The following is a 72,089-nucleotide window of genomic DNA, read 5'->3' as shown; positions in this document are numbered from 1 at the left end:
GATAAATTCAACAGTGTTGTGGCTGGTTGTGGGTTTTCTCAGTGCTATTCTGATCATTCTATCTTTGTTAGACGTCAGGGGTCTACCGTGGTCATCTTAGCAGTTTATCTCGATGACATTATTGTTACTGGTAATGATGCTTCTGGGATTGCATAGGTGAAGACGTATTTGCATGATAACTTCCAGATCAAGGATTTGGGTAGCCTCAGGTACTTTCTTGGTATTGAGGTTTTTCGCAGTTCTCGAGGTCTTAGCCTGTCCCAGAGGAAGTATGTTCTTGATTTACTTGATGAGACAGGAATATTGGGTTGCAAACCTATTGATACTCCTATGGATCCACATGTCAAGTTTGGTACTTTTGATGACAAGGAATTTAGTGACCCACATCAGTATCGACGCCTAGTCGGTAAACTTATCTACCTTACAGTTACTCGTCCCGATATCTCCTTTGCTGTGGGTGTTGTTAGTCAGTTCATGCTGACACCTAAGCAAGTACATTGGGATGCTGCTTGTCGTATTTTACGCTACCTCAAGGGTGCTCCAGGTAAGGGGCTGGTTTACTGTCGCCATGGTCACACCAGCATTATTGGGTTCTCTGATGCTGATTGGGCTGGTTCTGATGGCGATTGAAGATCGACTACAGGTTATTGTACTTTCTTTGGAGGTAATTTGGTTACTTAGAAGAGCAAGAAACAGACTACTGTTGCTCGTTCCAGTGCTGAGGTTGAGTACAGAGCTATGGCTCATACAACTGCAGAGTTGATGTGGGTTCGTTCTTTTGCTCGTGAGCTTGGTTATTCTAGTGATCAGCCCATGGAGATGTACTGTGATATCCAAGCTGCCATTTATATTGCCAACCATAGTACTATATCTCGCGATATATCGGTATCTCGGGCCTACCGAGAAATCCGAAATATCCGAGATATCGCGAAATATGACCGAAATATTGCATTTTTTCTACAATATTTCGGGGGTCCATCTCGGGGGGTATTTGGCCATATCTAGGCCTGAAACTTCATGGACAGCCTTATTTAAGCTTAATAAACACATTTAAACCATAAAATTGTAAAAATGTGAATTCAAATTGGTGTTTTGGGCTTGCACCCTTGATTGACATACGGTCATCGACCCTAATGTATAAATAGTTAAATACACATAGATTAGGCAGTTAATATTTAATAATAGTATTTAACTTCATCACATATCAAGTTAAAGCCAATACACATTGATGAGTACCATGATTCTCATAAACTCCATAATATTCAATAACTCGCTTAAAGCCTTAAAGGCAATACACTAAGTGTCAAAGTTAGTAAGTCACAAGACTCGCAACTCGCAAGTCACAACTCACAAGTTCATAGATCAATGAAATCACAACTTAAGTTACAAATTATAAGTGCTAAACCGCTAATAGTAGTTCTGTGCCTCCCTAGATCAATCCCACTCATGCCTCCTGAGTCGACGTCCATTGCTCTCTCGTTTGAAGGACATATGTGGACCACGGTATAGAATCGGAGAAGAAACGAGTGTAGTCATCCACAAGTGTCACGTAAATGGAATCATCAACATACTGTAGGTAACCTATCCTAGGATATAAACTAGGGTTACCAATCGATCCATCCGTGAAGAAGATGATCCACTGTGATATGATGTTGGCGCCGGCGCAAGAGGCGATGGCATTGGCTGCATGTATGGCTGGTGAGGTTGGTAGCTAGGTCCGCTTAGGGTATGCAAAGATGTTATCTACAAAAGATGATCCAAGATGTCCCTGGGATGGGACTGGTAGTCATAGTCCCCTACCCCACTAAACTGCCCATATGATGATGATCCATATCCATATCCACCGTAAGGTTGTGATGCACCATAATCCGATGCCAATGGAGTAGTATGTGCGTCAAAAGATGGGGCACGCCAATGTCCAGTCGGTCCTCCCTCCCTATCACCCATACTCAAACCACCAACAGAGCTAGATAGGTTATCAATGTCCATGTGATTAGGTTGCAACTGTGTTTGTCGACCCCTACGCTTCCTGTTGTATGTATGTAGGGGGCCTCTCGAGGGTGGGGGTGCGGGGGCACGTGCTCCGTGGTCCGTATCTTGTGTGGCATGATCAAACTGTGTCTCTCCAGTGAATCGGAGTGGCTCTACAGGTGCCGTATCCTGGGCCTCCTGGCCTACCACATATATTTAATTCATTACCATCTAAGTCATATTACCCCTAATTATTTCCTATTTTAATTGTAGGAAAATGAATTTTTAAAACCAGAAAAAAAAAAAAAAAATACATATGGAAAAAAAATTTCGACACCGTGAGGCTATAGATCGGCCTCCGGTGTCTAACATATATTAATATCATCACCATCTAACAAAATTTGTACATAGTCTTTTCAAAAAAATAGTTTTAGAGGAATAGAATTTACCTTAAATAGTGGAAAAAGGCTTGGATGATGAGCTTAGATGACCCTCCGATGAGTTTACCGGCGAAAATCCGACAACAATGTGCTTGAACAATGGCTAGAGTGTTGGATGAGAGCTTGGAAGAGTGGAAGAATAGGCAAAAGACTGAAATTCCTTAGCAAATGTAGCTCTCGGTCGAAATATGGACCGAAATCTGCGAAATATTGTATTAAAGCCCCCCTTCACGTGACACTTTAAGCCAAAATACCATATTTCGTCGATATCTCACAATATCTCACGAGATATCGACGAAATATGGTATTTTTTCATTTCGACCTGATTTCGCATCTCGGTAAGCTCGAGATATATGAAATTAAGCAATATTTCGCCAAAATATCGCGAGATTTTGAACCATGTTGCCAACAACCCCGTTTTTCATGAACGAACCAAGCACATTGAAGTTGACTGTCATTTTGTTTGAGATGCTGTTCAGAAGAAGCTAATTACTACTCCCTTTGTTCGTTCCCAGTTTCAGCTTGGAGATATGTTTACGAAGGCTTTATTTCGACCTCAGTTCTTGAGTGGTTGTTCCAAGCTGGATCTTGGTGATGTCTACGCTCCAGCTTGAGGGGGAGTGTTAAGAGTTGTCGATTAGAGTTTACAGGGTTTTTGGGGGTGTTTTAGTCTTATTTGTATTTCTAGTATATTCCATTGTCTTAAGGGTATTTTGGGCAGTTTACTTTTAATTTATTAATGCTGAGATTATAAATAAGATTGCCCCCTCACGATTTACATATACAGAAATCGTGAGGGAGTTTAACCCTCTCAATCGATCTCTCTCTTCTTCTTTGTTCTTCACTGCTGGTCAGACTTAGGGTTCTGTTCTGTTACACTTACTTTTTCTTTGGACTTTTGGTCAGACCAAATACTTTCTGTTCTAAAATCTACAAAAAATTGTTGGAGCTATTTTAATCTGTAATTCTATTGTATATTCTCATTTTCATAAGGTTATAAAAGTGTCCCTGGTTACGAAAAATTCTAGAAATTCAAACCTGAGTGCTAGATAAGTTATCTCAAATGTTATTGTTGTATATTTCTTCGTCCACTTGTCTTTAGCCAATATTTAGTCTATTTGATGAGTTTTAACACATTTGACTACTGTTAATGTCAATTGTTTTTTATTTGCTCCTTCACCTTTTGATTATGAACACTGCGCTTTGATTATTCACTTGTCGTACACCATTTGCTAATTTTATCTGTTGATGTATGCCTGATGTAGACAGTAAGAAATGACACACAATAGCAAGCCTAACCCAAAACAAGCGACACAAATGGGAATTATGAGAAATAAGAAATATTTTCTGCAGTAACTTATTGCAGAGAATTGAGGAAGAAAAAAGAAAGAGTAAGGGACTATTTACCAGGAACAGTCCTACTATTGTAGGCTTGAAAATCAAGGCACTTTTAGAAGAGAACCGTTCTATTCACAATCTACAATATCATACCATAAATTCGGTTGAAATTTTGAATTGCATGTCTATTCAGAGGCTATGACTAGGCTTCTTTATTCTAAATTCCTAATTCCTTTTCAAAATCAAAAGAAAACCCTAGAAAACTCCTAGTAGAGCTTTGGCTTGCTTACAAAGACTAGTAACAAATCCTTATCTGACTTGGGAAAAGAGAAGAAACCTACTTACATAATGCAATCAGGACTCAAAACTTAAACTCTCAATATGAAAAACACAATCTTAATAGAAATAGTAAAATGAAGATTTACTAATTAAATGTAAATCTCTGATTACTAAAAGTAGCATATCCATAACCATAGAAACTGTAATTCCCAAAGTATAGTAAATTGACAGCACTAGCAATGAAGATACTCCTACATCAGTGTCTTTCCAAGTTGCGGTGATGCAAAATGTTGTCTTATATTTATATTGCAGAGCTTCTCTATAGTATGATTCTAGATATAATTCTTGCATTTTAAACCATTTTTTAATTTTCTGAATTTTTTAAACTTGAAAATTGTTGCCTTAGTCCTTTCTTAGTTATTCTATATGGTTCGGATATCTGAACATATGATGACACTTGTGTTCAACACTGTGAAATAGGACCTATACCTATGACGTGGATGAATTTCTTCAATAAGGTCAATCATCTATCCCAATTTCAGGGAATTCTCAAGCTGTAATTATTTCATTTTCCTAATTCTTCATATGCAATCCTGTTTTAAAGGTATTCAAGCCTACTTCAATAACTGCAATTTTCAATCTTTTGCATGTGTTAGGCTATATTTTGCTCCAAGGATGGGATGGCTTATGGACGGATAATTATTGGTAAAATTTGATACTCTTTAACAAGCATATCAATTATGGCTCATTTAGGTGGATGTTATACAATCTTAATTGTCTAGGAGTACCTTTTATTTTTTTCATTCTAATAGATACACTTTATGCATAAATGAATTCTGTGAAATATGCGAACTTTGATTTCTTTCAGCAATGATTTTGAACCATGGTTAAAATTGAAAGCAGTCAAACATAGCTAGAATCAAATCAGTTGAAAGTACCAGAGATGAATTCTTTTGGATCCTTAACTTTTCTTCTCTGAACGAATAAGGTTAAATATATCCTAGATATAAAATATTGAATGTGTAGAATAAAATTCAAAATAGAAAGTAGATGGGATGGCTCTAAGATTATTACTTTTGAGTTGCATTATATTAAATGTGGTTCAGATTCTGAGATGAAATTTTAAGATACTACCTAATGGTGAATCTCTTCAGGTGGATTATTGGCTGGAGTTACAAATTCCTTTAGTCCATTATACTTCACGGTGAGACAGCTCAAGGAAGTAATGTCCACAGAAGAGCCTTGTGATTTTGCATATGAATTTGGAGATGGGCTTTTGAATCTCCATGACTGCCCAGAAGGCTTTCCAAAACCAGGTAGATGGGCTGCTTGGGCATCGAATTTCAATAATCTGCAATTTAAAGTCATGATTTCTGTGTGTTATAAACTCGACTGTCTATTTTCTCATTTCCTTCACACCATACCTTGTCTTATCTTATGTAAATTTTGTAGTTCTTATATGTGCTTTGTATAATGTCATGTGATTATTTGATTGTTTAATATTGTAATTTATGATTATTAAAAATGAATTTTCCAAGTGTCTGGTCTATGCCATCTCTTAGGCTTTGTTTGGATGTCAAGAAAAGAAAAAACATAACAAGACAAAAATTATGTTGACACAATGATTTATGTGTCCATCTCTCTCCTCAAATTCAAAATTGTTGAATTTTTTCTTTTCTTTTCTTGACACCCAAACATAGCCTTAATGTTCAGATGTAAAAACAATCTGCCACATCCATGCTCAGTTTCAACTTAAGAATCATGCAGCTTATGGAAAGGCCAAGTTATTCTCTATGCGGAAATTTTTGTTCTACTGGCAGTGCATATCAAGATGAGTTCATGTTAGTTAAAGTGAGTTGAAGATTTTGGCTAGATGACTACTATTAAATCCATTCCACTTCAATTACCGTCTCTGAAATTAATATAGCTGAGATAAAGATTGAGGCGGATGTGGCAAGACTAAGAAGGATATTGAGAGGGTGATTATGGATGGGTCCAAATAGGTGAGAAGATGGGAGGAAGATGTGATGGTTTGCCTATGTGCAATGAAAATCAATTGCAGCACTAACTGCTCCAATGACAGAGGGTGATCATGTGAATTTGAATGGACTTCAAGGACAGGAAATGGGAGGGCCACTAGAAAATAAAAGGGTGGGATAGGCATAACAGCACTGGCATTCTATATTCTTCTCATAATTATTGATTTGCAGTGTTGTTTGGGAGCTTCCAATCTAATTACCACTCTTAATTTTTCATTTGCAGTAAAACATCCATGGCCTTTCAATGATCATGTGGTCATTTATGTTCGTCATGTGGGACCAGGAGTGTTGGTAGGGCAAGCATGGCAAGAAGGAAAAGTACTGGAACAAGTGCCTAAAAAACTGTGTGGTGAGATTCTAATGGCGAAAGATTATGCTGCTTATGGAGAAAATCAGTGAAATGAAGCGCTCCAGCATCCCTCAAGGGTGAACTTTCTTTCCCTTCTTTACAAGCATTTACAGTTGCTGACTAATGTTATGATTCGGCAAGCAGGTGCAATCTGTCATTGTCAACTATGATCTTGCTGTTCTGGTTCTGTATATATTTATACAATTTTGGATTTCCATTGTGACTGACCAAGTTAAAAGACGAGTAGGAGTGTAGTTTGGTCCATAGATCGAGAACTCGCGAGATCTCGCTGAGTTTCTCGGTTTTTGGAAAAGCTGAGACGAGATTGCCTGCGAGTCTCAAAAGTGCAATATCACCACCGAGATCTTGGATCTCGGTTTGGATCTCAGTTTTGACCCATTTTTTTAACCCACCTACCACTTAAATACCTTACCTAACTTGACAAAACTCGACATATCTTAGCGAGATCTCGGATCTCGGGTCCAGATCTTGGATTGACCCAAAGTTGAGGCTTCGAGTTGAAAAAAAAAAATGCACCAACTCAGCGAGATCTCGACTCGTCTCGGTTTTTCCAAGAACCGAGTTGGTACCGAGACCTGAGTTTTAGTACCTTGGTTTGGTCCTTGCCATGAAATAGTGAATTTTTTGTTTCTCGAGGACAAGTTTGATTGCCCAGCAGAGTGTTAAGTTTCTGATTACAAATATTAGAAAACTCACATCGGAAACGTTAATCATTGGGGTGGGGTTCTGGTGTTTTGCATCTCATATCTCGACCTTTCTGGACAAGAAGATGTAGCCTATGGAGGCAATTAGATAGATATTGAACTTGTTTGGATCAACTTAAGAACTTGACACAGGGACTCCTTGTGAGGGCAGTTAACGTCAGATTAGATTAACATTAAATGCATAACCCACCTTGTATCGATGAATATCATCCAACACCATTCCAATGGTTGAAACCTCATGTGTGGGCCCTCTCATGAAAATTGTTGGGCTATGAAGTAAAAGGCCATAAGTTTCTTTTGTTACTCTTACTTGGATTCTTAACTGGCCTTCATGGAATCTAGGAATTTTCGAGGTAGAATCTGCATGTTCAGAAACTCATTACGCATACATCAGTCTTCATCTCTGGTTCAAATTTTGGAAACAAAGGCAAGATAAATATAACCAGCAGCAGTGAGAAGGATAAGAAGATAGAGAGAAGAGAGGAAGAGAAGTCAAGCTATCCGATAGGTTCTGTTTTTTGGTAGAACTATCCGATATGTTCAATGAATAGTAAACCCTACTGGTAGCACCTCTCTCTCTCTCTTTTTTGTTGGATGAAAATGAAAATAACATTAAGAAATAAAAAATTTATGTACGTCAGAAACTGTTCAGTTAATTTTTTTTTTTTAATCTAGCCCTTCTGGCTAGATGATTGGCAACCAATATAACCTGTCTATCCTTCTTAAAAATACATATACTTAAAAGAAGTGATTAAGTTATGGGAGAGGTTTCTCTGAGCAAGCAGGCTACACTCTACCTCCACACATTGTTTTTAGAGAAAAGTACATCTCCCCGCCCCTAAGTTTTAAAGATTCTATCAACCGTATCCATTTTGATCAACGGTGTAAAAAATACAAATAAAAAGACAATAATACCCTCATCTCTCTATACCTTTAAGGCTTCAAGGGTGAACCCTAACCAGGTCATCATATCGTCTCCAGAGGAAGAGAAGACCTAAAACTTCCGGTGAGGTATTCAAGGCCTGCAACTCATATTCTCTCACTCTCATCTCTCTTCGATTTGAAACCCGCGAGGGTTTCAGACTGAACTTCAATCTCTGTCGGCAGCTTTTCCAGGCCTCCACCGACTACCATAATACTCGGCGAATGAGGAAACAATGTTGGCGATCCAAATGCCGGTCATCGTCATTGGTAACATGCACCCAAAACGATGTTTTCAAACCCTATTCTGAAAACCCCAAAACACCATGAATGGCGACGAAAATGGCGACTGTCGGCTATAAAGTAGACCATCGAGTCTTGAGGTATGCCCGATGACCTTCCTATAAGGGTCTACTAGGCCAAAAAATCACCAGAAAACTCCTTCCCATTTAACCGATGACCCTTAAAATTCCGATTTCAAACAAAAAAATCATCGTGAACGGTAACCATTAGGGCCATTGCTGACCTCGATCGAAGAGTCATCGTTCTTGTTCGGCAACCTTTTAAATAAGGTCCAATAGGCCAAAACAAGTCCTCTGATCCGTTCACCGTTCAAACAAAATGAGGAACTCTGAAAAATAAAACCAGTTTCAGTTATTAGAACATCCATTAATGGTGTTCAAAATCCAACCTTCCATGGTTCTCTTTATGGAAAAAGCTTGGGTATGCTAACGGTATACCATATGGTAGCACCCTATGTGTCTATCTCTTTCTTCCCCTTTTTGGAAGGTAAATGAGTCATTTCAAAGGTGGAAGAGAGAGATAGACACATAAGGTGCAAGTATACGATATACTGCTAGCATACCCATCCCTCTCCCTAAACTTATTTAGAAAACCAAGAATTTTCCTTGTGGGATATTTTTTGTGGGTAGGCAGGATTTTTTTTTTTTTTTTTGGGGTGGGAAAAGAAAGACTTTATAAATTAAAAGATAAGCAAATTGTTTACATCATCAAGGCCATACAAAAAGAGCTGATGGTAGGTAGGCAGGATTTTGATTTCTTTATGATCCTTGGTATCATCGCAATCCATTGTTACTAAATCTCTAGAAGTGCAAGGATGTTGGCTTAAAAAAATTTATCTAGATGCTTTATAAGTGTAGGCTAATATGTTTCATGGTTACAATAATAATTATAACTTCCTTTGATTTCTTATCAGCCCCAAAACTTGAATTACATTATGCAACTTTTGACAAAAAATGATAGAATTTTGAATGACAAATGTTTAGAACTTCAATATCTAGGGGATCTATAATTCAAATAATTTTGTGAGCAATCGCAAGTGGATTGGCTGCAGGTGAAGAACTTACATGAATCTGGTTGGGGGTTGAGAGTGAGAAGAGAGCATAATATGGTTCCAGATCATAACATAGTTTTGCGGTGTGTGAAAATATATAATTAACCAATACTGTATAACATCGGGCAAGAGATCTTTACTTGGTCGCATGGTCTCTACACAAGCTCTGGGCCAATGGGTGAGTACGTCTGGGTATCTACCCAGGGGACAGAGGCGTAATCTCACGGTGCCCTGTGAGAGGGCGTAGGAAGCACCACCAAGTAGAGATCTTTTTCCCAACATCTAGTTACAAAATACAAATTTTTTTGGGGGGGAAAAGATCCCTATAATGCCAGAGTGGGGATTCTTTCCTATGCCATCTCACATAATGGGCCGTGGGACCCACATTATCAATATATATCTATGGACAAGATATGGGTCTCCTATTGAATGAATTTCATTCCCTTTTTTTTTGTTGGTAAACAGACTTTATTAACGGGAGAACAAAGTTCCCACCGAATTAGCATACAACAAAGCCGAAATAGAGGGAGGGTGAGAAAACCAACTATTAGACTGCTGAGAGTCCGCAGCAGTGGTAGCCAGAGAGTCTGCAACAACATTAGCTTCACGAAATACATGGGAGAACAGGATGTTCTCAAAGAGGGGGAAAAGACAAAAAAGACAAACAATTCGACATAATGGAAGAAATCCTCCACGGAATAGCGACCGAATTCCTTTTGAGCAGATTTATAAGTTGAAGATTATCGCTCTCAATAATAATTTTCTTGACATTGATCGTGATCGCCATCATCATGGCCCTCCTTGCCGCAAGAGCTTCAGCCACTAGCGCGTGGTTCCATCCAATACCCATTGAAAAACCACAAATGAAGGAGCAATTGTCATTGCGGCAAACCCCTCCTATGTCCGCATTTCCTGAGTTACCTCTGCTTGCGCCATCAACATCAAACTTCCAGAATAGAAGATGGGGCTTAATCCACCTAACCAATGTCATCCTTCTTCTGCTTTTATAATGAAACTGGTTAACCACTTCTTTAGCACCAGTAATTACCCTTAGAAGAATTTCGTTTTGGTTGAAGGGATGTTGTCTGAACGTGCAGTCCCAATACCCGATCCATAGGTTCCAAATGATGTTGCAGCAGAGAGCTATCTTCAAAATGCTATCTCTGTTAGTATTGGTCTGACTCTTTAGCATATCGGTAATTGCCAATGAAAATGAGTGATTCGTAAACAAATGGAGCAGCCCAGCTTGGTGCCATACTTGGTTCGAGTGACTGCATCCCATGAACAAATGCTCCATTGATTGTAACTGACTTTGACCGAGGTTGCATATCGGACTGAGATTCAACCCCTAGCAATGAGAAGGTCTCGAAGAGGCAGTTTATTGTGGAGGATCTTCCAAATGAGATGTTGAACCTTTGGAGTAGTAGGAAGATGCCAAATTTTGAGCCAAGGTTGTTGAGGAGGAGAGCTAATACCCTTCAAAGCCAAACTATAAGCTGATGCGACAGAAAACTCCCCACTCGAGGTAGCAGCCCAAATATACTTATCCTCAGCTTGGAAAATAGGGATCGGGATGGAGATAATCCTATAAGCCACATCAGGAGGCCATAAGTGGAAAATCATATCTCTCCTCCAAGTGCTCGAATGCGAGTCAAAGAGATCCCTCACCGTTTTAGGGGCATCTCATTAAAGAGGGAACGGGGCTGCAAGTGGTGGATGATTAGGGATCCAAAAGTCAAGCTAGGGGTCAATAGAGCGACCATTCCCTAGCTGGATAAAGAGTCCCTTACAAAGAAGCTCTCTCGTCGAGCAAACCGATTTCCATCCCCAAGAAGCAGTGGTTGGACAACTAGCCGCAAGAAAGTTGCAGTTCAAAAAGTACTTGTTTTCATCAGCCTTCCCCACAGAGAAGAAGGAGAGGTAAGAAGCTTTCAGGCTTTCTTAGCTAGCAATGCTTGATTCATGAGAGCTGAAGCTTTAATATTGAGCCCCCCGAAATGCTTAGGTTCACAAATAGTACTCCACGACACCGTGGGTATGGACCTTGTAACTCCATTGGACCAGAAGAAACTCTTGCTCGACGCATCCAAGGACTTATGAATAGCAGCTGGAATCTTGAAGCATGACATAACATACAACGGCATACCGGAGAGGGTGGACTGAACCAACACCACCTTACCAGTAGGACTAGAAACTATGCTTTCCAGTATTGTAGTTTATTATTTACCCTTGAGATCAGATCCGAGCAATGAGATTTGGCTATCTTCCCTCCAACGTAGGGAATCCCTAGATAGGTGTCGATGGAAGAACAACGTCTAATTTGAAAGAATTCCCTCAATTGCCTTTTGACAACCGAATCTATATTCGAGCTAAAATGGGCCCTTGTCTTGGTGATATTAATGGATTGGCCAGAAAATTTGCAATCTCCTCTAAGACCCCATTCAACGCTCTCGCTTCTGTCATCGAGGCTTCTCCAAACAGAATTAAATCATCCGCAAAGACCATATAGGAGATTCTTTCTCCCCCCTATTGATCTGAATGTCTTAGATCTGGTTTTCTCGAAGAGCTATTGCCAACTTGGTAGATAACACCTCCGCATAGAGAACAAAGAGATAAGATGATAGAGGATCTCCTTGTCTGAGGCCTCTTGAGGGGCGGAAGAAAGGGAGAGGGGAGCTATTCAGAAGTATGCCCAATTGCGTGTTCTCCTCACAAAACATAATTCTTTGTACCCAACTAGTGTCAAAACCATATTGCAAAAGAGGGCTCTTGAGGAAGCTCCATTCGAACCTATCATAAACTTTCTGCATATTAATTTTGATTGAAAAGAAACCCTTCTTACCCCTTCTAGTCTTCTTGATCTTATGAAGAAGCTCGTGACAAATGAGCACATTATCTTGGATATGCCGCCCCTTAATAAACCCATTTTGGTTGAAGCAGATGATTTTATTTAGAATCGGACGCAGTGTGTTGACCATAATTTTTTAGATGACTTTGTAAATGAAGTTGCAAAGACTAATTGGCTTGTACTCATTCATAGAGGAGGGATACTCCACCTTAGGGATCATGGTGATATAGGTATGATTCATTGGAAGAGAGAAAGATCCCAACTGAAAGAAGCTCTTGATGCAATAAATAATATCTCCCCCCATCACGTCCCAAGACTTGTGATAGAACATTCCTGAAAACCCATCTGGGCCCGGAGACTTGTTGGAAGGCATGGACATAACTGTTTTGAAAATTTCTTCATCAGTAACTGGCTTGGTGAGAGAGAGATTATCCTATAGAGAAACCCTGTCCCTAATAGGGGCCAAGTAGTCTTCGCCATTAGAGGGATTTTGAGTAAGATAGATATTCTTGTAAACCTTCAAAATCTCCCTTCCAATATCAGTCTCCTCAGTAAAGGCTAACCCATTAGCATTAATGGATTTGATTACATTTCTGGCTCTCCTCTTAACAGTGGTCAAATGGAAAAATCTGGTGTTACGATCCCCTTTAGCAATCCAGTCTGTCCTAGATTTCTGTTGCTACAAAACTTCCTCCTGGTGACACAACCTCCTCAAAATAGCAATGAGATTTTTTTCACTTTGGAACCAATCATCATTTCTCATGTGTGGAGGATTGGGATAAATGGAAGAGAGACAATCTTTCATTACCTCAATATTGTTGAAAATGTTTCCCACACCGTATTTCCCTCAAAACGCCTTGAAGATCCTTGAGTTTACTACAACATTTGAATGAGGGAGAGCCCCTGAGGTTGAAGGCATTCCAAAATGAGGAGACCACATTGAGGAATTCCGGCTCCTCCAGCGATAATGCTTCAAATCCGAAAGGGCGAATAGATTTAGGTCTCTATTCCTCCATCTGAAGTATAATAGCCCTATGGTTAGACGATGCAACCAGTTCCGATCTAACCATAGCCATCAGATACTTTGCAAACCAATCAGCACTTGATAGAAATCGATTGAGCTTAGCCTTAATCCTTTGGTCTCCCTGCTGGCCATTATTCCATGTAAATGAGAAGCCCCATTTGAGACAAATCTACTAAGCAACCCGTGTTTGTGAATTGATTGAAGACCGAGATTTGAGAGTTAGTGACTTGTCTTCCCCCTAATTTATCCAGAGGCTTCAAATAATTGTTCCAATCTCCTAACCACAAGCCAAGGGTATTGCACAAATGCAGCCAAATTTTCAAGAGTAGCGAACTGAGTTTTCCTCACGCTTTCCACACAACTCATGTAAACAAAGGACATAGTCCAGGTCTCATTAATATCAGGAAAGGTAATGTTGACATGAAAACACCACTCAGCCTACCATATCACCTCAACTTGAACAGAATTACTCCGCAACAAAAGAATCCCTCCGGCCCCATTAACAGCTGGGGCACAGACAAATTGATGAAAAGAAAGGGATCGACAAAATCTATGTAATAGGGAACCAAACTTCTTAGTTTCAGAAAGAAAACAAACCAAAGGTCGAAATTTCAAAACCAAGGAGCGGATTTCCCGCTTGGTCAAGGGTTGACCAATCCCCCGACAATTGAGAGCTAGTAAATTCATTTCTCTCCGGGTGACTTTGTTGCGGCCATTCACCGTAGCCTCAGAGTCAAAGATCATAGTAGAAATCTTCCCAGTCTTTGCTTTCTTTGAAGGTTCACCTTCGCCACTTAGAAAAAGCTGAAGAGTAAGAGGATAATGTTCCTCAATCTGGGTAGGCCTTTTCAAAGGTAGAACAGGACGAAGACCTCCAATGGTAGTCCCTTGAAAACCCGAAAAACCCGAAAGCGTGATAGCAGTCGCATTAGATGGCCCCATTTTTCCATAGATTGGTTGAGCATGCGCCTGAATATGTGCTAGTGAGCTTGGTTCCAAAGAGTGAGGATCTTTGATAAACATAGATCCGAGTTCCCTTGCGCTTCTAAACTTGATGATGAAACGATCCGAGGCATTCTCAAGGAGGTGGATATCTTCCACGCGAATAAATTTGGAATGACTGACATTGTTGAACATTGAACATAGATTCAGAGTTGAGATACACACCCTATCCATTACCTAACCCACAACTGTGAATTGCAAGTTGATTCGAGCATTCTGGATAGATATATCAGATACTTCCATAGGAGTTACATGCAGGTAGGGCAGATCGAGCTTTAAGGAAAGTTCAGTTGCGAGTTGTAGGAAATATTTTGTCAACGTTTTTTTGGAGATAAAAATGCATAGGATACTTAACCTTGTTTTTTGGGAAACATGAATCTATTAACTCAAACTAAAGTAGTTTAAGGATTACAAAATGCATACTTAATTTGGGAATTTCTTATTGTCATATTTTCTTGTAGATGACTTATAGCAATCAATAGGAACACAACTGATGCGGCATCCTGATGATGTGGCATCCTGCAAGAGGAAGAAATGTAAGAGATCGCTCAGAGAGGTCTCCAGAGGGAAGATCTCCGACGTTCAAGTCAGTCCAAAGCAGCAGTCAAAGAGAGAGGGAACTGAGAAGAAAGTGAGTTGATCATACCTGAGTCCTCCACTTGCTATTTATAGAGGGGGCGTTCTCCGAGGCGGTAGTACTTCCCTAGGTCATTGCTACTTGGAGTCTTTCAAAGTCGTGTCAGAGTGGGACAGTTATTTTCCTTCTCCCTAGGTCATCTTTTGTGGATAAGAGTTATCCGTTAGTTTGAGACCATGTTGTGCATGGGTTGTGGTTTCCATGATTTGCACGGTAAGTTAATGACGTCATCGTCGTCATTGGCTTTATCCGTTGACGGGGTTTTCCACATGTCGCCATATTACTGGTAAGGTGTTTTTGCTCCTATCAAATGCCCCCTACTCCCTTGAGCGCAGGATGTGGGTAAGGGAGTAAGATTGATTCTTTTCTCTCTTGTTTTTTTTTTAATCACTCCCCCCTCCCCTCGATGATGCCTGAATGACAAACCCCATCCCTAGGTATTGGGTAATAACTCTCCCCTCACCTGAACTCAAAAGATTCTATCAACTGTACTCATTCCGTAAAAAAATGGGTGTTACGATCCGTATCAGTATCGACAGAGACCCGATACTGATACCGATACAATATTTATGTATCTATCTCTCTCCTCAAATTTAAAAAAAAAATTTGAAATTTTCATTTCTTTTCTATCCATTTCTTACCAACCAAACAGCCTAAAACCCTAGGTGCAACCCAAAATTTGTATTGAAGTTCATCAGGAACTATAAGAGGATCAAACTTTCATCCTCCCCCGGGTCATAATATATATTTTCAGCCATCTATCAAATTTCTGCTCCTACACAACAGCAGAAGACACGTGGGTCTCGAATCGTTATTGCCTATGGTTCCTTGACCGGTCGGTTCCCTAATGCCTCTCACAAGAGGGGGGTGAGACCCACCCGGGGCACATGACCGAACACTCTGCCCGGGTGGAGCCCACCCTCCTCTTGTGAGAGGCACTAGGAACCGCACTGGTCAAGGAACCGCATACGATAAAAATTCGTGGGTCTCTGCTTTCTTTCCCTTCTCTCACCCTTCAACTTGATTCAACTCTTGTCTTTCCCTGCCTGCATCATCACACAAATAAGAAAAAAATGCCTCACGCCCAAATTCTCACTCCTCAATCCATCTTCCTCGCTTCTCGCTTCTCCAAAACAATCTCTTTCTCAGCTTCTCTTCCTGCAACCCAACCTATAAAAAGAACCCACTGCAATCTGACAAAGAAAAACCTAGTTATTCGCTTCTCATTTCAGCCTGTGAGATGCTCAGTTTCTGTGGTATCAGAATCAACAACCCAGAAGGAATTTCTAAAGAAACCCTCTCCAGCGGAAATTTCCAGAACGATAATGGATTTATCGTCTGTGGGTAGTCTTTGTACGTTTATGCAAGAAGGTTTGCCTTTGTGCATTGGTGTTCACTTTGCTGTAGACCCTGAAGGGATGCCTATCTTGTGCTTGAATGCTGCAGATTCTAAATTTTCTATTGGCAGCAGCTCTTGTCTTAATGTCCGGGTAATTCGTAATTCTCTTAGAAAGTTTCTTAGAAAACACTTAAAAGTCTTATTTTTTTTGTTAGGAAATTAATCAATTAGGATTATCGCAACTATTCGGAAGAAGACACTTATTTTTAATTCTGTGGCCTGTGTGTGCTTTAAATCAGATAGAACAGTGCGGTGCACGGACTTCACAATGTTCGCTTCAAGGCATCCTCACCAAACCCGAAGATAAGATGGTTTTGAAGGTAGAATCCATTCTCCAGTTTTGCAGATTCTGGAGATATATCTACCGTTTTATCATTATATATGGTCGTTATCTGTATAGTTGCCGGAACTTGGACTGAATTATTTGCAGCATGTAAATGTTCTGGCCTTAAGAAGAAGTACTGGTTTTGATTCATTGTTGTCTCATCTAAATAGGAGTTTTGGTCCTTTATGAGCTATCTTACAACCCTCAAAGGCAAATTGTTTAATGGGTTCAGGAGTTTTTTTTTGGGTTGGGAGGGGGGTTGGGGGTGGGGGTTGTTATGTAGTTTATATCCTGTTTCTCTGCTTATCACACATCTTCATTGTGTATCTATTTCAAACCATCCTTTCCCATTTTCCAAAGATTTTAAAGTGGTCTTATCATGGTAGGATATTTTCCAAATCCAATGGCTCTATATCTTCTTGTTTTGAACATTTTACTGATTGCTATCCTTTTCTATTGACCCAATTGTGTTAATTCTATAAATTATTGATCAGAACAGTGTATTATTTTGTACGAGTCCCTAGTCGACAGTCGTAAAGTTCATCCTTAATACTGAAGAACTCATAGGCCCATAATCTGAGACTTCATCAAAAGAGGAGGCAAATCATGAAAGTTGTGGTTGTGTTGTCCATGATCATTTGAACATGTGATCTGTTATTTTCCCACTGTTAGTGTTATGCACAAGTAAGGTTAGAAAATTAGGGCATCATCCCTACTCTTGTTTTATGCTGATAGAACAAAACGTTTTTTATTAGCATCTACTTCAAGGTCTTCATAAATCATTATGTTATCCTTGCAGAAACTCCAGTCGATATGGAAAAATAGGTTTGAAGAAGAAGTGGATGATGATCTTATATGTGTGGTTGTTGTTGAACAGGTCCTACAGATGGAAAATTTCATGGAGGTGTGTGGGTCTTCTTTTTTTTTTTTTTTTTTTTTTGTTGATTTATGGTATTAATACTAATAATATGCTTTGCAATCATTATCTATCAAAAAAAAAAAAAAAGAACAAAAAAAGCTTTGCAATCGTTTTGAGTCCATTCCTGTGGCTAACCTTTGAAACTTGGTTTGTTGCTCTGCCGTAATGTGCAACAATGCTGTTCTGGACATGGAATTTAGGCTGGGGAATGGGTGACCTCAATGGAGTACAAAGATGCAAGCCCTGATCCACTTAGAAACTTTGCGGAAAAGATTGTAAATGAATTCAACACAAACGTGGAAGATGTCCTTCGCTTTTGCAAATTTTATGTGGATTTGGAATTCCAGGTTTGCACCATGTTCCATTTTATTGCTTGCATGGATTTATTTTTTTTTTTTGGTTTCCTAGCCTTTCCTTGAACTTCTTCATGGGTATGAAACTGAAGGAATCAATTCCATATACAATAAGAACACTACCAGTGGCATCATTGTACATGAGGGATGATGCAACTTGGTAGGACTAACCACTCTAAGTTCTGACCTCAGAGATTTCCTAGGCTAAGACTGAACAGTAAGAAATAGTTGTAACATTTCATCATACCAATCACTCTATTCCATTCTGTTAGGTGGTCAGAATAAACATGGTGAAGTTTTCTTCAAAATTTTGGATACCTTTGAGATTATTGAAAGGATCATCCTGTAGTGATGATCCTCTGATCCTCTGATCATCAGATTTGGGTTGAGACTTGTATACATCCCCTGATCCTCTGGCAGGCAACTGATCTGATGCCTGTGAAATAGGATGTTCGACAAAAGAGACTAACCATTAGAGATTTTGACAGGACTGTACTTACAAATCCTGACCTGAGAGGGATTGGCTAATCTGGAACTCTTGCAATCGGTTCAGTTGAGCCAACTGTTATTGTAGATTTCTCTGTTTGCAAGTTTCGGAGTTCCTTTCCTGATTAGCCTACAAAGTGAGAGTGAATAGGAGCTGCTGTGCTGCATGGGCCCCTGAACTTCTTGTTTTGAGGTATTGGCTTGGTTTAAGAGTTGATTTCAAATGGTTGTAAACAGCTTGACCTAAAAGTAAAAGAACAATGTTTCAATTTCCATATTCTCAAACGATTTGAGAACATCAAAATCTCCTACAAGTGGTGAAAACAACCTTCCACTTTTTTGTTTGAGCTTGATTCATCTGAACCACTGAATCTGCATTTCCCCCCATTATTATGAAGATTTTTATTTTCACTGAAACACACCTTGTTGAGACACTATTCAACCTTACATTCTTTCTATGTGCCACCCTCTTCAATTAGCCACTATTCTCGAACCCAAACAACTGGTGAAGTAATCCTTGTTCCTGTATTTCCCAGACATTCATCATTCCATTTACTTATGGAACACCTTAGAATCCAAAAGGTTCTAGCTCTTACGCGTTTCCTTCCCCTTCTCCACCTGACCTTTCTCAGTAGTTTTCATAATCCCTCAACCATTGTTCATTTCATGTGACCAGCCTTGCTGTAGAGCATGGTTCCTAGGATTGGGATCAGGGTTTGAATTGCTCTGAGCAGATTTGGGTTGAGACTGGTATACATTTCCTGATCCTCTGGCAGGCAACTGATCTGATACCTGTGAAATAGGATGTTTGATAAAAAAGACGAACCATTAAAGATTTTGACAGGACTGGATTACCAATCCTGATCCTGAGTGGGATTGGGTAAATCTGGAACTCTTGGAACCATTGCTGTTGAGCCAATGGGTATTGTTGATTTTTCTTTGTTTGCAAGTTTCAGAGTTTCTTTGCTGATTAGCCTACAAAGTGAGAGTTAATAGGAGTTGCTGTGCTGCATAGGCCCCTGAACTTCTTGTTTTAAGCTATGAGCTTGGTTTGAGAGTCTATTTCAATTACCATATAGGCATGTAGATATGATTCTTGATGGTTACTTGTAGGGAAATAGGCCCTTATCAACAGGGACCCTTGAATCCGTTCGATCATAAAAGCTCCAAGTTCAAGATACAAGAAAAGACATTAAGGAAGTAAATAGGTACTAGTTAGCTGTGCAGATCACGGTCAAACGATAGAACGTTCTTGAGACCGTTATCAAACGTAGCCTAAGGAACCTAACATGCCAATAGTAGTAATTTAATGAGAGACAAGGCTTTTTGGTATTGGATATATCGTTAGGTTGAAAAATTCTCTTTATCCGTGCTTAATGCGCCAAATTAATTTGACACATCCCAGTTTTTTTTTTCTGTGAAGTTCCACAGCCCAATATGCGTTACGGTTGTGCACCTCGAGATCTAAAAGAATATCCCGGAGTTTTCAGTGGGATCCCATCGTGCATTGAATACCAAATTCTTCTTTCAAACTTAAGACCCCAATATTTCCATTCTAGAGTATCCGTTGACCTCATGAGGGATTGGATAATCAACTGTTCATTCATCTCCACCATTAAAAGGCAAAGACTTAATGATGCTGAAAGCAGATTAAGTACCTACTAGACCTAGAACTGACTTGCAATGAATTGAAAGACAGTTAACCATTTTTTCACTCTCTTCATCATAGGTCTATTGTCTTGGGAATAGGGTTTTAGTTACTCTAATTCTTTTAATGTGATCACCAACATACAAGCTCAAATTTCTAAGTGGGAGAAGTAGAACAGAGGGACTCATCCACACCATCAAATGGTTGTAAGGAATTCGACCTAGAAGTAAAGATTAATGTTGCAATTGCTATATTCCCAAACAATTTTAGAAGATCAAAATCTCCTACAAGTGGTGTAAACAACATCCCACCCTTGTTTGAGCCTGATTCATCTGAGCAACTGGATCTTCATTCCCTCCCCCCCCCCCCCCCAACCTTATCATGACCTTATCATGAAGAGTTTCATTTTCACTCAAACACACCTTGTGACACTCTATCTAAACTGACATTCCTTCTATGTGCCACCCTCTTCCAATCCTTATTCCTGTATTTCCCCAGACATACTTAATTCCCTTTACTTATGGAACACCTTAAAAGTCCAAAGGTTCTACCTCGTGTGTCTCCTTCCCCTTCTCCATCCTGACCTTTCTCAGTAGTTTCCATAATCCCTCAACCATATTGTAGCCATAAAGCCAGAGAGGGACATGACATGCTATGCAGTAATAAGTTTACATTGTTTCATTGGAAGAAATTGGTCCACTTTTTTTAATAGAGACATGGAGGTTTTACCAATTTTTTGCTGTTCTGTCCTCTAAAATTGTTGTGAAACATTTTCTGGTATGGCAGGTGAAAGAGGCAAAGTTGATATGGGTTGACCGGTTAGGTTTCGATGTGCATTTGCTGTCACCTGAGGGAGACACTTTTGAGGTCCGGGTTCCTTTCCCTAGAGAAGTTACAGATGAGAAGAGCACAAAATCTTCATTCAATTGTATGTCCCAATTTGCATGGGAAATAGAGAAGAACTACTCTGCTCCAATGTTTGAGAAGGTGAAGCATTTGAAACAGATTAGCTGCAGCAGACACGATTAATCATAGTGATTTTCTTGGCAGCTTTTCATATTGTGTAGAGGTTGTTTTGGAACAAACACTGTGAATCAGTGTATTCTTGTTATTATCAATACTTGTGTGTTATAAAAGCAAAAGTGTAATCAAACATCAGTAGCTTCACAATGCTAAAGAGGCTTTAATTGATTGAGCTTTCAAACAGTCACATGATCGGGTAACAGATATTCTTTTAATCAATTCAATCATAATACCATTGGACCCAACGATCCCATACAGGCCACAAGAACTATATAGCAATTTTTTGCCCTCAGCAATATGTTGTGCTATGCTTCAGGAGCACTGAAGTTCACAGGGGTGCAACCGTGCAAGCGTCCATTCATATGTGTAACATGGATTGATATAGAACTTTAATATACAGTGCACATCCTAGACATGTAATTGGTTGCTGTATTCCAGCCATTATTGACCATCTTTTTATTATCTAGTTTGATCATTACTTAGTCCTATAGATGATTTTTGAAAGTATTCCTCATTGCTTGTGGACTGAGAATTGTAAGAACATGGTTACAAGAGGAAGATTGAATTAAAAATGCTTCAAGGGAGCTTCCCTGGGTACTTTTATCATATACGGATGGCCAATACCATAACTTTCCGGAGGCAAGATTTGATGAAGTGAAACCAATTAAAAAAATAAATAAATATCTAAATATCACCAGAAGTAATGTACAAGACAACTCAATTACAGAGAATCATTTCTTTCAAATCACTTGCAGTATCAAGGCAAATATACCATACAATTTAATATTTCACACCAATATAAGTGTATGGAAGCAGGAAAAATGGAAAGAAAAATATTTTTACATTCTTAGTTTGAAAGAATGATTCTGCAATCGGGTTAAGTTCTTCACCCCGGTCTTGAATATCAACTTAACAGAGTATATGAACCTATCGAACAAAGAAACCGAAGAGTGCTCTCCAATATCCAATCAACTGCATAAAGGAAAGAACTTGTATGTTATTAACTCATCTATCTACCTACCCATCTCGTCTGTAGTCTATACGCAATATAGAGTAGTGCACCTGAGCCAAAAAACCATTTCCAGTGTGCCCTTCAATTACCAACCCTGCTGTAAGACCAATCATTGCCCAAGCTCCATTAACTGCTTCAATTTGACGTTGTCTCTGTATTAATTATGGATGTGATAAGCATTCAAACCCAGATTTCAATTCACAAAAAGATGAAAATTCACAGGCTTCAAGGAAATACAAAAGGGTCAAATTCAACCTCATCTGCAAAATGGTTTGAATAATGCCCCACGGCACTGGAAATGCTTGATGCATGTCCAAAGCATCTCTGTTTTCTTATTTCTTGCTTCTCTCTCTATCTCTCTCTGTGTGTTTGAACATTGGTTTTCCATGTTATAAAAACTGGGAAATTTGAGGTTTATGCTTTCATGTTTCACCATACAAAATATGCATAAGCCATGAACATAAATATGTAAAGTGAACCAGCCTTCCTTCCAAGAAGAAATTTAATCAATCACCATGGATGACCTCACAACTTCAGTCTTACTCTCCATATGAACAATAAATAATTATCCAAAGATGGAGAAACTAATGATAATCTAGTCAGTAGAGAGCGTTTATATGCGTTGAACCTTCAATATGGGATATAAGGAACAATTTCATGAAAGAAAACACAGAAAATGAAAATTTTCATGAAAGATTCAGCAATCCCTACGTCAAAATATTCAAGGATCTGAAGGTATGATTTTTTACATATATTCCAAAGTTCCCACCACATCTATTGGGCTTCTAGAGAAAGTTCACTTACTCTCAGTCTCTCTGCTGCTTGGATCACTTGCATTTCTTTGGCTGCTAAGCGCTTGGCCTCCAAAGGATCAACCATGATCACCTCTTTTGGAATTCCTTTTCCTGGAGTAAGCTAGACGTGAAAAAAGAACAGATTGGTAAATAAAAGAATGAAAACATGCTGTAAACATACAACTAAAGTACATGCTGCACTGGTACGAATATGAAAATAACCAACAAGAGACAGACAAATACAAATATGGGAAAAAAACAATGGCAAGTCGACATCTTCATTGAACTTGGACAGACATAAATCAATGCCAAAGTTTTCTTATTTTAAAAGTTCAGATTTACTTGTGAATATGGGAAATATTTCAGATTAGAGTCATAACAAAGAAATATTTCAGAAAATTCAATGAAATACTTAAATTGATGACTTGGTCCATATCTTTGAAAAGTTTAGCATCGGCTGCCATAAGTAAGTAAGCAGTAATCAAAGAAATTAAGAACTGAATGACTGGAAACAAATCTAATCAGCATGGGGCCTGCCTCTTTGCTTCCAAATTTATAGCAAGGAAGATAGCTCATATACATAATTCCCACTTGCACAGCTAATAGCCAATTCTGTTATGGATGTTGTTGGATTGTCAATGTGAAGCCAACTCGAAATTATGCATAGGCCATGAACATAAACATGTATTTCAAGATCATCCTTGGAGGCCTTAATTTTATTTTTCTCAAAGGTAAATTGAGTTCTGCAAAAGAAGCACATGTGTCACCACATCAAATTGGACTTTCATTGAAGATCGATCCAGATGATTTGGCAAACCAAATAATTGAACCCTTAAAAAGATTTCCTTTATGTTACTGAATACCCTACACCCTCCTCATCATTTGATGCAGAGTAAGAAATCATAACAAGGTTGACATTCTGCTACCTGAAGATCACATGAGGCAATCTTCCTTTGGCATTCATTTTATTACAAGAAGTAACCAAGAGTATATAACCTAAATCAGTGAGCACTTCTACGATTCCAGTTCTATCCATAATATGCACTCCATCTGTCCAGTATAAACTACATCACAACTCCTTGGTGAGCACATCTAGGATTCCAGTTCTATCCATAGTATGCACTCCAGCTGTACAACATAGTCTACATTTTTTAAACTGGAAATTGGGGACAGTAAGATCACAACTCCTATGGGATGTACTGAAACAAGCTACTGGACATCACAACTCAGTCTGGAATAGGGGAAAAAATGTTATTGGCAAAGAAAAGAAACCTTTTCCTTTTCTCTCCGAAAAAACAAAGAAGTTACACTTTCCAGTCTTTTGAATTCAAGAATTTTCTGCCAGGAACATGCATTCCAATTATTATCCTCACTGTAAGCAAAAAAATAAAATTTTGGAGACATGAAAGAATTAAAAAAGAAAATGATATGAGCTCTTCTCTATGTCTCTGTGCCTGGTAATGTGTATGTGGTGATTCTTTTAGCAATTTATCCCATATGAAATGTCATGGGGGAGTTATATTCTCCTTTTTATTTTAAAGAATTGTTCATTGGTGTCCATACATTTCCATGCTGATACATCAACTTGCATTCTAAATTAGGGTACTTCTGTTCCAAGATTCAACAGTAGGGGTACCAATCATAGGGGAAACAAAATTCAACAGGAGTGGTGAAATGATCCACTTGGTTCATGTACCAAGCATGGAGGTAAGAATCTATCAAGGTACAATCCTTGAGTTTGTGAATTTAAATTCCCAAATTCTCAAAAGTACTAATTAATGTACCATGGCTTACAAGTTAAAACACCATTTTCTACCCACATTTTAATTTGAACAAATCACAAGGGGAATAACTTCTGCGATAACCTCATTTCACTAGGCTTCATTTGGTTGGAAGTGAAGGAAAAGTAAATGGAATTAAAACTGAAATGAAAAATTTTTAATCCTTACAACAATGGTTGCGTAACTAACTCACAACTCACTAAACATGGCAATTAAATTTTTACTTCACTTTTCACCCAAACTACTCGGATTTGGAATTAAAAATTATGAAAGGGTCTATCTGAAAAGTTTAACTACCTTGTTTTGTAAGATATTAAGTTAGCTATACAATCATCATTACAAAACTTTCCATTTTATTAAAAACCAATTTTACTTCATTTTCCAAAGCTTGTAATAACAGGAATTGTCAATGAAAATCAGCAAGCCATACAACCACTACAAAACTAGTAATTCTCCACGTAGCTCAAAATATATAAAGGCTACTGCACCTCAGAGCTAAAAAATTAACCAATTCTACTCCCTCCATTCTGATCCATGCTATTGAATGTGAATTTGATTAAAAAAAAAAAAAAAAAAACCTAGACAAAGGGATTCTTAGTAAGAGAAAATACTCAGATTAAAATATCTACCACATACCTACAAAATGTTTGATCATATTCAAAGCAAAAATATCCGCATTATACATGTAGAAGCCTTGAATTGATGCATACTTTAGGATTAGCCAAGACCCGAAATGCTTGTCCTCTGGTTCTACGTTTAACAAGTCGAACATCTTCATTTCCTTGCAATCCCCGGGTGCTGAAGGAGAAAAACGGTTGACACATTAAATAGAGCCAAAATAAAATCAATAGAACCGAAGCCCCAAAGAAGAAAGGCATAAAGAGACTAATAAAATAAGCATTTTTCGCAAATAATATCACTTGTTGTCACGAAATTGCCTTCTTTAGGAGATTTCAGGCCATATCTGATCAATAATCATGACCCAGAAGAGATTCAGTCCTAATTCGTGCAAAAACGCATTTTCCTTAATTTAGAATAGCGTAAACCAGACTAGAGGAAGAGGAGACAATAAGAAAAATCAGACGAAATTAAGTACATAAGTTTGCAAGATAACGCTTACTTGAAGATTGTTGCAGGCAGAGAGCTCAAGGAACGGTGATAGTGAGAAGAGAAGAAAGGGAGAGCACCGTTAACGGTGGAAGGCAGGCATCCCAACATCTCCTCTCTTTCGTAGATGTAACGATGTTCACCGGTTTTAGTTTCAACTCGTTGTAGTTCTTTCTCGCCAATCGAGTGAGTGGATTAGTTTCTTAATTGATTAAGAATTCGGTACTGGTAATTAGTATGTGCATCGTTTATAGGCTCACTGATCCTCCAGTTAGTATATCTTGTCGTTTTCTCGTGATCAATATATTTCACCGTCCAGTGCCAGCTGGTGCTAAAGAATGCCTTATCTGTTAGTGATAAATGAATTGTAACTACTCTAGGGCCACAGGCCAAGTACAAACTCTGTGGGGGTGTCCGGGGAGGATTTGGGTCCTCTGTAGCGCACCATCCGACGGCCCTGCATGTTTGGCACGCAGCCCAACACATAGGTGGGGTGTTGGGTTGCATGCCCGTGCACTGTAGGCTGTCAGATGTGCGCTACAGGCCATGTGGCGCTACAGAGGAGCCTCATCCGGGGATAAATCATTATCCTCTCCGTTTCCCTATCCGGTACAATTGTTTGGTTCCTCTCATAGGGAACCGGAAATGACGACCTAACCCCCTTCCGGAACACACTGCCCGAATGAGGTTAAGTCGTCATTTCCACCTCCCTATGAGAAGAGCTGGACAACCGTACCGGGCAGGGAACCAGACAGGAAAAAACTAGGGGGGGTGTTGATGGAGAGAGGGGCAAGGTTCAAAATCCTTGTATCGGACTCAGCCGAAACCTTTCCGGGTAGGGATCGAATCGGTACAAAATGGTCAAAAAACCTCCAAAATCGTTTTTTTATGGATCAGGTCACGTATTGGCTTGAGTTGGTGGGTTCTGATCAGAGATAACGAACCATGGAGAGGGGTGCCTTTTTGGCACAATATGGAATCGATCCCTTGACCTCCTAGGAGGTGGGTGGGGGGGGGGGCATGCATTCAACTAGCAGGCCACCAACCAATCGAACTAGTCGTTGTTTGCATATCCACTCATTTGACATGTGGCATCTTAGATGGGGTTGAATTTTTTAGACGAGTGGACCCAAGCCTCTACTTACATGTGGAGTTTCACCTTGAGCATAGTTGGAAAACTAGGGTTTTCGATTTGACTCGTCTTTTTCAAAATCTAGTGACTTGAGCGAGTCAAACCTGTTCAGGAAAAGTTATTTTTTTATTATTTTATGGGCAAGAAAATGTTAACCAATCGTGTAGTCCTTGCACCAGTGCGGGGACCAATAAAAGCATGTGTAGGAGCATTTAATTGAATGAGATTTTTTAGTTCATAGGGGGTTTGAGTGATAATTTTGCACGGTCCTGTGTCTAAGTACAGAAACCATACGATCGATTAGTGTTCTTTTTTCTTTATTTTATTAATATCTTCCTTATATTTCTTTTTTGGGTAAGAAGGGACTGAGGCTATAGTTGCTTGGGAGAAGGAAGAAAAAACAAAACAATGAACTAAAAATTCTAGGGTTTTTGTTAGTTGTAGACCAAACTTATAATCTATATAATATATTGATCAATAAGAAAAAAATTGGACTTAGTGACTTTCATATGACTCGGGTAAAGACATGGACTAAGTCAATGTAAACTCGGACAAACTCGAATTTGGTTTGGTCATTTGTAAATCTAGCGAGTTTTCATGACTCTTGACTAGGTTTCATGTTTGTTTTTTCACTTAACTTGGGTGATTCGCTTGATTTAAAACTTGGTTTTCCAACTATGGATTGGAGTTATTTTTCTTTATAGCAACAAACAAGGTAAAAATTAACTAAAAAGGAAGGAAGCTGCATCATCTACTACATTAATCTCTGTTCTAAGCCACAAAGCAGATACATCAAGTTCATGTGCTTCTGTGATAAAAAATCTATCCTTCTTTCGAATGCATACATTAGCATAATGTTTCAAAAGAGCTTTATATCCCACAAGAAAGTGAAAATTTCCCATGGCCACTGGTAACTATATGTTGCTCCACCCATTGAACTAATTCTTCATAATCAGTCCAGATGTCGATACATGCACATTCAATTGCCCCTAGTTTTTGCAATCCTTGGAACAACCCTTAATTTGCTTCAGCTACTTGTGTTATCCCTGTATGATCAAAATCTATACATGCAAAAATAAAACTTTTATTATGAATAATTATAGAAGCCCAATTTGGTTCACCCAATTCTTTAACAAAACTACCATCACATATAAGGGTAAAAGAGTCTGGATTACCAAGCTCGATCAAGATAGTCAGTCATTGATAGGGAAAATTAAAGGTAGAAACGTTTCAATAGAACAAGGAAAATGCAAGAGATTTTGATCCAAGATCCATCTATTGATATATCTCAAAATGATAGCATAATCAAGTACTCCGATCGTAATCCTAACCATGGATTGGAGTTTTTTTTTTTTTTTTTTTTTGTGGTAAAGAACTATGGATTGGAGTTGATACATAACAAAACAAGCCACTACAAAATACAAAAGTGCATCCATAAAAAAAAAAAAAATACAAAATTGTGCTTCAGGACAACAGAGTGGAGGGTGTCAAAATGTACATGTGAAATAAATGATTGAATGAGATTGGAATTTAAGATGTGGCCAATATAGCTCAATCCAAAAATATCCAAAGTGTTGGATTGTCATGTCATTACTCCACATGACACAACAAGTACATAACAAGTTTTTTTCTTTTAAATTTAATGTAGTAATTTTTTCATAGTGTCAATAATAATTCAATATTAATTTAATCGTAATGTCATGTCCTTGTCTTTTTATGTACTTATTAATTTTATGGGTCGATGTACTCTGTGTCGCTAGCACAGGCTGCACCTAGACACATGGGGACAATATTTCTGCCATTCAGGGGGTAGGTCGGGATGGTCATTTCACCCACCCCCATGTGTCTGGGTGCAGCCTGCGCCTTCGACACAGAGAACAGTTGGCCTAATTTTATTGGGAGGAGTTCTATTTTTGGAAACATGGCTTACCTCATTGTTCCCTGGATCTATCTCTTTCCTCCCCAATAGGGGTAAAGATGTCATTTCATAGAAGGAGGAGAGAGATAGACACAGGGAACGTCGACCTAGGGCCCTAGGCCACGTTTCTTTTGTAGAGAGGTTGTTTCCAAACTCGAACCCACGGCCACTTGGTCACAATGGAGCAACCTTTACCGTTGCACCAAGGCCTGCCTCATTTCCTGACAAAGAACATTTTTCCTAATTTTTATATTTTTATCCATATTTTTTCTATTATTATTTTCAATATAAAAACAAAAAATACATCACAAATATTCACGTCATCACATCTAATCGAATGTCTTTTGAAAACTTAAAAATAAACAAAATTTATAATAGAAATAACGTATAGGCTTGGTAGTTATAGATCTTAATTAGATAACTGATATGAAAAACAATAGGAGACTAAAAGGGGAAAACCTATCTACCCTAAGATAAGATGGTGGAGACTAAAAGGGAGTCCTTAGGCACATTTACTAAAAATATGATCAAACAAGGAAAGTGGGACTTTGAGGGAAACACCAACTAGATGTGAAAATGAGATGATGACTTGTATTAAGAGGTTGCCATAGAAGTTTTAGGGGAAGCAAAGGGTAGGCGTCAAGCCCCTAGAGAGACTTGGTGATGGGATGAGGAGGTTCAAGCAACCGTCAAGACTAAGAAAGAGAAATTTAAGACATGGCACTAGACTAAAGAAACAGAAGATAAAAAGAGGTGTAATGAGGTCAGAAACGAGGCTAAAAAGATGGTGGGGAAATATGAGGAGCTCTATATTAAGCTAAACACAAAAGAAGGGGAAAAAAACTATTTATAAAATAGTTAAATTGAGAGAAAGGAAGAGTAGAGATTTCGAACAGGTGAGATGTATAAAAGGGGAGGATGGAAAGTGTTAGTAAGGGATGAGGATATCGTGAAGAGATGAGATGAATATATTTCTAAACTTCTAAATAGACATAGTTTGAATATGATCGACTCGGTTAACTGCATTATTCATCAAGGCACCACACATCATAGATATGTACAAAAAGTTGGTGTGGTGGAAGTTAAAGAAGCCTTAAGAAAGATAAAAGTAGGCAAGACACCAGGTCCGGTGAAATCCCAATAGAAGTGTGGACAGCCCTAGGAGTTTGTGGGATACATTGGCTAACCAAGTTATTTAACAAGATTATGATCACAAGGAAAATGCCAGATGATTGGAGGAGAAGCGTTGTAGTTCCAGTTTACAAAAATAAGGGTGATGTCCAGAGCTACAATAACTATATAAGCATAAAACTAATGAGTCATACTATGAAACTCTGGACATCACCCTTATACATTGTGAGGATATGAGATGAATATATTTGTGAACTTCTAAATGGACATAGTTCGAATATGACCGACTCGGTTAAATGCATTATTCATCAAGGCACCACACACCATAGATATATACGAAAAGTTGGTGTAGCGGAAGTTAAAGAAGCCTTAAGAAAGATGAAAGTAGGCAAGACACCAAGTCCGGATGAAATCCCAATAGAAGTGTGGAAAGTCCTAAGAGTTTGTGGGGTATATTGGCTAACCAAGTTATTTAACAAGATTATGATCACAAGGAAAATGTTAGATGATTGGAGGAGAAGCGTTGTAGTTCCAGTTTACAAAAATAAGGGTGATGTCCAGAGCTGCAACAACTATAGAAGCATAAAACTAATGAGTCATACTATGAAACTCTGGGAGAAGGTTATTGAAGCCCGTCTGAGAAGAGAGACTTATATCTCAAAGAATCAATTCGGTTTTATATCAGGTAGATCCACGACAGAAGCTATTTACCTAATGAGAAGGCTTATGGAAAGATTTAGAGCTAGCAAGAAGGATCTTCATATGGTCTTTATTGACCTGGTGAAATCCTATGACATGGTCCTTAGAGATCTAGTCGAAAGGGTCTTGTGAAGAGAGGGGTGTCGAGTAATTATATAGAGATAATTAAAGATATGTACGAGGGTGTGGTGACTAGTATGAGATCTGTGGGAGGCCAGGGCAAGGAATTCTCAATTACGATTGGGTTACATCAAGTATAAGTCCTAAGTCCTTATTTGTATGCGCTTATCATGGATGAGTTAATCAAGAACATCCAAGACGAGGTATCTTGGTGTATGCTCTTCACCGATGATATCGTTTTGGTGGATGAGACAAAAGTAGGGATTAACGCTAAGTTAGAGTTATGGAGATCGACCTTGGAAACAAGAGGTTTTAAGATTAGTAGATCTAAGATGGAGTATACGATGTGTAACTTTAGTCATACTATGTAGGATGATGACATTGTGAAAATTGAGGAAAGAGAGATACCGCTAAGTGGCTATTTCAGATATTTGGGGTCTATCATACACAAAGAAGGTGACATAGATGATGATGTTTCTCAACGAATTAAAGTAGGATGGATGAAAAGGAGGGGTAAGATCGAAGTACTTTGTGATCGACACATCCCCTTAAAGCTTAAAGGAAAGTTCTATAGGACTATTGACCGACCTACTATGATATATGGGGAGGAATGTTAGGCAGTTAAGAAGTGTTATTTAGTAAAGCGTTGTGTTGTAGAGATAAGGATGTTAAGATGGATGTGCGACAAAACTAGGAAGGATATAAAGTGAGGAATGAACGTATTAGAGCTGATGTGGGAATTGCCCCGATCAGTGACAAGCTCCGAGAATGTCGACTAAGGTGGTTTGGCAGTGTGCAACGGAGGCCAAGGGATGCCCCAGTCAGGGTGAGTGATTTGATTTTGATTGAAGGAGCTAAAAGAGCTAGGAACATGCCTAAAATGATAATAGGTGAGGTTGTGAAGAATAAAATGCATAGTCTGGGTCTTGTGCCAAGTATGACTATATAGAGCCTATTGGGGGCAAGGATCCACGTTGTCGACACCATGTAGCTGAGATTCTCCTGATTTCCTGGGCTATCCTCTTTCCTCTTACTTTCATCCTTCATTTTTCATTTCTCACTTTTCTTATCTCGTCTCTTCATTTTTTTTTATTCTTCATTCCTTGTTACTTTCCTTTCCCTTTGTATGGATCTCTGTTTTACTTAATTTGCTTTGAATGGATCCATGTAGCCAACCCCATTTAGTTGGGATAAGGTTGAGTTTGTTGTTATATGAAAAATAAAATATATTGAGTTTTTTATGGGTTAAATATCGAATTTAATATTATGAAAAACACTAGAAAGTAAGAACATTTTTAGGATTGCTTGTTTGTGTGTGTGTGTGTGTGTGTGTGAGAGAGAGAGAGAGAGAGAGAGAGAATACACTCCTATCAATTCATATTAGGGCTGCAATAGGGTTGGATTGGGCCGGACCTTTTAAAACTCCAGCCCAACCCTGAGTCCTCTTAGTTGGGTCTAAGCCCGATCCAACCTGCCCCTAACTCAGGGCTAGAAAAATCCAACCCTGATCCGCCCTCGGGGTTGGGCCGGGCTGACCCTGATTAGCCCTGACTATGGGATGAAAGGGAGATGAAGGAGCTGGTCAGGCTAAGAAGAAGAAGAAGAAAAAGAAGAAGGAACATGAAGAAGAAGACAGGGTCGGGTTGTGTCGTACTGGGCTCAACCCAAAGCCTCAATCCTAGCCCTACCCGGCCCTGACTCAGGGCCAAAAATTCCCAACCCTGACCCGTCCTTAGGGCCAAGATATCTCAACCCACGCCTTGTTCGGGCTCAAGGTTGGTCATGGCGGGCTCTGGCCATCAAGGCCAAACTTGCACCCGTAGTTCTTATGTCAAATTTTAGTCTAAAGGAACATTATCTCATCGCATACGTAAAGGCTACACTTATGGCTCTTCATTATCTCATGGCATGAGTGTTATAAGATTAACTTGAAGCTTGGAATTTGACCTGTGATAAGTATAGAGGATCCTCCATTTATTCAAAGCATGGTTTAGGGATCGGTATCTAATAGCTGGAAATACCCGATCCGTATCAGATCAGTGTTCTTCAATCCCGATCCGAAAATGATACTGTATCAATACGGACCATGGGTGAAAAGGTAAAAATTCGTTTATTTTTTTAAATGGAAACTAGGGGTAAATCTGTCCGATCAGGATCAATCGATATTGGATGAGACCAATTCCATATCCAATGTTGATTCATAAAGTAATGACCCAAAGGTCTTGATTGGCTGCATCAACCCCCAAGTGACCATTTCACAAGGCGAATCAAGATATCTTTCCAAACCAACAAAAACCAAAAGACAGTGTACCCACATGGCCACATGCTCCCCAAGTACCGACAACAATGTTATTTTTGAAATGACAATCTGTTTTAAAGATTGACCAACCTGATGGATCGATATGCTTGGAGGAGTATTATCCTATTTCTGTATCTTGTTGTGCAAGAAAGTTAGAAGTCAATTTTGGGGGTTTTACATGTTAGAGTTTTTGAGCAAAGAGAGCCAGCAACATCGTTTTGGGTGTTCTTGAGAGATCTCCACATTGTACTTTTTCCATTACATAGTAAAGCAATTTCAGCTTGGTCCGTGGACGTAGCACATCACATTGGTATGTGAACCATATTAAATCTGTGTGTAATCTTTTCTCTATTTTGTTTCTTTGTGTTTTTTTTTTGTGTTGTTTGTTTTAATACTGTTAAGGATATACCTCAATCGGTTACAATCGGTTATAGATAACCATTGCCGTTGAGGATAAGGATCAATTTAAAATTAGGAAATTCAAATTTAAAATTTAAACTTCAGTTACACAATCAATTCACCGTGTAAGTGTAACAACTCCCACAATTGTAGCATTTAAAGCTTATATATAGAAATACATATTCTCCCCAAAACTCAAGGGAGAAAATTCAAAATCAAATCTCTACTTCTACATGGTATCAGTCGACCTGCGTCCTTAACTTCTACTACCTCCACTCCTCTCTCCTCCACCACACCTTTCTCTCATACTTACCCAAACTTTCAATACCATATTACCCTAAAACTTTCTTCCGATAACTACCTTCTCCGGCGTACGCAACTCTATCCGCTACTTCGTAGCCAAGACCTTATCGGGAAAATTATTGTCTCCATTTATCTGCCCCTCCATTTCCTCCATTTCATCTAATAGGGGGGAATATACCCCACCCGGGCAGTGTGTTAGGGCTGGGGTAGGGTGGTCATTTTTGCCCCCTATGAGAGGAAATGGAGGGGCAGATAAATGGAGAGGATAAAGATCCAACCGTATCGGCTATATTGATGGAAGCACTCCTCCTCCTGCACTGTTCATCACTACCGCTGATTCGACAACACCCACAGCCAATCTAGCATTTGATGACTGGGTTCACAAAGATCAGATGGTGATGAGCTGGTTGCTTGCTTCCCTAACAGTCGATGTTCTTCCTTATGTTTTCAGACTCACCAATGCTGTCGAAGTCTGGACTGCCCTGGAATCTGCATTTGGAACTCTGTCCCACACAAGCATTCTTCAGTTGCATATGCAACTTCAAAATACTTCTAATTAAGGGAGATAAGAACATCGCCACCTATCTCAGGGAAGTCAAGTGTATCACTGATCAATTGGCTGCCGCTAATAAATCTGTTACACCCGCACCCCAAATATACCCAAATACCCTGGGGTAAATTAGACCTTACCAAAGGGTAATGCCTTATGGCTATGGTCAACATTAATGACTTTGAACTTAAAATATTATTATAACTATCCCCTCGAAGTCCTGGAAGTGTAGTTCAAAGCCCCATAACTTTCCTTGAAGTCCGGGCCCTGACAGCAGCACCAGAGTAATGAACAGACTCACTCGAACTGAATCCGCCCGTGCTGTTACCTGCCCTTTTGGTTTAATTTCCTATGGGACCCACATTCCCGTGTCCCAGACACCCTAATTGGACCTTTGGGCCATATGGACCCTTACCCTTACCATTAATTGGTTAAATGGGTCATGAAAGTGGGCCCACAAGGCCTAACTTAAAGAATTAATGAGTTTTACTATTTTAACTTAAACTAAACAAGGCCTAAGGGCTAATAGGTCTAATAAGACTTGGGCCCAACCCAAACATACCCTAACTAACTAAGTGGACCTAATGGTGTAGCACCGTCTTCGATCCAATCGTGTGGTTGCTCTCAAAGATTCCTCTGGGAATTTAATCTCTCACCCTTCGTCTATGGCTCATCTCTTTGCATCTCACTTCCAATCTATAATGACTTCATCACAACCCCTTGACCCCTCTTTTGTGGAATGTCTTTTCCATCCATTCACCCAACCTGATTCCTTCCCCTCTCTAGTCTCTGTTCCTGATATGGATGAAGTCAAGACAGCTGTTTTTAGTATTGGGGCTTTCAAGTCTCCTGGGTTTGATGGATTATCGGCTGGTTTTTTTTCAATCCTATTGGGAGATAATTAAATCTGATGTCCTTCTCTTCGTTCAAAATTTCTTCACTAATGCCACTCTTCCTGTTGGTGTTAACCATACTCTGATTGCCTTGATTCCCAAAACGAAGTCCTCTTTTAAGGTGGATGAGTACCGACTTATTAGTCTATGTACTGTGTCTTATAAGGTAATCACCAAAATCCTGGCATCTCGTTTGAAACCCCTCCTTCCTCTTTTTATTTCACCTACCCAATCGGCTTTCATTAAGGGCAGGCAGATCCATGGCAATATCATCATCGCTCAAGAAATTTTCCATTTTCTTAAAAAGAAAAGAAGGGGTAAAACTGGGTTCTTGGCACTCAAACTGGATATGTCCAAAGCTTATGATAGAGTCGAGTAGAGTTTTCTGTTGTCCCTTTTTGAGTTCCTTGGGTTTGATCCTTACTGGATAACCCTTCTCTCTACTCTTCTGAAGTGCTCCTTTTCAATTAAGTTAAATGGTAGTGCTTTTGATTTTTTCCAACCAACTCGTGGCCTTAGGCAGGGGTGTCCTCTCAGTCCCTATCTCTTCCTCTTGGCCATAGAATGCCTATCTCGTATGTTACATACATATAGAGAATTGAATCTCTTTCATGGTATCAAACTCTCCCATTTTGGTCTAGAACTTACTAATCTTTTCTTTGCAGATGATACTCTCCTGTTCTGTCGTGCTACCTTAGAAGATGTGCATACTCTCAAGGCCATTTTGAATCTTTTTGAATCTTTCTCTGGTCAACAGTTAAACTTGGCCAAGAGTAGTGTTTTCTTTAGTCCTAATACCCCCTTAAGTTTATAAATAGAGATCTGCAGGGCTTTAGACATGAAGGTCATGGATGAGGGTTCTAAATATCTTGGTACACCCTTATTCCATTCACGATCTAAGTATCGGTGTTTAACCCCTATCCTAAACTGTGTTTCTAATCGATTGGCAGACTGGAAAACAAATCTTATTTCATAGGCTGGAAGACTCACTCTCATCAAATCCATCCTTCATTCAATTCCTACCTACTATATGTCTTGTTTTCTCTTTCCAAAGACGGTCTGCTCTAAGTTGGACTCAATCAGCTCTGCTTTTTGGGGAGGAAAATCAGCAAAAGGCAATAGACATTCCCTGATTTCGTGGCAATCCCTTTGTCGACCCAAACATCTGGGGGGGCTGGGTGTTCACACCCATAGGAACCATAATCGGGCACTTATTTTAAAATTAGGCTGGCACTTACTCGCTGAACCCGACTCTCTTTGGGTCAAGGTCCTGAAAGGAAGATACTTCCCCCACTCATCTATTCTTAACCCATGTGTATAGCTGGGGTTTGGATCTTGGACATGGACTAGCATCCAGACTCTTCTTCCTACCCTTCAGGGTTTAGTTCGTTGGCAAATTGGTGATGGTACTTTGATAAACATTTGGGATGATCCTTGGCTCCCCTCATCCTCTTTTACTTCTCTAAATTAGGTGATGGCTAAAAATTTTTTGTTTAACAATGTCAATGAACTTTTGCTTAACAGATCCTGGAATCTACCATTACTCAATTCTCTTTTCCCTCAATCTATTACTAATTTAATTCTCTCCCTACCCATGTCAATTCATCCTTTCACTAATCACCTTTTTTCTCCCATCTCTAAGATAGGGAAACTAAGCACTAAAAGGATTGTATCCTTTTTAACCCAGACACCTCCTTCCCTGATCTCTCCTGACCCTTTCTGGAAGGTACTTTGGAAACTTAAAATTCCCCCAAAATTTCAAATCTTTGTTTGGCGACTGCTCCATGATGGCATTCCAACTAAATCAAAATTATTCTGGCTACACTCTTCTCGAGGGTGGTGTCCTCTTTGTCCTTTTTGTCAAGCGGCAGTTGAAACTCCTTGGCACCTGTTTCTCTCATGTGAATTTACCAAGAGAGTCTGGGCTGCCACACCTTTAGGCCTCCGTACTGAATTTCTACCTGAAGGTTCCTTGATAGATGTTGAAGGTTCCTAGATAGATGTCTTCAACACTTTTCTCACTGCTGCTTCAACGTCCAAACGTCATGCATACTATATCATGAGTATGGCCTGCATTACGACATGCCTTATCTGGGATCTTAGAAACCAGGTACTCTTTTGGCAACAGAAACCAAATCCTCATTTTATTTTGCAAAAGGTAAATAGATGGATATAGGAGTTGAATCTTCAAGGTGACTCGGAGGGTCCCCTATCCTCTGAGGTGGCACTTGGAACACTGCATAACTTGTCTCCCCACTGTAGTTCACTGTCGGCCTTTTTAGAATGGGGGGGGGGGGGGTGAAGGGAATTGCATCATCATTTCTGATGGGAGTTTTAATTCTACAACTTATCAAGGAGGTTGGGGTTATCTCATTATTCATAACAAACAATTGGTTGCTTCTTCTATGGATTATGGATTTGTAGGGTCAGTACAAGAGGCAAAACTATGAGGACTTCAAACAGGACTCCAAAGGGCATTTTCACTGGACTGTCAACAAGTAGTTGTGTGGACTGATTCAGAGGAGATCAGAATGTGGCTTACACAACCAGTGGAAAATCCTTGGCCTTATAATATTATTACTTGGCTTTATGATACTTCTCACCTTATTGCATCTTTTGGATCTATAAATATTTTAAAACAACCTAGGTCTCTTGTTGAACCTGTTGATAGACTCTCTCTTTTACTAGGACTCAGTCACTCTCTAAATGTTTGGATGAACTTGTACCTATTATGTTTGAGCAGTAATATATTTCTTATTCTCACCAAAAAAAAAGAAAAAGATATGGGCCAAACAAGAGTTAAAGCCCAAATTAAAACCCATTTAGACCTAAAAACCACTAAGTGTTTTGGGGGTACTTAAACCAAACATGACCCAAGGCCCTTTCCTACCCTTAAAGGATAAGAGGATCCTTTATTCCCTTATCTCTCCCCCTCCCAAGCAAACCGTGGAGGAGAAGAGACAAGAGAAGAAGGAGAAGGAGGAAGGAAGAAGTAGAAGTGGAAGTAGGAGAGGAATAGGAGGGGAAGGGAAGAAGATGGGAGCTATGCCAAAATGGCTGGCTGCCCCACATCTCCTCCTCTTGCTGTCTGGATGAAGGGAGAAGAAGAGGGTGAAGGAGAAGAGATGGAAAGAAAGGGAGGAGGTCAAGAAGGCTCCTCTAGCCTTGTCCTTGTTGCCTCCATTGAAGGTAAGACCTCAAACCCTTGGCATTTCTCTTTCCATTTTCATTTTGATAGAATTCCATGAGCTAGGGCTAACCTAGGGTTCCATTTGGGTCTCAAGGTGAAGCTCGACTCTATTTGGGAGCTCTAATGGTGCTGACCTAGCTCTAGAAATGGTTCTTATGAGCTGCTTTGCAACTATTGCTGCTGAACTTTGGTTCTACACTATGAAACCCCACCCATGGACCAATTTGAGACCAATCCTTGTGTGATCTTGGATCCATGAGGTGAGCCTAAGTTCTAGTGACCCTAGGGAGGCTTAGACACCCCCTCCATGACCCTGAAGTGCTAGGGTGCTCCAAGCTTTAAGCTAGAGAAGAAGCCCTTTGAAATCTCAGAAAAGATTACCGGCGGACGCACGATCGGATCCACCAATCGTGGTACCGTTGGTCAGTCTGCCCAATGTAAACCCTGTAAATTGACCTGGATGGATGAAGGAATGGATTCACTCTATTGCATCCGCCCGTGGGTCAGTTCACTCTCGGGAATGTCTCAGGGATCGACCGGATGCAGGGGCGGATTAAGGAAACACATCCGCCTGTTGATCCGCTCGCTCTCGGGTGTGTCTCAGAATTTGAACGGATGCACGACCGAATCCAAGTAAGATGTTTCATCCGTGGATCCGCTCCCTCTGTTTTCACCTTTTGGCCTGAACGGAGTCAGGGGCGGACTCACCTTGTTGCCTCCGCCCATGAGTCCGCTCATGCTGTCTTGGTTGAAACTTGATTTTAACCCTGGGGGCCTAGCTTGGGACCCTTCTATGCATGCTTTAATGATTGCTTTTGTATTCTTAGGCTACTCAACTCGATGGATAGCTGGTGCATCGGTGAGATTCATGTCAATCATGTCGGGTGACACCTGAGTTCGGTGAGGGGGTTTTGGGTGACTTTGTTGGGTTTGAATATATATATTGGACAGTCTTAAGCATGCTATTATATAATTATAAGCATTGTGCGCATTGCATTATTATTTAAATGTGAATTGTTATGAATGTGATAATATTCTCACCATTGTATCGGGCTACGGTGCCAGGTGTGTTAGTACCGGAATTCCAATTTATTTAATTATGAAAACTGTTATATGCCATCCTGATCTGTATGTGTCGTGCCGTGCTGGTACCCAGGTACTAGATGGAATGAGTCGTTGATGCACCTGGAATACCTCTCAGAACGATAGGACTTGCATGTAGTATATCTGTGGCTAGGATGCTTGCTCCCTTATGCTACGACCCTTGCCAACAGGGGTTTATGTGTTGGATAGTCTAAGTACCTGTGGTCTGTGGAGGTGGGAGAGGCCAGGACAGGGGTAGTGATGGCTATCGGGGTCTGCCACTGGGTGACCGGATGGTTTCTACCGGCGTAAGCTCCCATGTGATAATTGAGGATTCCCTGGGGCGATAAGTTAAGTGACCCTCAATGTCTCCCGAGTTATCACAGTAGCATACACTTGACTTGTAGAATTCGTGTGCTAGGTGGAAAATGAATCTAACATTAGCATGCATCATTCTGGTTGATATTGATTGTGTGTATGCATGTGCATTCCCCTTTGCTCCCTCACTAGCTGGTGTAGCTAACCCCGTTGCACAACCCCTTTTTAGTTTATATACAGGAGGTACTACTCTTGATGAGCACCGTTGGATGCGAATCAAGTGGAGCCGGTGGCTGTGGCTTGGATGTAGATGTACACCCAAGATTGGTGCCTTAGTGGCGATTATTTATTATTTAATTTTTATATTCATCCACAATCATGTATAAACTTTATGATTAATTATAAGGAGAGATTGAATGGTTATAATTATGGGAAGTGTACTATGTGTTATCATTAGAGAATCGATGCTCTATAATTTCACATGATTTTAATTTAATTTCGCTTCCGCTAACTCTGTGATTGGAACGATTTATTCCATTTAGGTGCGTTTCTTGTTGTTATCATAATTGATGATAGGGTGGACTGTGACTTGGGACACTATATCTGTGATCCTAGTAGGTATTGGGATGATGTGTGTTGTCCCAGTTACCCCCTATGTAAGGCAAAATATCTACATCGGGATGGGGGCATGACAAAACATCTCTCCAATGTGGAAATGAACGTACGCCATCGTCTTTTGCAATCTGGGTGCGGACTTTAGCGATCTCGTGGCTGCTCTTGCAATCAAACCTGAAGCCACTTTATTCCATGACTTGCATAGATTTCTCATCAATCACAAGCTCCGACTAAAGGTGGCTCAAACTGTTGTTGAAGCTAATGCAAATCATGTCCGCTTGCCTGATCCAACACTTTGCTTTAATATCAATCCAGTCCCAAACCCATTACCGAGCAACACGCCACTTTCTCGTGGCGCAAATCAGAGATCTCACAAGAAGGAGAAATGCTAGATCTGCGGTAAATTCAACCACAGTATTGCTCCTCGATGTTTCTACTAGTATACTCAGTCTTCCAATTCGACATCCCAACTAGCTGCTAACATGACTGGTATATATACTCCCAACTCCTGGATCTCAAGTACGGAACCCAACTGATAACTTGATGATGAACTGGTATCCTGACACCGCAGAAACACACCATATGACACCTGATTTATCATCCCTCGACAATGCATCAACCTACACAGGTAAAGATAGTCTTCACATGGGTAATGGTATTACTTTACCAATTCGGCATATTGGTTCATCTACCGTTGTTAACAGTTCTCACACACCCTTTAAATTTTCAAATGTTTTACATGTTCCAACCATAACCAAAAATCTTCTTTCTATTCATCATTTTCACTAAAGATAACTCCTGCTTCTTTGAATTCTATCCCTACCACTTTGTTGTTCGTGACCAGGTAACAAAGGTGCAACTGCTCAAAGGGGATCTTAGAGATGGCCTTTATCGATTACCTAGTTTACAATTACCAACCAAATCTACTTCTAAATAGGTTCATATTGGTGAACGTGCTCCTACCGATACTTGGTATGCATGATTGGGCCATCCCAATAATCGTCTAGTACGACATTGGCTCCATGCTAATTCTTTACCATGTTCCACCCCGATCCCCACACCATGTTCCTCTTATTTTTTAGGGAAATTGCATAAGGTTTCTTTGCCTCTCACTGGAAGTGCAAGTGCAAAACCATTAGATCTGATGTTCTCTGATGTCTAGAGTCCAGCCCATGTTCCTTCCCTTGCTAGCCATTACTATTTTTTAATTATTGTTGATGATTTCTCAAAATTTACTTGGATGTATCCTATGACTACATGATCTGAGGTTTATTCTCGTTTTATTCAATTCAAAAATATGGTTGAACGCCAATTTTCCACATCGATATAAAAGCCATCCAATTAGATTGGGATGGTGAGTATAGGAAGTTGAATAAATTTTTAACTCAATGTGGAATCATTCACCGTGTTGCTTGTCCCCATACACATGAACAGAATGGGACTGCAAAAAGGAAAATTCGACATATTGTCGACAATGGCCTTTCCCTGTTGGCTCATGCTTCCCGTCCTCTCAAATAATTGGTATTTTTCTTTTGAAACCATTGTCTATTCAATTAATAGATTACCCACCTCCGCTAAAAAAAACTACAACACCATTTGAAATCCTTTTTTATCACAAACCTGATTACACATTTCTTAAAGTTTTCGAGTGTGTGGCATTTCCCCTCCTTCGCCCTTATAATTCTCAAAAGTTTTCTCTATGCACAACAAAGTGTATTTTCTTGGGATATAGTCCAAAACATATGGGATATCGATGTTGGGATTACACTATAGATCGAACTTATATTGCATGGCATGTTTCCTTCATTGAGACCGAATTTCCTTGTGCAAATATTTCTCTATCTTCCACAACCCAATCACCACCCAACACACCATGGCTCACAATCACAATTGGTCCAGATCTCTCCAATAGATTCCTTGAAGCATGTGGCACCCAACCAGGTTTCTCCACCCAATACCCCACCTGACTCACCACAACCTCTTAATGCTGATATGGTTGCCAATACTATTAATCATGCACCTGCTTTACCGTCTCTTGATGCAGATGTACCTTCTCATTCACTACAGGAGATAGCTCCACCTGGCCGAACTCATCCTATTCAGCTCTGGCACAATCCATGGCCGACAACAAGATATCCATTTTTGTCTGCATTTTTGTCTATATGCTCTACAGAAGCTGGGCCCACTACCTATACTGAGGCCAATAAATCTGTACACTAGAGGGAGGCTATGTCACAAGAGTTTAATGCATTGTTGAGGATTGGTACATGGACTTTGGTTCCTCCATCATCAAATCAAAATGTTGTTGGATCGAAATAGATCTTTCGAATCAAGAGAAAATCGGATGGCTCTATCGATCGCTACAAAGCATGACTAGCGGCTAAAGGTTACAACCAACAAGAGGGCATTGACAATAACGAGACATTTAGTCTTGTTGTTAAACCCACCACAGTCCGCACTATTCTTTCCATTGCCACGACTAGGCATTGGCCGCTTCGTCAATTGGATGTCAACAATGCATTTCTCTATGGAACATTCACTGAGGATGTCTATATGTCTCAACCATTGGGGTTTATTGATCCAGATCACTCAAACTATGTTTGCAAATTTAAAAAATCCCTATGTGGCCTCAAATAGGCCCCTAGAGCATGGTTTCATCAGTTGAGCACTTTTCTATCCGCATTAGGATTTGAAGGTTCCAAAATAAACACCTCTCTGTTCATTCAAAAGACAACCACACATACCATCTACATTCTGGTCTATGTTGATGACATAGTGATCACCGGGTCTGATGACAAGTTGATTGACCAAGTTATTGCCTCTCTACGAAAGAAATTTGTAATTCGTGACTTGGGTGCCTTACACTATTTTTTGGGTATTGAGGTAATTGCTCATCCTCAAGGGATCGTTCTATCTCAACAGAGATACATTCTAGATTTATTAAAAAAAAAATAGGTATGAGTGGTATAAAAGCTGTTCACAATCCCATGGCCACTTCTACCAAGCTCTCACGCCACTCTGGTTCACCAATGACTGACTCATCAGTTTACAAAAGTATAGTTGGCGCCCTCCAATATGTCATATTGACAAAGCCTAACATTTCATTCTCTGTCAATAAAATCTGTCAATTCCTTCAATCCCCAACGGAGGACCATTGGCAAACTATCGAGCGCATACTGCGCTATCTCAAAGATACAGTTGTACACGGTCTTCTCATCTCTAAGAATACATCCCAATGCATGATGGCCTTCTCTGATGCCGATTGGGTAGGGTGTATTGATGATAGAAAATCAATACGTGGTTTTGTAATTTTTATGGGAACAAATCGTATTTCCTAGTCGGCCAAGAAGCAACCAACCATTGCTTGGTCATCCACTGAGTCGAATATCGGTCCCTAGCTAATACAACTGTAGAACTTGTATGGTTTACCTCTCTTCTACTTAAACTTGGCATTAATGAATCTCAACCACCGGTACTATGGTGCGACAACTTGGGAGCCACTTAGCTCACAGTCAATCCATTATTTCATGCTCGCACCAAGCATATCGAAGTAGACTTTCACTTCGTCCGTCATCTCGTGCAACAGGGCTGTCTTGAAGTCAAGTTCATTTCTACCAAGGATCAGTTGGCCGATATTTTCACAAAGCCTCTCTCCACCATTCGATTTCATTTCTTGAGGAACAAGCTGAAGCTCTGCGAACGCCCACCTTCACCTTGAGGAGGAATGTTAAGGATATACCTCAATCGGTAACAATCGGTTACAAATAATCATTGTTGTTGAGGATAAGGATCAATTCAAAATTAGGAAATTTAAATTTAAAATTTAAACTTCAGTTATACAATCAATTCATTGTGTAAGTGTAATAGCTCCCACAATTGTAGCATGTAAAGCTTATATATAGAAATACATATTCTCCCCATTTTTGGAGAATTCTACCCTACCTCCATAAGTATTTTGATGATAACAAACATATCGGTCGAAGTCTCGGTTGTGTTACTATGTCAACAGGCAAATAAGTCAAAGCAGTAGAAGACACATAGTACGAAGCAAGGATGTTCAAGACAAAGCCTTGAAGATCAAGATCTCGAAGGCGTACGAACCTTGTCAAGTAAAGAAGATCTTAAAAGATCTTTTGAAGATTGAAAAGCGTCACATGAAGAAAGAAAGACAAGATGCTCGTGTGCATTACCTTAGACACTCACACTGCATGCTTGTAATAGTATTTACATAAAATTAATGAAATAAGCATGTGCATCTTTTAGGGACCTTAGGAGGTTATAATTGAACCCCTTATGACCTTAGATTATGATTAAAATTAGTTGGAGAAAATCCCAGACCAATCCCCACAGACAAAGTGTCGGAATCAAGCCTAGACAGGGATCCAGTCTGTGATTCGATCGATCGGATCACAGGGTATGGATCGACTGGAAGTCACAGTGGCCTCACTGGTACATTCCTATAGATGATCCGGTCGACCGGATCAAGTGGGACGATGATCCGGTCGACCAGACATCGATCGAATGCCACTTATGCCTTCAAACGGCTAGTTTCTCTAACGGCTATGATCCGGTTGACCGGATCAATCTTCAGGTCGACTGGATTGATGAAACATAGATCCATTAGAGCACATTTTACATATGTTTTCAAGGCCAGTAATGAGCCTATAAATAGAGAACATGTCAGACATTTTCACCTATCTATTACAGTCCAAAATCCAACTTTTGTGAAAGGTGAAAAGTCAATTATTGCTCTCATTATTGAAGTCTTCTTGTCCACATCTACATCACTCAATGTTTGACTTCAAAGCTCAAAGGATCTTCTCATGCTTGCACTATAAAGAATAATTTTAAAGAAGGTCTTCATTTGCAAGCATTTATTTGCATCATTTGGCACTTGTAAGGAGTACACATTACACTCCTTGCCTAGGTAATCCTACCTTTATTCTCTTTTGTAGTAATTTATGGTTTTAAGTTTATAAAGCATTGTTGCATTAGCCTAGACTGTACTTAGATTTTGCAAGGATCCTCTTATCCTTAAAAGATTAGGATTCTCTTATCCTCAAAAGATTGGGATCCTCTTATCTCGTAGAAAAAGATTGTAAATGTGTTCTTCCCACCTACTATACTGAAAGGAAGTAACTAGTGAAATTCTCTCAAGGTTGAGAGGAGTGGACGTAGGTTATGTTTAGCCGAGCCACTATACATTTTGTGTATCCTCTATTTGCGTCTTTTTTTCTCTATCTATCTTGTTTAAATTCAAGAAAATTTAAAAAAGACAACTTTTCACTAGTGATAACCTATTCACCTCCTCTAGGTTATCTAACATTTCGTATCAGAGCGGGAGCTAATTGTATTAGAGACTTAAAGATCTATGGGATCACAATACACCGATCCACTTAAGGGACTGAATGTCTCTAGACCTCCTTTGTTCAATGGAGATAATTTTTTATATTGGAAGATTAGATTCAAAAACTTTACATGTGCTCATAATCTTGAGGTTTGACATGTAATTGAGCATGGACCATATTCCTTTACTAATGTTGTAGAAGGTGAACGCGTTCCTAAGGAAATTTCTGAATTAACTCCTGCTGAAAAGGAGAAAATTCAATATAATTTCAAGGCTATCATCTTCCTACAATATGCCTTGACTGATTCCGAATTTAACAAAATAGTCATGTGTGAAACGGCTAAAGAAATTTGGGATACACTTGTGGTTTCATATGAAGGAACCTCACAAGTGAAGGAATCCAAAATTAATAAATTAGTACGTGAATATAAATTGTTTAAGATGTTAGAAAATGAGAATATTTCGAATATGTTTTTGTATTTTACTAACATTACCAATAAGTTAAAGGGCTTAGGTAAAACATATACCAAGTTCAAAAATATAAGAAAAATTCTCAGGTCACTACCCCCCAAGTGGAGACCGAAAGTAACGGCCATAAAGGAAGCAAAGGACCTTGACAAAGTGAGCTTGGACAAACTGCTTGGATCTCTTCTTACTCACGAAGTCGAATTGAATGAAGATGAAAGATGGTAAAAAATAAAAGAACCCAAGAAGAAGACCATAGCTCTCAAGACCACTAATCCATCTAATGAAGAGAGCAATGAAGAAGAGGACATAAATCTCTCAGAAAAAGAAATGTCTCTCATTACCAAAAAATTTCAGAAATTCCTCAAAAACAAAAGAGGAAAATATTTCAACAAGGAACAAGCAAGCAAAGGTAAGAACTTATCCAAAGACAAAACTCTTCCTTCTAAGAAAGATATTGTCTGCTATGAGTGCAGAAAACCCGGTCACTTCAGAACTGAGTGCCCAAAAAGACAAGATAAGAAGAAAGCGTATGCCGCTGAAATTTCATGGGACTCAAGTGAAGAAGAAGTAGTGGGAGATTCTGATGAAGAAGTCATAAATCTAGCTCTCATGGCAATAGAAGAAGCGTAAAGGTAAGTTAGCCTATCTAACCTCTAATTCTAAATATAGTGATTCTATTGAAGAAATAGATACGGATGACATAGATGAAAACGATATTGAAAAGGGATTTGAAGCTATCTATGAGGCAAGCCGCAAACTTGAAGCTTCAAACTCCTTTTTAGAAAAAGAAGTGATAGAATTACATAATACAATATATGATCTACGTATCTACATTGCCCAACTTGAAAGAGAAAAGGAGGAATTGACGTCGGCCTCGCTTACCTTCACCAAGGGACAAAAATCCCTAGACACTCTTCTTGGTATACCTAAAAAACCACCACAAGACAAGGAAGGACTAGGCTATAATGGGAGAATCCCATATCATGCCAAAGGTAAAGAAAAAATGGTGTGCATAGAAGAGGGAAGAACACATCAAAGTCAAACATCAATTTCTCATGTTCCCTCTTCAAGAAATCAAGGGTACAAAAACCAAAGATATAGAAATCAACGTTATCATGCATTTCAATATACTTCTCAAAGAAGGAATAGACCTTAAAGGGAATATATACCCCAAAGACCTCAAAGAACCCAAAGACCTCAAAGACCCCAAAGAGAATTCCATAGACTACAATTCCCATATACAATGGAAAGAAGCTATAGACCTCAACAAAATCATGGGTCATATATGAAATATAACTCATATAGACCTTATGATCATAAAAAATTCTAAAGAGGTAGAAGGAATCAAAATTCCTTTGATTGGCAAAGATCACAAAGACAGAAAAAGGCTCCATCTCCATGTGATATTTGTGACCCTAGGTACCAACAACCCAAGAACTATGTTCCAGATACAAACTATGGTTCAAACAATGACCATAAATATAAGAAAGTGTGGGTACCTAAGGAATCTCTCAATTCTAACAATGATGGACCCATGAGATTATGGGGACCAATGCATGTGTAAACTTTGTTTTGTAGGTATGCTTGAAGAGAAAATGCCAAGTAGAATGGTATATCGACAGTGGATGCTCCAAGCATATGACGGCAAATATGAAACTATTTACAAAGTTGAGAAAATATGATGGAGGATGGGTGACCTTTGAAGATAATGGCAAAGGAAAGATAATTGGCATTAGAAACATCAATATAGGAGGTACTACCATCTCAAATGTCTATCTGGTAAACAAAGTTGCCTACAACCTACTAAATGTAAGTCAACTATGTAGTGTTGGATATAAAGTAAGTTTTGATGTTTCACATTGTCTAGTTATAGATACAAATAACAAAGTAGTATTGAAAGGAACTAGAAATAACAACATATATACCTGCACCATTGATAAAGCTAGTTCTAGTAATACCTGCTTAGTTTCCTATGAAGATTCAAGTGTTTGGCATAGAAAACTTGGACATATAAATATCAAGTTGATTCAATCAATAGTTTCCAAAGAACTTGTCCGAAACTTACCTAAACTAAAGTTTGACAAGAATCATTTTTGTGATGCATGCCAAAAGGGTAAACAAGTTAAGGAAATCCATAATAGCTTTTTAAGGTTTGACATAAAAAGGAGGCTTTCCATGAATTTTCAAAACTTTGTAAGAAAATCCAAAACCAAAAGGGCTATTTGGTCACTACAATAAGAAGTGATCATGGTGGTGAGTTTGACAACTCAAACCAGTTTGAGACATATTGTGATGATGAAGGCATCATCCATAATTTCTCTGCTCCTAGAACACCCCAATCCAATGGGATTATTGAAAGAAAAAATAGATCTCTTCAAGAGACTGTCCGGACTATGCTTAATGAATATTCTTTACCTAAATATTTTTGGGCTAAAGCTATGAATACTGTATGTTATGTTTTAAATTGTGTTTTGATTCAAAAAATTTTATCTAAAACACCTTATGAGCTATATTTTGAAAAGAAATCCAAAGTTGATTATTTTCAAATTTTTGGTTGTAAATGCTTTATTTTAAATACTAAAGACTCCAAAGGAAAATTTGATGAAAAATCAGATGAAGGTATTTTTCTTAGGTACTCTAGCAATAGCCGTGCTTATAGAGTATTCAACAAAAACACCTTAGTTGTAGAGGAATCTATGAACATTAGATTTGATAGTTCTCCTCCAAAAGAAAAATATAAACCTCTAGTTGATGAGGATGAGGATGTCATTTCTGAAATCTCAAAAAGAGTTGAGACCACTTCCTTAAAAGAAGATGAAGATTCACCTATAGAAACATCTAAGGAAAACTCATTAGAGCTTCCTAAAGAAGTTAGACCTGTAAGAAATCATCCATTAGAATAAGTCATTGGTGACTCAGAATCAGGTGTTCAAACTAGGTCTAAACTTCAAAACACTTATAATTTTTACTGCATTTTTATCTATGATAGAACCTAAGAACATCAAAGATGCTCTTTTGGATAATGATTGGATTCTGGCCATGCAAAAAGAACTCCATCAATTTGAAAGAAATGATGTTTGGGAGCTTGTGCCAAAACCCAAAAATAAATCCATCATTGGAACAAAATGGGTGTTCAAAAATAAACTAGATGAAAATGGTATTGTCGTCAGAAATAAGGCTAGACTAGTGGCTCAATGATATAATCAGCAAGAGGGAATCGATTTTGATGAAACATATGCTCATGTTGCTAGATTAGAAGCCATTAGAATCTCCTAGCATTTGCTTGTCATAAAAATTTCAAACTTTTTTAAATGGATGTGAAAAGTGCTTTCTTGAATGGTTTTATTGAAGAAGTGTATGTCTCTCAACCTCCAGGTTTTGAAAACTCCTCTCACCCTGATCATATCTTTAGATTAAAGAAAGCATTGTATGGACTTAAACAGGCACCAAGAGCTTGGTATGACAGGTTAAAAACATTTTTGATTGAAAATGCATATATCATTGGTAAGATAGACACTACATTGTTTGTTAAACGTAAAGGCTCAAAATTAATTATAGTACAAATATATGTAGATGATATTATCTTTGGTGCTACTAATGAATCTTTATGCATTGAATTTAGTGATTGTATGAAAAATGAATTTGAAATGAGTTTAATAGGTGAACTCAACTTCTTTTTAGGCCTTCAGATCAAACAAAGTGAAATGGGATTTTTATCAATCAATCAAAATATATCAAAGAGTTGTTAAAGAAATTTGACATTAACTCCCAAAAGGCCTCTAACACTCCCATGAGTACCTCAATAACTCTCTCAAAAGATGAGAATCGAACTTCTGTTGATCCTACTCGTTATCGAGGTATGATTGGAAGCTTGTTATATTTAACTGCAAGTAAACCTGACATCATGTTTAGTGTTTGTGCATGTGCTAGATTTCAAGCTAGTCCTATGCAATCACACTTAAGTGCAGTTAAAAGAATTTTTAAATACTTGAAAGGAACTATCAATATAGGATTATGGTATCCAATGCAAAATGATTTTGAATTACTTAGTTTTTCTGACGTTGACTTTGCGGTCATATTGATCGCAAGAGCACAAGTGGTACTTGCCACTTTCTTGGATCTTGCCTCTTTTCTTGATTCAGCAAGAAGCAAAACTGTGTGGCACTCTTAACTACCAAAGCTGAATATATTGCAGCTGGCAGGTGTTGTGCCTAAATCCTTTGGATGCGTCAGACTCTTCAAGATTATGGACTCCAATTCAATCATTCCAAAATTCTTTGTGATAGCACTAGCGCCATCAATTTGAGTAAAAAGCCTATTATTCACTCAAGAGAAAAACACATAGATATTCGGCATCATTTTCTTCGAGACACTGTACAGAAGGGTGAAGTTGTCCTCGAACACATTGAGACTGAAAAGCAAGTCGCTGACATCTTCACTAAACCACTGTCCGAAGAACGGTTTTGCACTCTTCGATGTGAATTAGGTATGTGTAATCTTTTTGATTGAGTTGCATCCACTGAGCTTGCCCAAATAGACCTCATGATCAATTTCTGGGTCGGACTGACTTAAAATTCAGGTTTTAGGTCATCTGGTCGACCGGATGGTCGAAACTGGTTGACCGGATCACGGACAGAATGGTTTTTAAACCATTCCATGGGTTATTTGGCTCATTTCCTTTTGTCCAAAACCTTTCTTTCTTCTCTACAAAAATCCTCTTTTGAGTTTCTAGGGAAAAATCTTGCAAAACCCTTAAAGATTCTTGCTCTTTTGGTGATCCAATCTCATCTTCACAATCAAATCTCTTCGTTTTCCCTTCTTTTCTTCCCAAAATCTCTTCAAAACCCTATTTCTCTAAAACCCTTGGTTTCTATGGCTTCCAAAGGAGAATCCTCAAAAAAGAGAAAGACCGTTGCTTCAAAGAAAGATGTATATGATGGAACACTGTTCATCTCCAAAGAGACTTCGATTTGGTGGAAGCAATTCCAACTCAAGAAACTCATTAGGGAAAGACTAGTAAGTGTTACTGAACTCAATAACATTCTTCCTAGTGAAATCAATACTTTCTTTGAGATGTTGGGTTGGGACTCCATCCTATATCCCCAAGAGAAAGCATATCCTAGACTTGTGCAACTGTTCTATTGCAATCTTCAAGTTGTTGGTGTTGAAGATGACTATACTATCACCTCCCTGGTTAAGGGCAAACACATCTCCTTTGACACTGTGGAACTTGCCCAAATAATTAGAGTGGATGACTCTGGAGAACGCAAGTATCTTCGTACCAAAACCTCTCCCCAAGGGTTTATGAATGTTGATGAGATTTATGGTGCAATTTTCAAGAACTATTTGGGGGAAATCAAGGGTCTTACTGCTATTCACCTTGGAGATATTCCTAGGGTGGTAAATCTGATTTTAACCTACAATATCCTCCCTCTTGGCGGGCATAGAGATGCTGTTACCCGCTTCCAAGCTTATCTCATTTGGTGCATTACCAATACCCATCAAATCTGTTTTCCTTATGTGATTATGAAAACCATGGAGTTGGCTGCTGAGAGAGACTCCAAGGCTAGCCTCCCCTATAGTCGTCTCTTGACAATCATATTCAAGCATTTTGAAGTGGATCTCACTGATGAGATTCCCTCCATAAATCCTACTGTCATTGATACTTCTACTTTGAAGAAAATGGCCATTCCTAGTAGTGCATCTGATGCTCCTCCTCCTCCTCTTGGTCTTCAAGCTAGGCGTAAGCAAGCCTCTTCATCTATTGTTGACAGTGATGCTTCTGATGATGATGATAGTGAGGATGAAGAATATGTGACAAGGGCCGAGTTTTCTATCTATCAAGAGAAGCTTGATTCTCGCCTCCAGGGATTTGATGATCAGTTCGCTGCACTTCGTGGAGACAATAAAGAGATCATGGCTCAGCTTCGGATGATCACTCAACATTTTCACATTTCTACTCCTCCTGCAGATGATTAGTGTTTTTTCTTTATGTTTATTTTAAAAGACAATTTGGGTTGTAACATTTGAACCAACTGCTTTACTTTCATTATGACTCTTAACTGCTGCACTTCTCCAGGGGGAGAGTGCTTTTGATTTAGATTTTTATAACTATGTGGTTGACTTGTTTTAGACTTTTACACCTTTGTGGATGCTTCACTTTAACTATTAGTTGCAATACTTTGTTCATTATTGTCTGCATATGAGTCTATATTGCAAGGGGAGCCTTCTCTACTCTTTTTTATTGTTGACAAAAGGGGAGAAGATATGATGATTTGGATAGATTTGACATATGATGCATGACTTGATTGCTTTAAATTGAAATACATTGCATTAGATGTGGTTGCTATGAATGTTATATATTGCTTACCAAATCATGTGTTTGTCATCATCAAAAAGGGGGAGATTGTTGGGGAATTCTACCCTACCTCCATAAGTGTTTTGATGGTAACAAACATATCGGTCAAAATCTCGGTTGTGTTACTATGTCAACAGACAAATAAGTCAAAACAGTAGAAGACACATAGTACGAAGCAAGGACGTTCAAGACAAAGCCTTGAAGATCAAAATCTCGAAGGTGTACGAAGCTTGTCAAGTAAAGAAGATCTTAAAAGATCTTTTGAAGATTGAAGAACGTCACATGAAGAAAGAAAGACAAGATGCTCGTGTGCATTACCTTAGACACTCACACTGCATGCTTGTAATAGCATTTGCATAAAATTAATGAAATAAGCATGTGCATCTTTTAGGGACCTTAGGAGGTTATAATTGAACCCCCTATGACCTTAGATTATGATTAAAATTAGTTGGAGAAAATCCCGGACCAATCCCCACAGACAAACTGTCAGAATCAAGCCAAGACAGGGATCCGATCTGTGATCCGGTAGACCGGATCATAAGGTATGGATCGACCGGAAGTCATAATGGCCTCACTGGTACGATCCCATAGATGATCCGGTCGATCGGATCAAGTGGGATGTTGATCCAGTCGACTGGACATCGACTGGATGCCACTTATGTCTTCAAACAGCTAGTTTCTAACCGTTAGTTTTTCCAACGGCTACGATCCAGTCGACCGGATTGGTGAAAAATAGATCCGTTAGAACACATTTTGCACATGTTCTCAAGGCCATTAATGAGCCTATAAATAAAGAACATGTCAGACCTTTTCACCTATCTACTACAGTTCAAAATCCAACTTTTGTGAAAGGTGAAAAGTCAATTATTGCTCTCATTATTGAAGTCTTCTTGTCCACATCTACATCACTCAAGGTTTGACTTTAAAGCTCAAAGGATTTTCTCATGCTTGCACTCTAAAGAATAGTCTTAAAGAAGATCTTCATTTGCAAGCATTCATTTGCATCATTTGACACTTGCAAGGAGTACACATCACACTCCTTTCCTAGATAATCCTACATTTAATCTCTTTTATAATTAGTTTATGCTTTTAAGTTTATAAAGCATTGTTGCATTAGCCTAGATTGTACTTAGGTTTTGCAAAAATCCTCTTATCCTTAAAAGATTAGGATTCTCTTATCCTTAAAAGATTGGGATCCTCTTATCCCATAGAAAAAAATTGTAAATGTGTTCTTCTCACCTACTGTACTGAAAGAAAATAACTAATGAAATTCTCTCAAGGTTGAGAGAAGTGGACGTAGACTAAGTTTAGCTGAACCACTATAAATTTTGTGTGTCCTCTATTTGCGCCTTTTTTTTCCTATCTATCTTGTTTAAATTCAAGAAAATTTAAAAAAGACAACGTTTCACTAGTGATAACTTATTCATCCCCCCCCCCCCCTCTAGGTTATCCAACACCCATAATTCAAGGGAGAAAATTCATCTACTTTTACAAATACTAACTTTATGATTTTTAATCTATAAAAACAAGAAAGCATGACTACAACTAGTTTCATATCAGCTATGCAGACTAACTAGACCTGGCCCATAATTCAATCTGTAGTTCTTGACTCTTCTTGCATTCATGATCTTAATTATAAAAGGGAAAAGAACCCTGAAAAATAAAATATGAAAGCCTATCCATAAGGTCAGTTCATACAGCACTGGGATCAGCTTTTATAATCAGAGTGGAAGTCCCAATCACGACCATACAGCACAAACCCCAACAAGTGCTTAGTAGAATTAGTGAAGAAGAGCAATATAATGGAAGCTGATCATGGTGTTAAAATTGTAGTCCACAATTCAATTTGTACATTCTCTTCTTGACCCTTCTTGCATTCATAATAGAAGAGAGTGTAGACAACAAAGACAAAAAGCCTTACAATACAAAAGAGGAAAGTGAAAACAGAACCAAAAGCAATCTGAGTCATTGCTCCAAGACCATCATCATCATCAACTGTGAGAAGAATCAAAAGAAAAGAAATTGGAGTGCTTAGTAGCTCTAGAAACAACATAAGGACAAACCCTTGAATCTTTCGCCCCTTGATGAGTTCTCTAGCTTTTCCAATTGCTTTCATTCCATAGCAATCCTCTAGAATTGAGATCACAAGACCCAACATAAAAACAGTTGCTGGGTATAGATACACTAATGAAGCAGAACAACCCACAATACTAATATTCCATGTACCAATGGCACCAATTGCAGTAATTAGAATGAAGGCCTCAATCATTACCAGACATAGGAACACATAAGCAATGGTGATAAGCAAAACATATAGCCCTGTAATGATCAACCTTTTCCAAGTCTCTTGGATCATCAATAACAACTCCTTAACTCTAATAATGTTACCTTGGTAAGTCACAGCAGATGAACAAATAGTTGCAGTCATTCCAAACAGAGAAATAACACAGAAGACCAGTGAGAAAGCAAATTCAAGACAAACCAAGATCCAGGCATCTTTCTGGGCTGTACAATGGTTTTTGTTGAAGTCCTCAAGCTTTTGTAGCAGAGGCCCAGCTAAGACAGCATGAAACATAACCAGGATGGAGAAGGGAATAAGCAGAAGGATTGTGACCGAGACAGTGAGTTTCCTATTTCTTAAAGGAAGCTTGATGGCTGCTCTTAGAACTCCAGTTACATCAGACATTAGAGATGAATCACTAGCACCTAGGAAGACCTCCTTATCCATGGCTTCTTCTTCTTCTTTTGCATTTGTGTTGGAAGCAATTATAACCCTTGGTGGTCTCGCTTTACTTTCTGGTATTTGTGATTGATTTTTTCTGGTTGAAACCTACCTCAGATACAGCCTCTTATCATATATGATGGCTGTAAAAGCAAAGCACTAGACATTTTGTACTATTAAAGGACAAAAGCCAAGTGGCCATCTTCCATTTGCTGATTCAAGCACAATCCCCAACGTTATGCCACAAGTTGTGCCAAGTTCATTGGCTTTTTCTGATTGTAATCCAAATCATGGTTTGTGATCTCGGTATCGGTTGGATCGGATCCGTTGATATGGATCGGGATCACCCAAACTCAGGCAAATATGACACTTTTGTTTCTGTTTTCTTATAAAGAAAAGCTAATTTTTTTTACATTTTTGCCCCTGTCCGTATAGTTGGATCGAATCGATATCAGAATTGGTATCGATTGATACTGATCTGATCCAGCCAAAATCGACCTATCCGATCTAATACCTCAAACCATGATCCAAATGCGTTACAAATGAGTAGTAACGGATTTTAACATGACCTGCTGCCAACACTCTAGTAGTTAAATACAATTTTTTTTGGGTTCAATTTAAAGATAAATTTGTAAGTTTACAATTTGGAATTCAAAAAAATGGAACAAAAAAAGGGTGAAATGTTATTGTTATAAGAGTTTGTTATTTTTAAAGTATAAAGAAGCAACCCCCTAAACCCTCTCACAAGGGGTAGTGAAAGAATCACCCCACACCTCCCCTTGGATATTCTGTGTGGGCTCCCATTGGCCCCCTATGTTAGCGTAGGGCTACACAGTCTGTAAACCCTTTCCCTTTTTTCAGACAATACAAGACATTTAATCTACCACAATTCCATATGATGGTGTGGTGAATCTTCATTGCGTGGTGTAAGGATACTTTCTCATAATAATTGTGATTACTTAATTGACTGTTTATCATAGCACTTCTGTGATTACAAGCTTATATATCTCTTGTGTTTGTTCTACTTCTATTTGTTAATTATTTTTAGAGAAAAGGTTGGGCAGACCAACTGTATATCGCAAGCTAGCGCCCCCTATATCTATCTCTCTTGTGTATGATGTCTCGTCTCACATTCCCATTGGTGTTATCCGCTAACTTATCACACACAGCGGTGTGCCTATCCCTCTCCCTTTTTTTTTTTTTTTTATTGATTTGTTTTATTGATCAGGATCAAAGGACTAAACTAATCTATGGAAGAAAAAAAAGTTGGGGAAAAAGGAGTTAGTTTATTGCTTGGTCCTGTATTTGAACCCAAAGCATGCTGGGGAATAAGACTCCGTTTTCAAATCATTTCTCGAGAAGGGCTTTCAAGGGCATAGCGGCTCATGGACCTAAAATGGTATATATACACTCTATTATTCCCTATCTCTCGAAAATGATCTTTTTGAAGGTTGAAAATGGTCAAGCAATAAACATTTGGATTTCTGCATGGATTCCAAAATTAGAGGATTTAAAAAATTCCATCCTCTATCAGTCCACACCCCTCTTTCCAAAGAGTGAAAACCTTGGCGGCATTTGGTATACATTCTAAGTCGATTTCACATTTTCAGATGATATAAATAATTATTTTTATCATTCAAAAATACGAAATTGACCTAGAATGCGTTCCAAAAATACATACCAAACACAACTCTTATTGTGAACGGAGATTAGAACTGACCCTTGTATAACAACCTTTTTCCCGTTTCTGCCTCCCATGCCATCTTTATGAGACCTCTTACCTCCAATTAGGGGTGTCAATTGCAAACCCGCACCGTTAGGACCGATTTGTACCGATCGATCAAAACCCGATACCGACACGACCGAATAATAAACATGTCGGGCCTGGACCGACCAAATATTATCCGGTCGTTCCCAGCCCTGGTATGCGACCGACTGCACCGACCGAAATATATTTCTATTGATAAAAAGTGGACAATAGTTGGCAAAAAGTCTAAATCTCCTCCTTGTGACTATGTAATATATACATTAATATATTCTATATCATATTAATTAGTAGACAAGATTCCAACCCCATCACGTCACTCCTTACTTTTTAATATCAAAATAAAAATTTTACCCACAACCACTACATCGATCTACTTTCCTCTCTCCCTCTTTATTCTCTCTTTGCCCTTTCAAACTTCACAAAGCGCAATTTGAAACCCTCAAGACGGAATTAACTTGCAGCAGCAGCAACGGCATCGCCATAGCAAGACACCAGAATCTCCAATAGTGTCTCGGTTTACACTGTACAGCAAGAGGACGACCTGAATCACATCGCTAGGAATGTTATTCTAGGCTAGTGATGGACCAAGAGAAATAGAATGCCAGAGTCCATGGCATCTGAGACCTCTCTCTCTCTCTGTTTGATCTTAATATGAGAAAGGATTGGCAAGTCATCGGGGAGTGAGAACGGATTGTCCCTTATTTGTAGTTCACTCGACATAGTGTTTTTGTTATATGATATTCCCCTCTCGAATGGGTTTTTGTTTCATCATTAATGTGTTTTGATTGAGTTAAAGTTCTTCTAATTCGTCTACTCTATGAAAGAATTGATTTCGTTTACTTTCGTTTGAGTTTGTGATTGGGTTGTGGTTTTAATCAATCCTGTAACTCGCTTGAAGATGGTGATGATTTATGACCCACCATTGCTGCCGAAGATTGACAAACATGTATAAAGGCTAGCCCGTTTGTGGCCGTAACCCGCAATGAGTGTCCGGCTCGACTTGGGAAGGCCCGTATGTATAATCGTCGGGCGGTGTGAGACTTAAAATAAGGGGTGCCCGATCCGACCAACCGACCGATACCGACCGGTTGACACCCCTGCCTCAATCAACATATTGACTTTGTTTTCACACCACTCACTAAATCTTGCCATTTTTCTTCCTAAAGCAGCAATTTCTTTTCCATCCAAACACTGCTCCATGTCCAACTGCCTAACTTGGAAAACCATATCAAATTAAAGTACATCCTAAATTTAAGCTGTTTGCTTGAAAAGTGCTCAAAGGAGTATTCCTTACCTTATTAAAGTTACATCGTTTTGTTGATGTAGAAAATGTATGTACATTTTGTAATAATGCTCCTAAATCTGATTGGCATCTATTCATTTCCTGTGATTTCTCAAAAAGAATTTGGACTAGCCACCAAATTCACACCGTTACATCCATGATCATGGGTCCCACCATGTGGATGCCATCTGGATAGCTTGAACGTATGAGAATGGGAATATGCCTTCCTAACCCCTAGCGGGTAATCGCCCCATTCGGCAATTCCTGCGGGTGAGATGGTTTATTGTGATTCTCAATGTTCTCAATCTCTATCTCTCATTTCGACATGATATGAAGCAAGCTAGCGTACGTATACGACAACTGAAGAGAATGCTTCGATCATAGTATGTATATTTAGTAAATTCCTTCTCTCACACTCTTGGTTAGTTCAACTTTCTTAAACTCTCTTCTCAGGGCATGGTGTGACATAGAGACAAGAGATGAGAAAAAAAATACTCAATGATTTTTTTTACAATTCTAAATATGCAACGGCCGGGCAGCCGAGCGGCCGGCGTGCGGCCTGCCTTACACAGGTAGGGAGTGGATCCCACTCAGGCAAGATGCTCGGGCAGTAGGTGGGGTGGTCATTTCACCCCTGCCTGTGTGAGGCCACGCACTGGTCGCTCAGCTGCCCGACCGTAGAGGATCCAAATCCTTAATCTTCACCTTAACATTAGGTTAAAAACACAAGGACCAAAATAATGCCTCATTGTACTTTCATTCCTTGATGGATTTTCTTACAATGGAGATAGAACATAGTGTACACCATAAAATAGAAGATCTTAACCAGGCAAAGCATGTTCACTATAACCAACAAGATCACCAATCTCCTTGCTACCAGTAAACTTGTTATAAACTTGTAACCAAGAACCCCTAAAATGGTACCACAAATCAAGGCAAAAATAAGGTTTATGATGAAGCCCTGGAAATGAAGCTTTTTTCCCTTGATGATCTCTGCAGCTCTCCCCAGAGCTTCCAAGCCATAGCAACCTTCTTCCACAACTGAAATCACTAACCCCAGTACCCAATTTGCAGCCAAGTACTGAGAAAGCAGAAACCCCAAAAGGGCTGTCAAAATGCAAAGGACAAGCAAGGTAAGAAGACCATCAGAAACCACCACAAGAACACCCAGGGAAACCAAAACCAAAAGGGCATAACCAGAACCCAAAAGAGTCAAGTAGAACAGAGTGATCGTTGGTCGGATCCATGTTCTTATAATCATCGAAACAAGCTCCTTGAAGGATAGGTTCTTCTTAGCTCTAGCCATGGCTGAAACATAGATTGTAGAAGTTATGGAGAACAGGGAGATGAAACAAAACCCAATTGTGAAGAAGAATTGAATAGTAACAATGTTTCTGGCGTCTTCTTTGATTTGACTGAGCAATTTGGTGCGTTCAGGGCTTCTGCGTTTCTCTGTGCCCAATAGAAGAACTCTGGTGATGAAATCCATAATCAGAGGGTATTGGATGTAATGATCAGCCAGCAAGAGAAGAGAGTAAGGGACGAGGGTAAGGACGATGATGGAGAGCATGAACTTCCCATTTTTGGAGATTTTGAATTGAGTTCTTCTTAGAACTCTGAAGTCAAATTGCAGATCAGAAGGAAAGATGGACGCCATTGAAGAAAGGAAACGGCTGTGTGGGTTTAATTTATATATTTCTTCTTCAATGCATAGTTGGAAACCAGGTTTTTTTATTCGACTCGCTTTTTAGAAAACCTGGTGAATCGGCTTGGTTAAACCTGGTCAAATCGAGTCATGTTTTTTTTTTTTATATTATTCAAAAATAAGAATAAATGCTGCATTGTTATAGATTGGATGATGAAGACTGCAATGTGGAGAGAGAGAGAGAGATGACTTCTTTTCATTATATAGAATTATAAATGCTACATGGCAATTTCCAAGAAGAGAGAGAGATCCAAAACGTTAGTTGCAAATTGTGATAATCATTTTTAGTTTTTATTGTTTTATGCATTTAGATTTACATTTATTAGTTTTTTTTTTTTGATGAAAGTGTAATCACACAAACCACACACCAATCTCAAAAGGTTAACCGACTTTTAGGACCGTGGAATGACGGATATCCACAACACACACCACACTCACACACCCGATGTGGGACTAAATCCACACACCCCTTTCTTTCTTTCTTTTTTATTTTTTTTGATGAAAGTGTAATTACACAAACCACACACTACTCCCAAAAGATTAACCGACTTTTAGGACCGTGGAATGATGGATATACACAACACACACCACACTCACACACCTGATGTGGGACTAAACCCACACACCCCTTTTTTTTTTTTTTGATGAAAGTACATTTATTAGTTGTTACTTATTATATTTATTCATACATTAACTCATAATCAAGTAGTATTTATATTACAAAAAACAAAAGTCAAGTGGCATTTATGTATTTAAAAATTGACAAGACTCGCCTAGTTAAAAGTGACTCAGGCGAGTCAATACCGAGTCGCGTCATTTTTCACATTGGCTAAGTCTACATGACTCTTGACCAGGTTTTCCAAAATTTTGACTCAACTCAGGTGACTCGGCTGAGCCAAAACCTGATTTTCCAACTATGCTTCTATGGCAAAATTTCTGTTATTTTAAACCCCCCTCCCTCTTTTTAAAAATAAATTTTGTTTTATACAATGAAACCTAAACTGCTAAATGTATCAGATTCGGTATGTCCACCTACCTCAGCTGTGATTTATCAAGTCCTTACGTTTTTTCGCGAGAGATCGCTATATGGTCGGGTAACGCCTGCACTAGCACTGGGCTAATGAGAGCACATGCAGGGGATAATACAATAATTTCTCATTCCAAACCAACGTATGTGATTTGTATGTTTAGATCATAAATTCCAAAAGATGCCCCTTCCCGACCCGCCCAAAAGATTGTTGTATGCACGGACAATCCATGGAAACCGATCGAAAAGTCTAAATTGAACCGAAAATCGATTTCTTATGGGGCCAATTTTAGATTGGGGTATCAGTAAAGGTGTCAAAATGGAACTGTAACTGAATATCGGAATCGAAACCGACCGTTTACAATCGAACCAAATCGCACCACCGAAAAATCATCCGGTTTTGATTTTATAGGTTCTTTTCCAGGTTTGGTTTTGATTGGCATCGCAAAATCGTGGTTCTAAACTGAATAAGAAATCGGATAAACCGAATAGAAACCAGTACCTCTTACTCAAATACTACCTCATGCATCAATTGGATTAATTAATAACATAGTAATTAATTTTTTTGGTAAAAATGTAATAATTAATTTAATAAACATAATTATTGCATCATACTTGAGACATAAAATGAGTAAAATGTCTTGGATTAACTATATATTAGATTTGTTCAAGTATGAATTGAAAATGATGGATGACGTTAAAATGGATTAACAAAACCCTACTTTTTAATAGAAGAAATAATTTGTTATCATGTGAGAGTGGAAAAGAAAAAAAATGGAAAAACCAAGAATAGGAAAAGAAAAGAAGGATGGGTGAAGATGGGATGTGTTTTTTTTTTTTAATCACATAGGCATGGGAAATATGATGAGTGAGGGAGATTGGGAATGAATGGGGAAACATGAGATTATAAAGGCCTTGAAAACCTTGTCTTCCTTATTGTTTCCCAAAACCAACACTACACAAACCGCATGTAAACCGGTTGTGAATTGGATAACAAAAGCTGAATAGAAACCGGTAAAATTTGACCGTATACAAAATGATTCTGATTTTGTCCGATTTCTATCCGGTTCGATTTTGATTTCACCTTATCAAAATGTAAACTGCACCGTAACCGAACCAAATAACCAGAACCGCACTGATTGACACCCTTGGGAATGGATTGAAAAATGACTGCACTAGATAGATTGAAAATCACACCGAGCATGAAAAACTAGGCCGAAATTGCACCCAAACTGATATAAAACCAATACTAATCCTTTTTTTTTTTGTTTTTTTGGTAGAAGGAAGATTCATTGAAAGATAGTATTGTAACATTAAATCCGTACAGGATCGCAAATAGACTGATTAAGAACACAATAAAGTATGTGACAGAATCGTTCACGGGAGCGTACCTTCTTTAGGATCCATTGAGCGACGAAGAACACAGCGGAATAAATCTTTAGTCTCTCTTGAAGCAAGGATCTTCTCCTCTAAACTCCCCTTTAGCACTGGCTCAATGGTAGAACCTTCAAGTCACCGTTTCTCCAAAGTGGTGTTGCAATATTGTGAATGATCAGGGTTTAGAGGAGAGACCTAGCTTCCCTTTTATACAGATTCTCATTAGATCTTCCCATTACAGATCTAACGGTGATCTGTGAGCCCACACTAGCCAGTCCATATTAGATTCCCAAGATATTGCATATCTTTCTTATTAGACCAACCCCATGGAAATAGTAATTGCCACAATTAATAGAGCCCACAAAAAATGCAAGAATATCAAATAAAATATTCTAACATTCTCCCATTTTGGCTATATTAATTGTAACCAAAGTTAGAAAACCAAAAACTTCATTTTTTTTTGTTCTAAACAGTTCAAAAATATTTCTGAAAACATGCGCGCACCTTTATGTTGGTCTAGAGATAATTCTCAAGGATCAATCACTTCACATAGAGTCTTAAACACCGAATCATGGTGGTAACTGCATCTTTTAAGCGACACATGACCATCCTTAGTCACGAATGCCCCTAACTTTACTGAAAAGGATGCAATATGGTAGTTTAGCAATTGAATGACACTTTATAGATAATCTTTATGTGTCATCTCTTTGTCAGTCCGATTCTCTTTCCTTAAGTGACGCAATGACACATAAGAAAACTTTATGGTTCCAACGAACCTGTATGTCTTACAAGTAGTTACTCAAGTTTTACTTTATGTGATACAAGACATACCTTGAGGCCAATAACTAAGTGCCCTGGCTTTTGCTTAAGGTTATCACATACCTTAAGACTTTAAAACTTAAATGTATATATCATGTCAAGAATTAAAACACCCATGTGTTCAAAAGAAACTATATGCAATGACAACTGATATATATAAGCCAAAGTTTACCACACGGTAAAAAATTCACAGATGAAAAGAAATTTTATTTTACAATGGAGCAAAGAAATAACTCCTACTAACCAAGCGCATCCCATGATGCACCTGAGCCCATGTTTATGACATGTCTTTCAAAACACAAGGGCGAAGACCTTTGGTTAGGGAATCTGTAACCATATCATCTGTACCAATATGCTCCTCTTCATTGTCACATTTCTTTACTGTCTCCTTTATGGTCAAATACTTGACCTTCATATGCTTAGACCCTCTAAGTCCTTTATTGTTGTTTTATAAACAACACAGTAGAGCTGTCATCACAATATACCTAGATGGGTCTATTCACAAAATCTAAAATGGTCAACTATTTTATGAGATTCCTGAGTCAAATAACCTGAGTAGTAGCCCCATGGCATGCTACAAACTTTAACTATATAGTCGAAGCAGTCACCAATGTTTATTTTGTACTATTCCATGATACTGCCCTTTCTACCATCAAGAAAACATAACCAGATGTGGACCTCCTATCATCCTCACAGCCAGCAAGGTCGAAAATTGTATGACCCACTAGCTTGAGTTCAGGAACGCGTCTATAAGTTAGCATATATATATAATCTTTTGTCCCCTTCAAGTACCTCAATACTTCCTTGGCAGCAACTCAGTAGCTGAGACCAGAATCTTACTAATATCTGCCAAGAAGATCCGTCACAAAGGCAATATTCGATCTTGTACAAACCTGAGCATGCATGATACTATCTAGTGCGCTAGCATAAGACACCTTATTATTTCATCCCTCTCAGTTTCATATTTTTTTTCAGGCATTATGTCGAGCTCAGTTTGTCACCCTCGAGAACAGGAACATTCCCAGGTTTACAATCTAGCATACTGAACCTCTCCTGAATACGATCAACATAAGCCCTCTGAGAAAAACTTAGTAAATGGTGAGAACGATCCCTATGGATCTCAATGCCAAGGATAAAAGAAACCTCACCAAGGTCCTTTATGTCAAATTCCCTAGATAATAGTTGCGTTGTATTATGCAACATCCCTAGGTCACTGCTAGCAAGCAGGATGTCATCCACATAAAATATGATAAAATAGAATTTGCTCCCACTGACCTTGTAATATATACATCGATCCACTTTATTTTCCACCAAATCGAATGAAGTTACGACACTGTCGAGCTTCAAATACCTCTACCTGGAAGCTTATTTGAGATCGTAAATAGACTTCTTTAGTCTACACAAGATGGTCTGAACCATCCACCGCAAAAAACCTCCGGCTAAACCATGTAGACTTCCTCATCAAGATTATCATTAAGAAAGACGGCTTTAACATCCATCTGATGCAACTCCATATCAAAATGAGCTGCCAATGCCACGATCACCCTGAAAGAATCCTTCGAAGAGACTGGTGAGAAAGTCTCATTATAGTCAACTCCCTCTTTCTGAGTAAATCCCTTGGCTACCAGTCTGGCTTTAAACCTCTTAATCTTACCTTTGGAATCTTTTTGGTATTGTACACCCAATGGGCTTCCAACCTTTAGGTAAATCAACAAGCTCCCAAACACCATTATGTTTCATCGATTGTACCTCACCTCTCATCACATCTAACCACAAATCTAACTGAGGACTAGAAAACAACGCCTGAATAAGTAACTAGATCAACCACACAGCCTATGCCATAGTCATGTTCTCCCAGATAGACCTCATAGATAGATGGTATAGCTGAATTTCTCTCCTTGATGGATTTTCGTAATGGTGCTATCACTGTGTCACCCTGAATCTGTGGAACCTCAGCTGGAACTGCATCAATGATATGATCCTCAGCCACATCCTGATGGAGAGGAATCTCACCAGGTGCTACATGAATGCCAGGGACCATATCAATATTAGACCCCTGAACTCCAGCAGGTGTAATCAATGGCGTAGTATGCCCCACATCCGTCTGAATAGGTAGAAGAATAGGTACTGATGTACTAATCATATCACTATCTTGAACGGTCTGAGAACAATCATTCTTTTCGGCCACATCAAATTCCAGAAACTTCATTGTCTGTGGCTCCATAATCCTAGTGCCTCCGCAGGAATTATAAAATTTATATCCATTCGAATGATCTGCGTAGCTAACATAATAGCAACGAGTAGTTTTGGGATCCAACTTGTTCAAAGTCGAATAATATAGTTTTACTTCTGCAGAGCATCCCCAAACTCTAAGATGGTTTAAATTGGGTTTAGTGGCTACATGGTTAAGGATATAAAGGATAGTTTTCAAAACCTCTCCCATAAGAACTTAGGTAAATTTGTCCTACTAACCATACTCCTCACCAGTTCCATAAGGGTGCGATTATGCCTTTCGGTGACACCATTTTGCTCAGGACTTCGTGGCATAGTAAACTGACTAACTATCCCAGAGTCCTCTAGATATTTGGCAAACGGACCCTTAAGCTGTCCAGCATTGCCATGTCTGCCATAATACTCACCCCACGATCGGATCTAACAATTTTAATAACTTTCCCAGCTGTTTCTCAACTTAAGTCCTAAAAATCTTGAAATAGTCGAGAGATTCAGACTTATCTTTAATTAAGAATAGATAGCCATATCGGAAATAGTCATCTTTAAAAGTGATAACAATTTTAACACAGTGTAGCTGAATAAGGACCACTAATGCCAGTATGATTGACCTCCAACAGGTCAGAACTACGGGCTGCAGTTTTCTTCTTTATTTTTGGTTATCTTTCCCTTACAACAGTCTACACAAATTTCTAGATCACTTTCGAGAGTAAGTAGGATGTCAGACTTTATCAGCCTTTCCACTATAGCCTTAGAAAAATGACCTAACCTCTTGTGCTACACTGTGAAGGACCGTTCTTTAGGTAAGGGTCTTTTGGAAACAACGTTTTCAACATTATAGGAGACGTAGATTTCATTGGGAGACAAACACAATCTGTACAATCCATTGGACATAATGCAGGAACCATATTGTTCTTTATTTCAAAATGGTAACCACCAATGTCCAACACTGAAATCGAAATTAAAAGGTGTTCTTTAAATTCAAATTAAAACTAGAAACTAATAATAAAATGATATCTCCTACGAACTTTATGTCAACATATCCATCATTCCCTATGACAAGCCTTGATTCATCCTGATTTGGCCTCCTTCGGTTTATGAACCCCTTGTATGGTAAAGTCAAATAATCATTACCTGATGGCTTGGGTTATGATAACCAAGTCTTCTATTTGTTGCAGTCCTTCTTTATGTGACCCTTCTTCTTGCAAAAGAAGCAGCGATCACCCTCTTTCTTAAAAGAGTCTTTCTTGGGTCCCAAATTGTTAATCCGATCGGACTCTTTATTGGTATATTTTTTAGTATGGTTTTTAGATTTTTTACTCTTATGGGATTTGGAAGTAAGAAGGGCAATGAAGGGTTTATCTTTCTTTAGTTTTTCTTCCTCAGATACAACCCTAGAAATAAGGTCATTAATACTCCAGACTCCATCTTGAAAAATATATAGTAGGTTTGATTGATGTTAAATTCAGAAGGTAGGGTATCAGGAAGAGGAATGTTCAAGGCCTTGAGTTTAGTTTGGTAATCAACTATTCTAATAATGTAATCCCTAACAACCCCAGAACCATCATATCCCATATTAAATAGCCCTAGCAGAAGTCTCCCACTCTTAGCATTCGATGAAACTTTGTATCTGTTGAAAATTGCATCTAGCAATTCCCTAGCAGTACATTTATCAGGAAGACCATTTTTATGATGTTCTTTATAGATAGTACAGCTAAGTGATTATTTTTTTCCCATGCAGCATGCACGGATTTTTCATCTTCAGTACTATCAGTTATTAGGTTTACTGGCCTATCCATTACAAGGGACGTATGCACATCTACCATTTCCATGGCAAACATAATGTCCTCTTACCACTCCTTAAAAATTTAACTCAGTAAGAATCTCAATGGTAACCATATTATTGTTGACAGAAAAAGTGACAAAAAATCAAACAATGTATATCATTAGCACAATGTGAGTAATGTGTAACTTTGGAAACCATATAAGTACATCTTTTAGAGAGTTCACAAACATCACCATGTAAACACCTTTGGGCAGAATGCATGATATGCAGTTGTAATACCCCCTCACACATCAGCGGCCATGAGAATATATTCTAATCTTTGATAATCTACCACCTTTGGGTGTATAGACTTCTTAGGTTAGTCAATCCTCAACCATATGCTGCATGTGTGATCCTCTAAGAACTAATACACAATCACCACCTTTGGGTGTATAATTATGCCTTAGAACCAGAGAAATCCCATTGCCATATAAGACCAATATTCCATGAACCCAACTAAGAGTGCCACTTTGGAGGTCACCACTTAATTAGATCCACTAAACTCTCTCATATAAGAACATACTTTATGTTACTCACACAAACCATAATGTATGTAATTTTAGATTGGATGACAAGGGGCTAAATTGTTCAAAAATTACAACACATGTCAATCACATTGTTTGAAAAGGTTTGGGATTGCAAAAAGCAATCAAATTTAATTAACCAAAATTGCTAGATTACATAAAGTAAACATTCTAACAATATAGAATATGCAGAAATTGTAGAATCATAGTTGAAAATTCCAGAATTAACAAAAAGATTCTAGAAACCATGCAAAAGGATGGAAAAAGTAACCAAAAAACCACTATTTTGCAATTTTTACAAATCCTGAGGCATCAAATATACCCAAATTACCAATCAAAATGTAGGGAATTCCGAGACGAATCCAACGGTACCTGAAACGCCCTAAACTGAGCTCCCACGCTCCCTCACGCGCCGATTAAAGTTTAAAGATTCCAGAATCAAAAGGAATCAAATCCGGGTCAGCAATGGTCCAACCATAGGGTTCGGTTCAGTTCGGTCCAAACGGTTCATCCACATGAACTGGACCGATCAACGGTCAACGTCCGGGTCAATGAGTCGACCCGACGGGCATCAAAACGGGTCACTAGGTCTACCCGAATGGGTCGAGGTCTCGGGTTGGCCCAAATGGGTCGTGGTCTCGGGTCACGGGTTCGGGGTCTCTAATACTAGGTTGACCCACGGGTCAGGCCAAATTTTTTATTTTTTTTATTTTTTAAACCCAGCTGAGCGAGTGAGATCAGCTGTCAGAGTGCGTTGGCGCGTGAGGGCGCGTTCGATGGCAATCCACATACCAAAATGCTCGAAATTCCGAGACCTTTAACCCCATAAATTTTTTTCGATTTTCACCGGCCAAAAAATCCGACAGAGGCCAGAAACCGTACGGGTTAGACAGGAAACCCCATAAATTTTTTTTCTGACAGATCGATTCAAAACAACAATGAACAGAAGCCACAAATCAATCTGTTACGTCAAGAAATCGTCGAGCGGTCCTACGAGTGCCGTCACCTGCAAGTGGACCAAGGGGTCAACAGAGAGAACCGGTGTGGTTCCGGCCTAGGGCTCTCCGATGCCAAAGTTAGATCTCCGGAGCAAACAGATGAATACTGATTATTCAATATGAGTTTAGATGTCCCTTGATGGGGTTGTGTACCTTGCCTTTTATAGTAGTGTATGGCGGTGTGAAGAGTCCCAGTTTGATGGCGAGTGTGCCGTTGAGTGGATAGAGGCCCTAGGTAACAGGGCTCTATCCTGATTGGCCATCTCCCCGCGGAAGGGAGTGTCTTGGTGGTATCAAGATCCTTGGCGGATAGATACTCACGTGTGGTGATAATGCCATTGGTGCTTGAATCCGTCTGGGTGACGTGACTTCTAAGCGGTGGCCTAGAGCCCTGGTGGTGGCATAAGTCTGTAGTGACACGATTGGGTCATAGATGAGCGACCTCGGTGTCAGTGTACATCAGGTCTGCATCCACGATGCGGTACCTGGGTGAGGCCGCGCCTAGGTGAGAAGCCGTGCCTGGGTGAGGCAGCGCCTAGGTGCAGGCAACACCCAGGTGGGACCCCCTGTTGGTTCTCCTTGGTTCTAGAGTGGGTCGCTTTGTGACACATGGCAGCCGCTGACTGGTTCGGTGAATCTTGGATGTATCATTTGCCCCCCCACTCTCTTGAGATAGGATGTCCAAGAGAGTAGATGCCTTTATATAGTGAGGGGTCCGCTGCGAATGAACTTTCTTTGTGGGGCTTGCCTGTAAATCTATTAGTGAGGTAGGAGAGGTTGGAGGTTCAAACCTTTCCTCCTACACTTTTCCTTCTTCTTTTTTGCTTGTTTTTTGTAGATATATGTCCCTCTTCTTCACTTTCTCTTTTTTCACTTCTCATTTCTCTTTCTTACTTTTTGTCTCTCACTTTTTACTCTTCTTGAATTTCTCCTTTGCATTGCACTTCTGTCTTTTGTCCTCTTTTTGGTGCTCACCATGTGCTTGTCCTTGGGTCACCTAGACTAGTGTCCACTTTTTGGTTTTCCTTCCTTTGGTTTTGGGTCCCTGTGTATGCCTTGTGCTCACTTAGTGCTTTGCTTACTTGGAGGGCTTGAGTGGTGCTTGGCTTGAGTGCCTTGCATTTGGTGGTCTCTGTCACTTGATAGTGCCCATGGTGTGATCGCATCGTCGTGTGTCTGCTCCCCCGCGCAATCGCCTTCCCCCTAAGGTGAGTTCAACCCCTTCTTTTTTTTTTTTTTTTTTGATGCAGGGCCGCGCTTGCGGGCGTGAGGCCGCGCCTGGGCTGGCCGCGCCTATGGGTGTGAGGCCGCGCCTGCAGGTGTGAGGCCACGCCTAGAGTGGCCACCCCTGCGGGTGTGGCCAGGCCTATGGGTGTGAGGTCGCCCCTGCGGGTATGGCCATGCCTATGGGTGTGAGGCCGCACCCGTGGGTGCGATGGACCCTCATGCTTCTCCACTCTCCTTCTTCTTGTCTGTGATGGATCTGTTGTTTATACTTTGCAGGTGGTCTTCATTTCATTTTTCTTGCTAGCTTCTTGTCTGGGAGATCGTTGCTCGGAGCAAGTAGCTAGTCTGCTTCATTATTTGTCCATGTCATCACCTAACGACTCTGATCCGACTGCGGTAATGGTTGGATCCCTTGAGGAGTCTTCTTCGGGGTCGTCTTGCCCCGCGGATACTTCTTCTTCTTTGCCTTCCCCTGTTGCTAGTGAAAGGGAGGAGGAGGTTTCTGGAGATTCCACCCCTAGTAGGGGTCGTAGGGCCTCTAAAGCTTCTATTTCTGTTGGTGACCCTAGGAGTAAGTTGGGTCCCATTCCTAGCGTCTTGACTTCCTCGGACTTGGCAATTCGCGTTCTGGAGAAGACCCCTGATTATGACTTCTCAAGGTTCCCCGAGGTCACTACGCTGCTACCTGAGACTGCTGTAGTGGCTCGTGTCTCTCCTGAGGATGATGTTGTGGTGACAGAGGAGGGTGTGGTCTTACCAGAGAAGAGTGTTGCTCTTCCGACTGAGGCTGATATGATGTCTCCTTCTGGATCAGAGGCTGCTCCTCCACTAGATGTCCCTTGATTTTATAGATGTTCTTTCTGGATGTTGACTTTTTGGATGATAACTTCTTAGATGATAACTTTTGGATTGTGATGCTTGCTTTTTGTCTTTTGTATGTACTTGACTCTTTCTTTAGATGTTGATATGATTTGATCCTTGTCTCTTGATATTGATCTATGCAATCTCATGTAGTTGACGGTCCATAGGGATGCCTTGTCTCGGTGGTCCCTGGACCTTAGTGGCATAACGCCTTGGGCATAAAGCCTCGGTGGTGGCATAACGCCTTAGGCATAAAGCCTCAATGGTGGCATAATGCCTTAGGCATGAAGCCTCAATGGTGGCATAACGCCTTAGGCACAGAGCCTCAGTGGTAACATAAAGCCTTAGGCATGAAGCCTCAGAGGTGGCATAAAGCCTCAGTGGTGGCATAAAGCCTTAGACATGAAGCCTCAGTGGTGGCATAAAGCCTTAGGCATGAAGCCTCAGGGGTGGCATAACGCCTTAGGCATAGAGCCTCAATGGTGGCATAAAGCCTTAAGCATGAAGCCTCGGAGGTGGCATAAAGCCTTAGGCATAGAGCCTCAGTGGTGGCATAAAGCCTTAGGCATGAAGCCTCAGAGGTGGCATAAAGCCTTAGGCATGAAGCCTCGGGGGTGGCATAACGCCTTAGGCATGGAGCCTCAGTGGTGGCATAAAGCCTTAGGCATGAAGCCTCAGAGGTGGCATAAATCCTTAGGCATGAAGCCTCGGGGGTGACATAACGCCTTAGGCATACAGCCTCAGTAGTGGCATAAAGCCTTAGGCATGAAGCCTCAGAGGTGGCATAAAGCCTTAGGCATAGAGCCTCAGTGGTGGTATAAGGCCTTAGGCATGAAGCCTCGGGGGTGGCATAAAGCCTTAGACATGAAGCCTCAGAGGTGGCATAAAGCCTTAGGCATAGAGCCTCAGGGGTGACATAAAGCCTTAGGCATAGAGCCTCAGTGGTGGTATAAATCCTTAGGCATGAAGCCTCGGGGGTGGCATAACGCCTTAGGCATAGAGCCTCAGAGGTGGCATAAAGCCTCGGATGTCTTATCTCGATGGTCCGTGGACCTTGGTGGCATAATGCCTTAGGCATAAAGCCTTGGTTGAGTAGTAGAAGAAGCCGAGTATTCTCGAAAAATTTTT

At 39.4% G+C, this 72,089-nt stretch overlaps 5 protein-coding genes across 5 annotated transcripts in view; 2 read left to right on the top strand and 3 right to left on the bottom strand.

Annotated features, from left to right (window-relative positions):
- LOC122657351 overlaps positions 1-6,679 on the top strand; it is a 13,575-nt gene extending 6,896 nt beyond the window's left edge. Inside the window, exons 5-8 of the mRNA XM_043852026.1 lie at positions 4,509-4,546; positions 4,685-4,733; positions 5,183-5,344; positions 6,291-6,679. Coding sequence (XP_043707961.1) covers positions 4,509-4,546; positions 4,685-4,733; positions 5,183-5,344; positions 6,291-6,466 — 425 coding nt within the window. The 3' untranslated portion in view covers positions 6,467-6,679. The remainder of the gene's footprint in view (positions 1-4,508; positions 4,547-4,684; positions 4,734-5,182; positions 5,345-6,290) is intronic.
- Positions 6,680-16,000: 9,321 nt separating this feature from the next.
- Positions 16,001-21,256, top strand: LOC122657690 (glutamyl-tRNA reductase-binding protein, chloroplastic-like). The gene is made up of 5 exons (XM_043852477.1): positions 16,001-16,417; positions 16,566-16,646; positions 17,451-17,555; positions 17,771-17,917; positions 20,844-21,256. The coding sequence occupies exons 1-5, from the start codon at positions 16,001-16,003 to the stop codon at positions 21,084-21,086; spliced, it is 993 nt and encodes a 330-aa protein (XP_043708412.1). The 3' UTR covers positions 21,087-21,256.
- Positions 21,257-21,804: 548 nt separating this feature from the next.
- On the bottom strand, positions 21,805-25,885 carry LOC122659165. Its single transcript, XM_043854307.1, has 5 exons — positions 25,788-25,885; positions 25,378-25,465; positions 22,897-23,007; positions 22,143-22,244; positions 21,805-22,052 (listed from the first exon to the last, which is right to left on the bottom strand). The coding sequence occupies exons 1-5, from the start codon at positions 25,883-25,885 to the stop codon at positions 22,008-22,010; spliced, it is 444 nt and encodes a 147-aa protein (XP_043710242.1). The 3' UTR covers positions 21,805-22,007.
- Positions 25,886-54,410: 28,525 nt separating this feature from the next.
- Positions 54,411-55,325, bottom strand: LOC122659164. The gene is made up of 2 exons (XM_043854306.1): positions 54,661-55,325; positions 54,411-54,513 (listed from the first exon to the last, which is right to left on the bottom strand). Exons 1-2 carry the CDS (start codon positions 55,323-55,325, stop codon positions 54,411-54,413), a joined length of 768 nt encoding a protein of 255 aa, XP_043710241.1.
- Positions 55,326-59,110: 3,785 nt separating this feature from the next.
- On the bottom strand, positions 59,111-60,036 carry LOC122659924. The gene has a single exon (XM_043855083.1). The coding sequence runs from the start codon at positions 60,024-60,026 to the stop codon at positions 59,115-59,117; it is 912 nt and encodes a 303-aa protein (XP_043711018.1). The 5' UTR covers positions 60,027-60,036; the 3' UTR covers positions 59,111-59,114.
- Positions 60,037-72,089: the final 12,053 nt, after the last annotated feature.

Source organism: Telopea speciosissima, chromosome 4, assembly GCF_018873765.1.
Source record: "Telopea speciosissima isolate NSW1024214 ecotype Mountain lineage chromosome 4, Tspe_v1, whole genome shotgun sequence".
NCBI lineage: Eukaryota > Viridiplantae > Streptophyta > Magnoliopsida > Proteales > Proteaceae > Telopea > Telopea speciosissima.
The sequence above is the reverse complement of the archived record's forward strand: the minus strand, read 5'-3'. Positions and strand labels throughout refer to the sequence as shown.

What these genes read in the sequence shown, in the direction of transcription:
- LOC122657690 (XM_043852477.1), top strand. Translation starts at nt 16,001, where the DNA reads ATGCCTCACGCCCAAATTCTCACTCCTCAATCCATCTTCCTCGCTTCT. An exon ending in GCTCTTGTCTTAATGTCCGG is followed by an intron (nt 16,418 to 16,565) that starts GTAATTCGTAAT and finishes GCTTTAAATCAG; the next exon opens with ATAGAACAGTGCGGTGCACG. An exon ending in ATGTGGATTTGGAATTCCAG is followed by an intron (nt 17,918 to 20,843) that starts GTTTGCACCATG and finishes CTGGTATGGCAG; the next exon opens with GTGAAAGAGGCAAAGTTGAT.
- LOC122659165 (XM_043854307.1), bottom strand. Translation starts at nt 25,885, where the DNA reads ATGTTGGGATGCCTGCCTTCCACCGTTAACGGTGCTCTCCCTTTCTTC. An exon ending in CTGCCTGCAACAATCTTCAA is followed by an intron (nt 25,466 to 25,787) that starts GTAAGCGTTATC and finishes TTTCTCCTTCAG; the next exon opens with CACCCGGGGATTGCAAGGAA. An exon ending in GAAATGGTTTTTTGGCTCAG is followed by an intron (nt 22,053 to 22,142) that starts GTGCACTACTCT and finishes TCCTTTATGCAG; the next exon opens with TTGATTGGATATTGGAGAGC.
- LOC122659164 (XM_043854306.1), bottom strand. Translation starts at nt 55,325, where the DNA reads ATGGATAAGGAGGTCTTCCTAGGTGCTAGTGATTCATCTCTAATGTCT. An exon ending in AAGGGGCGAAAGATTCAAGG is followed by an intron (nt 54,514 to 54,660) that starts GTTTGTCCTTAT and finishes TTGTATTGTAAG; the next exon opens with GCTTTTTGTCTTTGTTGTCT.
- LOC122659924 (XM_043855083.1), bottom strand. Translation starts at nt 60,026, where the DNA reads ATGGCGTCCATCTTTCCTTCTGATCTGCAATTTGACTTCAGAGTTCTA.